The following is a 68,743-nucleotide window of genomic DNA, read 5'->3' on the forward strand; positions in this document are numbered from 1 at the left end:
AAATAATATACTTACTATAAATTATTCATAATTATTATTATAAAATAAAATTTATCATTATTATAAAATATAAATAACATATTTAATAATTAAATTGTGTGTTTTTATTAATTACACTTAAATATAAATATTAAATTAGTTTATCTAAAATTTAAATGTTTAGATTAAAATTAAAATATTTTTTATTTATTTCACTTTTTAATTTTAAATTAATAAAAATATTAAAATTGAAGTAATCAGGTATCTTAACGATTAATTTGATAAAATTAAAAATATATTATTATTAATTTAATTAATTAAAAATTTTATTACTCCATTCCTCTCATAATTTTTATCATTTTTTCTTTTATTATCTTAAAATTATTATTCACTTTACTCTTTTACATTAAAATTAATATATAAATATTTAAATTATTTTTTATTTTATTTTTTAAAATAATTTCTCATTATAAATTTTTAAATAAATATTTAAATTATTTTTTAGTATTTAATAAATTTTAATATCTTTAAAATACTATATATTAAAAAATTAATTAAAAAGTTATGAAACAGATTGATTAATTATTATATAAATAATTTAAAAATATATAAAAGGGAATGAAAGGATTAATTATTATTCTTAAAATAGAAATGTCCCTTATCATTTTAAAATCTCCACCAATCTATCAAAAAAGTTAAAAAATAATTACAAATTTCATGAATATTTCATATCACTAAAAATATAAATAAATTATTGATAATTTATTTTATCAATTATTTTTTAATAATTTAATTAATAAAATTTAATATTATTATATATATATTTATTTATTTGTTAATGAAAAACATTAAGATAAAATAATTAATCAGTTGAAGAAACTTCAAATTGGATTTATTCTTTACAGTGATGTTGGATGACACACTTCAAGGGAACAGACAATTACGTTGAATATATCACTTCCTATCCCTATCCCTATCCCTATCCCTTGTTTCACTCAAGTGAAAGCATTTTGGAAAACCATGGCGATTTTTCGTTCATTGTCGCTCAATTTTGAAAATATTTTTAATTAAATCGTTCGATGTCTTTTTTTGAAAAAAAAAATCCTGATGCAGAGCTAAGTAATTTGTTCATTACTAGTTTGGGTTTTTTTTTGATTTATTATTTACAGTGATTTTTTTCTTTCTTTTTTTTCTTCTTTTCCAAAGATTTACAGCGATGTTTGATGACATATTCCAAGAAACAGACAATTACGTTGAGCTTATCACTTCTGGTCTGTTCTTTTGTCTCATTCTTCTTTGAATAATATACGGCATAATCCCCGTAATCTGACGCATATAATTTAATCAAGTAATTTGATCTTTGAATTTTCATTTGTGAATAAATTAGTTTTTTTTTGTTAAATTTACAGTTAATCAGGACAACTTAACTCATATTGAAGAAAGTATATGTTATAACTATTAAAGCAATAGAAATTAAATTATTATAAAAAATAAATTTAAATAATTAAATTATGATAGTTTAATTAATGACTATTTTATTAATAAAATAATATTTAAATAATAAATAGATTTTTTTTAAAAAGTAAAACTACATATTGTATTAATAAAATTCTATCAAACAAAAGAAATATCATTCCAAATAGAGAGACGAGTATATCTACTAAATTCTCTAGTTAAAATATAAGCAGTTAGAATAGTATTACGACGAATCCATTTAACAGAAATATTTATTCTAAAATCTAACAAAAATTTACAAATCATTCAAAATCAAACCCCTGCATATGCGCTGACATTTTATTTGAATTTCAAATGTAATCTGACATGTGCGCTGACATGTCTTATTATAATTTCACTAAGTGCGTTGACAAGTCTTATTAGATATATTTCTTAGCCATCAAGCAGAGGTGCTCCCTCTTGTGCACAGCAATTCCTGGCAGGACATTATCGGTGTCTATGTCCTCCCTTTTCATCCCATCAGGCATTTCCCAATCAAATTTGTAAAGAAGATTAGCGAGTGAAAGCTCCACATTGGCAATTCCCATAAATATTCCAGGACAAATTCTCCTGCCAGCTCCAAATGGTATTAACTCATAATCCTGTCCTTTCATGTCAATACAAGTATCCAAAAATCTCTCTGGACGGAACTCCAATGGCTTCTCCCAAGCTTCAGGATCCCTCCCAATTGCCCATGCATTCACGTAAACTAGTGTCTTTTCAGCTATTTCATACTCACCTAAAGTGCACTTGTGAACTGTTTCTCTTGGGACTAGCAATGGAACTGTTGGTTGCAGTCTCATCATCTCTTTCACCACAGCTTTAAGATAAGGCAATTGTTGAATATCGTCTTCATCTACAAAACCCCTTTTCCCAATTAAGCTTCTTATTTCATCTTGAACTTTTTTCATTGTTTTAGGATTTTTCATTAGAAAACTCATAGCCCATATCACAGCAGCAGCACTTGTGTCTGTTCCTGCAACAAATACGTTCTACGTAGACATGAAAATGAAAATATAAGTTTTGGAACGAAGCTCAAAACTTAGAGAAATACAATTTGTGCCGATGCTAATTAATAAAAAATAATAATAAACTATTATCCTGCAATTGTATTATTGCATATCTGAAAGGGTGAGGTCAGCAATAATAAAAATAATAACAAATAAAATATTGAGATAAGATAACAAATAAAAATAATAATAAAATAATAACAAATAAGGGTGAGGTCAGCATATCTGTAAGGGTGAGGTCAGCAATTTAATTTTAATTGTTTAATTTTACTTTTAAAAAATATATTAACAAATTTATATTTAAAAAATCTAATAAAAATTTTAAAATATAAAAAATTAATTAATTTTTATTATCAGAAAATTCTTTCTATTTGCTTATTTTCTAAGTATCCTAAATATTATAAATTGTGAATTTAAATTTACATATAAATACGTACACTGTGCGATGAATTTATATGATTTCCATGACGTGGAATTATGGAATGCCATATAATTTTTCCAACTAATTTATATATGAGATTTAACTTTAATTTTCCATATAATTATTGATGATGATTCGGTCATTTTTTCAGATAATAGATATGTAAAATAATAAAAATAATAAATGGTTTGAATTACAAAATTTTCAATACTTATATTAATAAGGGGTTTAAAACGATTTTAAAGAAAATATCAAAATATGAAGATTGTTTCTTTAATAATTTGTTGTATTCTTATTTTAATAGAATTTTAATTATGTGATTGAATTCTAATATAACAAAAAATTTTATTGTTTAAAATTTTAGTTTGGAATGAATTTTAAGAATCTATTTAATTTGAAATGAATGGTAAAGAGATGCATTTAAAATTTTAAATCTTTCAAAATTCATGTGTTAGTATCAATTATAATGTATAGAAAAAATTTTAAAATTTATATAATTCAACGGTATATTTATATGAATGAGTATATTAAAAATACAAATTTTTTGTTATAATAAATAATAAACTAATTATTTTTTTCAGACATATCATGCGTCATAAAGTAGAAGTTTAAATTTTATATATTAAATTTCCTCTAATTTTGGCACGTTTTTCATACCAATTGAAAATATAAGTATATTAAATACGTTTCCCTCTATGGTTCTGTGTGACTCGATATTCTCATATTTTTCTCTTTCTTAAACCTAACTTCTTCTTTCTCCTTTTCCATGAAAGACGATATGCGTTAATTGACTATCGATAAAAAAGAAAGTGTTATTATCCCTATTAAGAGCTCTAAAGATATTTCAATCGTCACTTATGATTTCTGTATGGTGAGAATATGTCTCACATACAATCCAATCAATTTTCAAAATATGCAGATTTTTTAGACAAACTTATGGCATCTTTTAGAGGGGTATTTAATGAAATTAGAGGCAAAAAGATATCTGTTTCGGTTTTTTAATAATGTTAATTTTGAAAATATAGGGAATGGAACCCTTGGTTGCACAATCGATTCGTGCTTGTTTGGAAGGAGATACAAGGTAATGAAAATCCTCTCAATATCCCTCTAACTCATTCTGATTTTTGGGTTTTGATTAAAGATCTCCCTTCTGGTTATTATAACGAGACGTTGGTTAAATTGGTTGGGAATTTTATTGGCCACTATAAAGAGTATGATATGAAAAATGCTTCAACTATGTCGCCGGTCCCTATGAGAGTTAAAATTTATTTGGACATCCGGCAACCTTTGAAACGGCGGAAGAAGTTTGTTGGAAATGATAATACTGTGTTTACTATAAAGTTTCGATGTGAAAAACTGACTATTTTTTGTTATCTATGTGAGAAACTGGGTCATGTGGAGACTTTCTGTGACTTGTAGCTGAGGTTGAAAAAAGAATACATCAAGTTTGGTTGGGGTGATTTCCTCGTAGCACCTGTTCGTCGAAACCAAAGACTGATAAGCCTGTGACTGCGTAATTTCGACAATTCTGCTCCGTCGAGATTTATAGCAAGATTAACATCAACTAGCAATTTTAAAAATACTAATTTGATAGCACATAATAAGCAATTTTTTTTATTTGGCAAAAATCATAATACTACTCTAACTGCTCATATTTTGATTAGAAAATTTATTAGGTATAATTATCTCTCTAATTTGGATGATATTTATTTTTATTTGATAAAATTTTATTAATGCAATAAAAAGTTTTACTTAAAAACAATGTATATTAAATTTTAATAAAAATAATGCATAATCTATATAAATCATATGAAACTAATTAATACTTTGTTTATTGGAGGATATAAATTTAATGAAATGTTAAAATTCTAAAATGACAGTCATTTATTTTTAAAACTCTTAAAATGATAGATAATAAAAAATTAAAGCGAGTAATTTTTATTTTATTTTTTTTATAAAATATTTAATTCAAAATTTTATTATATTATAATTTAAATACGTAAAAAAACATATCCAAACGCAAAAGTCACGCGATTAAACAATTTCATCGTTTTTTGGAAAAATCATTGCATACAAATCTCAACCCAACCCCATGAGAGTGGAGATTGAACTTTTTCGCCAATCAATAAAGATTAAGTTCGATCCGAGTTCTTGGACAGATATGTGATGCTGCTGTTGAATCTCACCCCAACTATAAATTAATTTAAGAATTATAATTAAAATTTGTATTTAAACTTAAATATTTATTACATACATTTACATTAGTTTTACATAAATTTCAATAAAAAATAATTAATTTAAACTTTATTTTATAAAATATAAATTTTATCAAATTCTAAAAATCATTCAATATATTCAACATGTATATAGTTTATTTCACTGCATGAAAATTAAAAAATTAGGGGTGTGCATTTAAAAAAATTGATCAAATTAAATTAATTTAAAATTTTAATTTAATTTTTTATTTATTATGATTTGATTTGATTTTTAATTTTAAAAATTTTAATTATTTTAATTCAATTCGATTTAATTAGAAAAAATAAAAAAAAATATCAAATCAGTTAGTGATAATAGTTTATTATTTTCAATAATATAGAGATTAAATCATATTAAAATTAAAATATTTTAATTAAATTTTAAAATATTAAAAATAAAGTGTAAAAAATAAAAATTTTATTAAAAAGTTTAAATTGATCAAATCGAACAGAATCAAATCGAATCATATTGATTCGATTAGGTTCAGTTTCTGTTCGGTTCAATTTTTTCGATTTTTTTCTGATTGAAATCAAATCGAATTGAAATAACTGAAATTTTTTGAAATTAAAAACCGAATCGAAATGAATAAAAAATTGAACTAAATTTTTAAATCAATTTAATTCGGTCGATTTTTTCAATTTGAACTGAATATCATCCCCTCTAATAAAAGATACTGACAAAATAAATTAATAAAATAAGTTATTATTATTATTTAAAATATTAATTATTAAATTATCTATTGTTTATTAATATATATTTGAAGCTTTTTTTTTTTTATTTTATTTGTGTTGATAAATAAAAGAAATCATAAATTTAATATAAAGAAAATTATTATTCAATATTCTAGTATTATATGAAAAATTATTAATTAATTTTTTAATTTTAAAAAATATATTAAAATATATATAAAATATATTAAAAATTTATTAATTAATTTTTCTATTAATTTTAATTATTAAATATTATAAAAAATTTAAAATACCCTCCTTTCTTAATTAGTGGACTAATTTTTACAAAATGGTTTCAAAAATAGCACACGCCATTTCTTTTTGCCAATATTAATTTGTGCAATATTTGTCTCCCAAAATTTGGAATTCATTAATATTATTTATTTTCCTAATTGAAATCTAAATTTAAAATTAATCTATAAAAATTTAATTTTAGAATCTCAATTTCATAAATTATCCTAATTAATGTCTATAAATATCCAGATTTATTGTTTAATCAATTATATATGCAAATATAATATTATGTACGCCTCTATATTCGAAAACATATTTATTTTTTAAATTTATAATATATGGAAATTAACAAATTAGACGCAAGTTTTCCTCTGTGGTCTCTTTGTGATTCGATACTCTCGCATTTTCCTCTTCCTTAAACCTAACTTCTTCTTTCTCCTTTCCCATGGAAGACGATTTGCATCAATTGACTATCGATGAAGAATAAAATATTGTTGTCCCTATTAAGAGCTCCAGAGAAATTCCGATCGTCACTTATGATTTCTGTATGGTGGGGATGTTTCTCACATACAAGCCAATCAATTTTCAGAATATGCAAACCTCAGTCAATAGACAAGGATTGGGAGGAGACCTTTCATTAATGTGGAAGAGTTATGACTCTGTTTCTGTGGTTGGCTTTTTTTCAAATTTTATTGATTCGGTTGTCTCGGAAGGTAATGTTCAATGGAGGTTTACTAGTTATTATGGGTTTCCGGAATCGCAATAATGACGTCAGTCTTGAAATCTTATTCGAGATTTATCTCGTAGAAACTCTCTTCCGTGGCTTTATTCGAGAGCTTTTAATGATTTATGCTCGAGAGATGAGAAAAAAGGATGAGTATATTTGCTAAATTATTTTATGCAAGGGTTTAAACAGGCACTTGAGGAGCATTTTTACCAAATTATCTTATGTAGGGATTTGATTTTGAATGATTGTAAATCTTTGTTAGACTCTAGATCTTTGTGCTCCCTTTTTGAATGAGGAATTTAGAGCTGCTCTTTTTCAAATGCATCCAGACAAGACACCTGGACCGGATGGGTTAAATCCTACATTTTACCAGAGATTTTGGCACTTGATTGGTAATGATGTTTCTGATCCTTCTTCTCTTACTGAAACATTGATTGTTTTATCCCTAAAGTGGATAGCCCTGAAATAGTTAAAGACTTACGTCCAATTGCATTATGTAATGTGTTATATAAGATTGTGGCTAAAGCTTTGGCGAACAGATTTAAAAGGGTCCTTCCTATGATTATCTCTGAGAATCAGTTTGCCTTTATCCCTCATCGGTTGATTACCGATAATGTTATGGTTGCGTTTGAAATGATTCACAATATGAAAATTAATAAGGGCAGAAATGATTGTAATTGTACACTTAAAATTGATATTTCTAAGGCTTATGATATGATAGAGTGGGAGTTTCTAAAAGACATGCCGGAACGATTTGGTTTTTCTACACAATGGATTAGGTTGATTATGTGCTTTTCGGAACTTTCTTACAATATCAATTTTAATGGTGATTGGATTGGTCCTATTGTGCCTGGTAGAGGTCTTCGACAGGGGATCCTATTTCTCTGTATCTCTATTTGGTGTGTGCGGAAGGCTTATAGTTACTACTTAAAGATGCTGAATCTAGAGGCTGGTTGCAAAGCTGTAGGGTAGGTGCTAGATGTCCAAAGATCTCACATTTATTTTTTACAGATGATTTTCTGCTATTTTTTAATGCTAGACTGGAGGAAGCAGATAGTATTAAATCTATTCTCAATACCTATGCGGCTGCTTCTGGACAAGTGGTGAACTTCAACAAACCTACCATTTTCTTCAGTCCTAATGTGATCTCCTCTATAAGGTCTAATATCAGTAATATCCTGGATGTTCATTAACCATTGAGTCATAATGCCTATCTGGGGTTACCTTCTCTTATTGGGAGGAACAAAAAAGCAATTTTTGGTTTTCTGAAAGAAAGAATGTGGAAGAGGATTAAGTCATGGAGCAGCAGATTCCTATCTAGGGCAGGCAGGGAGGTTCTCATAAAATCTATACTGCAGGCTATACCTGCATATTGTATGAATATTTTTTTGATTCCCATTACTATTTTGAATGAATTGCATAGAATGGTCAATGGCTTTTGGTGAGGGGGTAAAAGAGAAGGGCGGAGGGGTATTAATTGGCTAGCATGGGAGAAGATGCGTAGTAGAAAGAAGGAGGGGGGTATGGGGTTTCGAGACTTTAGGAGTTTTAATTTGTCTTTACTTGGCAAACAACTGTGAAGGTTCTTAACAAATCCTAATACTCTTTGTTATAGAGTGTTTAAAACAAAGTACTTCCCAAATGGCGATTTATTTTCCTCCAATGTAAGTAATGGTGCTAGTTTTGTTTGGAAAAGTGTGATGGCATCAAGGGAGTTGATTCAAAGGAGTTTATTCGAAGGAGTTTATTCGAAGGAGTACAAGGTGGAGAATGGGTAATGGAGAGAAGATTTTAGTGGCTTCAGCTCCTTGGATTCCTAAGGAGGATACTTTTTTTGCAGATGATGGCCCCGATTTTATTGAACTACATTTGCGTGTTTGTAATCTTTTTGAAGGTAATGGGAGGATTTGGAACATTGCTCTTTTAATGTAACTTTTTTTTTTCAAGAGATATCAGGGCTATTATTAGTATTCATATTAATATTACCAATAAGGAAGATTCCCTCTTGTGGCACTTTGATAAAAGAGATGTGTATACGGTGAAGTCTGCATACTTTGTGTGTATGGATTTTGTAACGACCCGGAAACCGAACCGCTACCCGCGCTAGGATCCAGATCGGCTTAAGGCCGACGGGACCCGTAGCAAGCCTAGCATACATCCTATCACCTGGTCAAATCCCATACATGATTAAAACATTAACATAAAAACTTAAACATCTGATGTATATACCGAGCTTGACCTGTATGCTACATAACTGAAAACATAAAGAACCCCCTACTAGAGCCCTCAAAACTCTAGCTGGGTCAACATAACATACATCAAGCTGGGATCACATCCAAATAACTAGAACCTAACCTGCACATGCATCAAACCACGAACATAAAACCTCCACTAGAGTCCTCATCAAACTCTAGCATGGTAAACAACACATGCCACAAGTTTAGTTCCAACACAACTCAACATCAAACTAATACATACATCATGTACTAAAAGGGGACTAACCAAGTCTTAGGGCCAAGCACAGTACTAATACATAACATAACTCTACTTTACTTTACATTACATTTCATTATCTTACAATCCATTATATCAATTTATAAATACATGTCCACTCTAACACTAATCTATTACATAAACATAACCTTAACTCTTGAGACTTCCCGATCGACCTCATACCTGCAACACTAGGGTTAGGGGAGAGGGGTGAGCTAAAAAGCCCAGTCAGTAGAAACAGGGAAAACAGTTCATTAATTACATGCTCTTATGAAATGCATCACAGCACAAACAATTCACATAACGGATGGACATGACCACCAAAACTCCCTCTGACTGTAACATAACATGGTGCCCGGCCCTTCGGGCTCCTCAGGACTTCATTAACATAACATACCTAGGGCTATTGGGGTCGCCTTGGTCCATCCACATCAACAGTAAATAATGCAATGCGTCATATTCGTGTAACTAGTGCAATCAACCTATTACATATAAACATGATGCATGAACATGCTTTAGGCATTTGCTTTCTTAAAGTAAAAGATTAAGTTTAGTTCTACTCACCTCTGGCAGACGCTGGACTGAGTCTGCAACTGCTAACACTGATGGCCTTCTCGGTCCCTCGGGTCCGATCTTACACAGGTGGACTCGAATGAGGTGCCAAACACACTCTAAACAACTCATAAACAACTACCCAAAACCCCCCTCAAACATCCTCAAAACATGCATAGAAAACAACCATGAAAAGGCTGGACAGGGCACTTTCGGCGGCACCTTCGGCGGCCGAACCCTCTCTCCAGAGACGAAACTCGGGCACTTTCGGCGGCACCTTCGACGGCCGAAAGTCCCTCTCCAGAGACGAAAGTCAAGCACTTTCGGCAGCCGAACCTTCCTTCGGTGGCTGAAAGTCTGCTTTCAAGCCAAAACTCAACTTTCGGGGGCAAGGTTAGGCGGCCAAACCATGCATCCACAGGCAGGTTCGGCGGTCGAAACTTCCTTCGGAGGCCGAACCTGAGTTCGTCCAGAACTCAGCCTCTTATGCATACAAGCCTCCCAAACCTTCCAAACACCCCAAAACAAGCACCCAACCTCTAAAAACATGCATAAACCCTAATCATGCACAAAGGAGCTTAAACAAGCTTAAACTCTAACAAAGAACATCATAGAGCATACATAAGGAGCTTATGACCCACATAAGCCAAAACCATCAAAACCACTCAAAACTTCACTTGCTCTTTCCCAATCATGCATACACTCTCCCACATGCATAAACTAGCTTAAACCTTCAACATAACATCACATAAACAGACATCAACAGGCATAAGCATACATTGGGCATAAAACCCACATAAACCTAAACATGCATATCTACCCATACTCAACCATCAAAACATCATAAAACTTACTTAAAACTTCATTAAAACACAAGGAAAGCAAGGATCTACACTTACCTCTTGAAGATCGAGGGGTGGTGCGATCCCTAACTCGGAGGTGTGGAGGATCCAAGCTCTAACAGTCTCCAAGCTCCCAAAACTTCTACTTAAACTTCAAATCTACAAACACAAGGGTAGAAATCATGAAAAACTTGAGGGATGGGTAGAGAAAGCATGAAAACGACCAAAGGAGAGCATAAACTCACCTGAGCTCGAGAATGGGGAGAAAACACGCCCATTTCAGATCTGAGGGCTCTTTATAGGTGGCCTGGTCAAAGACCTTCGGCAGCCTAACGTGCCCCCTAAACTCATGCATGTTCGGCGGCCGAACTTTAGATTCGGCGGTCGAACCTTGGTTCGTTCAAACAAAGCTTTCGGAGGCTAAAAGCGCTCCCAAAACCTTCCCATGTTCGGCGGCCGAACTTAACTTTCGGCGGCCGAACCTGGCAAACGCCTCCTTGGTCTTTTCTTTTAAAAACTCAATTCTTTTCCCTTTAAAACCATGAAATCAGTAAAAACATTTTAGAAAACACATTTTACCCCTCTAGAAGCCTCTGGCATCTTCAGAAATTCCAGATTCCAACGGAGATTCCGCCGGAAGGTAGGGATTCTGATGCCGGAATCTAGCCGGGTATTACAGATTTGCTAGGAAGATCATATTTTAATGTGAGAGGTGAGTTGTGGACTAGCTTGTGGAATGTTTCGGTCCCTCCAAAAGTGAAGGATTTTTATTGGAGAGCTTGTAGGAATATATTGCCTACAAATGATAACTTAAGGCAAAAGGGTGTGGATGTGGATACTAGATGTTTTTTGTGCCATAAAGATGAAAGTGTTAATCATATTTTGTTGTATTGTCCTGTGTCCAAGGAAGTTTTAAGGTTAGGGGGAGTGGGAGATTTGCAGCCTAATGATAATTTTTTTAATTTTTTACTACAGATTTTGAATTCCAAGGACAAGGTTCAAAAGACTTTTGTAATGGTTTGTTCATAGAGATTATGGTCAGTAAGAAACTCATTATTATGGAATCAGGTGCAAAATTCAGCAGCTCACCTTGTGGAAGACGTCATGCATTATATCTTGGATTAAGAAGCTGCTCAACGTGCTGGTGCTTTGCATGGAAATACCACTGCTACTTTATATCAGGGCAGAAACTTGTTTTATTTCTCCAATGCTGCTCGTGATCCTGAAGCCATTCCTCTCCAAATTCGTGCGTCATCTTCAAACTTGGACAATTTTAGTTGGATTTGTCAAGTTGATGAGGTTCTATTTCAAGTTGAAGATTTTATTGGCTACGATTTTGTTGTGGAAAACTCTGAGAGTATATTTCAACGTGGTGTTTCTAGTTTCTCGAAAGTAATGATACGCTGGTAATTGTTGAAACTTTAGCTCTCCGTCACTATTTACTCTTTGCGATGGAATTTTTGCCTTTTAATGGCTGCATTCTTATAGACTATTTGCAGGTAGTTCAAGCTCTTCAGACTACATATTTAGACATTTCTTAATTGGATTTGATTTTGAATTATTGTAAATATTTGTTAGATTCTAGAACTGATATTTCTATAGATGGGTTCGTCGTCATGTCACTTTAGCTGCTCATATTTTGGCTAGAGAATCTATTAGGTATAATCATTTTTCTTTTTGAAATGATATTAGGGGTGAGCAGTATTCGGTTCAAATAAAAAAACCGACCGAACCGAACTGATTTGAAAATTTGGTTTGGTTTTTTATACATTTCGGTTCGGTTCGATTTTTAATTTCAGTAATTTTAGTTATTTCGGTTTGGGATCAGAAAAAAATCGAAAAAACCGAACCGAACCGATGAGTGATAATAATATGTTTTTTTAATAATATAAAGAAATTAAATTATATTAAGATTAAAATATTTTAATTAAATTTTAAAATACTAAAAATAAAGTGTAAAAAATAAAAAAAATTATTAAAAAGCGAAACCGATCAAATCGAACTGAATCAGACCGGTTCGATTCGATTCAGTTTCTAACCAAATTCGGTTCGATTCGATTTTCATAAATACTAAAATTTTAATTTTCGGTTTATTCGGTTCGGTTCGGTTTTGAACCGAACTGACCGAATGCTCACCCCTAAATGATATCATTTTTTTTATGAAATTTTATTAATATAATCACTAGTTTTACTTTAAAAAAAAATCATAATGATATGAATTATAAATCACAAATTATTATTTAAAATTTACGATTAGTCATTAATAATAATAATAATAATAATAATAATAATAATAATAATAATCAATATTATTGTTAAAGTATAAATTTTAAAATGAAAACTTCTCATATTTCTCACATCTAAGCAAATTTGCTCTTCAAATTTAAAATCATTAAACACTGTAATAAATATTAAAATAAACAATAAAATATTTTACAGTGCCATTAATGTTGCTATATATATATATATATATAATATTAATATCAATAATTATGACTAATGATATATGAAATTTCATAATTATTTTTTAATTTTTTTATAATGTTTTTAGTTTTTTGTAATTTTTTAATTACTAAAATAAAAAAGAAAACAATTATTTTAGTCTATTTTTCTCTTACAATTGTCTCCCTTTCTTATCATTCATGGTCAAATTAATTATGATTATTCACTAATACAATTATTTTATTTTAAATAATTTTTTTATTTCGTAAATTTGTAATAAGTTATTTATAAATTTTATGATTATTCACTAGCATTATCTATACATTTCAATTTATTACTTTCATTTTTTTTCAACAAATAGTTATTTTTAAAATTAATTATAATTAAAATATCATTTACAATTTTAAAAATAATTTATTATTGAAGCTAATTATGTTTTATATACCAATAATATAGTTTTCGAAAATCCTAAAATGCATGTTAAAAATCCTCAATTTCAACAAATTAGAAATTTTTTGTTTTTATTTTATAATGAAGGGAATTGAGTATTCTAATAAATTATTAAAGTAAAATAAATTTTATTAATGAACAATCATCAATTAGTTTCAATGTACAGAGAAGAGAATGAGAAAGAGGAGAAAAATATTAGTGACTTAAAAATTCGCTATAAAATTAAAATTGGATTCAATGAACCAAATTTGGCCAATAATGCAATGGACATGACGTGGACATAATTCCACGTGAACTCTCGCTTTCAGACCTTATTTATTTAAGAAAATAATTTATATTTTTTATTAAAAAGAAAAATTATTTTTAAAATTAAATTAATTTTATTAATTAAAAAATATTTTCTATTAATTAAATTTTTAAATACTTTAAATATTAAAAATAATAAAAAATACTTTCTTGTAAAAAAACAGAGGCTACGGCCTTTCGCTTTCCCTCAACATTGATAAATGAGAGTGACCATCACTTGCTTCCATAAAAGCTCTGTTCTCCTCGACATTCAAAATTATTAATTTGGCAGTCTCCTCGCAGTTCCGCTGGCTAAACCATCACCATTTATCACTTTCTTGAAAAAAAAAAAGACACCATGCATCACTTTCCTTTTTTTCTTAGACAATGGCATTCATAGCACATGTAAAGCCTACGTCATATTGAAGAGGCTCGAATTTCAATTATCAAAATTAAATATGATGTACTCACTAAACTACGAAGTTGTTGACAACTTGACATCTCTAATACTTAGATAAATGGAGTAGTTTAATAATTTTTGAGATATTAATGTCAATTTTATCTTTATAAAAATTTAATATTTAAATTTTAATCTCTTTCTATTCTACCCATCCAAGCAAATATCCTCAATAATTTAATTATTTTTTATCACATATTTAACCAATCAGAATTAAATCCTTCAACTTATCATTAATCGCTTAAATTTTAATTGATTAAAGACCGTTTTTATCCATTTATGGAATGAATCCACACTTCAAAAAAAATTATATATATAAAAGTGATTTTTTTTTCTTTGCCAAATCATAGTATAAAATATAAGAGAAAAAAAATTAAATTTACCAATAAATTATATAATAAGAGTTAAAAATATTTTTTTAAAAAATACTTTTTATCGTTAAAAGATTAAAATAACTAAATAAAATAAATTGAATAAAACATAATCCAAACTTTCAGATTTTAATAAGTAATTATTATTTAGAAAATTAGAATAAAAAACTGAAATTTCTTTTGGCATTTTCCCAGACGAAACTACCAGGATTGGTAACAAACCTAGCCGCAAGGACATTAAAGGTGTACATTTTTCAGAAAGCTGCCTACTAAATTTTAGATTGAAAAGAAAATCAAATGATCAAGCAGTAGTGCGTACTATAAATTAGTTTAACTCCAGAGGAAAACTAAAACTCAGATCTTATTTGATTAGAATAATTCACATAAAAAAGCTTAAGTTTTCAATAGATCTGAAAATTATTTCTACTTGATTGATATTTTTTTATTTTTTCAAAAATCAATAGTTATTCTTGTTTTAATAGAGGGAAAGTATTCTGAGAAATGATTTTTTATAAAGTAATATATTTGAATTAAACAATACCTTAATAAAATATATAAATATTTTTTACAGTTTAATAATTAATATAAATCATAAAATAAATATAAAAAAATACTATATATATAATATTAGAATTATAGATCTTTATATTCAAACGTTAAGAATATGATTTGATAATTTAAAATTTTTTATAATTTTTTCTATATTTGCTTAAAATAAAATATACCATCAGTAAATGGAGAAAAAAAATATTAATATGAAGTATAAATATTTCATACTACTACAATTTTGCACAACAAGTTTTTATGCAAATAATTTATAGCTTTTTCATAATTTTTAGATTCTCTTAATAGTAAACTAAAGAAACATTATCAGAAAATCTCTTTATATATATATATATATACCATTATGATTTATTATTTTCGCAATAATGGAGAAAAATGCTTCATCATATATATGATTTATTATTTTGGTATCAATCAGTAAATCAATCATTTATGTTTTTTTTTTTAAATACTCACGCTATATAATTTATTTATTTGATTTAGAATGATTTTAATGTCAATTGTAAAGATCCGATTTATACTAATTTAAATAATTTTTAAATTTATTTTTCATTTAATTTAAAATAATTAATTTAAGTTATTTAATAATTTTTATTAGTTGTTTATATAATTTTTTAAATTTTTTTTAATTCAGACTATGACTCTTATTATGTATCCGAAAATTTTTAAATTTTGCCATTTAATATAACAATATTCAGACTTAATTTTTTCTGGTGTACAAGGTAATTTCTTTGTCATACTAATTTTTTTTATAAATTAAATATTAATAATATTTGCTTTATCTAAAAATACTAATTTATGTAATATTTGCTTTATTTAAAAATACTAATTTATGAACTCAGCTTTTGACGAAAATAATAATAATAACAAAAGCTCATCTTTTACTAAAATCAAGCACAAACATAATAAACATACATTATTTAAAAGAAGATAACTACAACTTCTTCTTATATAGTGGTTGCATACCAAGGAAATTATTGCTCAAATATACATGGAACTAATATATAAATACACGAGTTTTTTTTTTTTTTTTCTTATTTTTATATTCCTCAAGAATCCTATCGAGGTAAGTTTTTCCTTCATATGCATGTGTCCAAAGGTCAGGCATACTTCCTGGCCATAAGGCAAAGAGCATTTTTCTTGTGCATGGCAATGCCTGGTTGCACATCCATGTCCAAGTCTTCCTTCTTCATTCCAACAGGCATCTCCCAATGAAATTTGTAAAGCAAATTAGCCAGAGATACCTCCACATTTGCGAGACCCATAAACATCCCGGGGCAAATTCTTCTACCAGCTCCAAATGGTGTCAGCTCAAAATCTTGCCCTTTCAAGTCAATAGAGCTATTGATGAATCTCTCAGGATTAAACTCTTCTGGATTCTCCCAGATTTCAGGGTCTCTTCCGATTGCCCATGTATTCACATAAACTATAGTTTTAGCTGGTATGTCATATCCATCTAAAACGCAGTTTTCCATTGATTCCCTTGGCAATAATAAGGGAGCTGTGGGTTGTAGTCTCATTGTTTCTTTGATCACAGCTTGGAGATAAGGCAGTTGTTGACAATCAGCTTCTTCTACAAAGCCTTTCTTCCCCACAAGTTTTCTTACTTCTTCTTGAGCTTTCTTCATTGCCATGGGATTCTTCATAAGTAAGGTCATGGCCCAAACTACAGTAGCTGCGCTGGTGTCTGTTCCTGCCACAAACACGTTCTGTATAGAGCAAAAGAACAAAAAAAAAAGCATTATTATTGCATGGCTTCATATAAAGAAACTAAAGAAAGAATCTGTCTTTGCATATAATACAGTGTTTGCTTGGTTGAAAAAAAAAATATAAACGAATTAGAAAAGAAATTTTAAGTATATAAATTATCAGGAAGTTACCATAAGCACAGCTTTGATGTGATCAAAGGTGAGATCAACTTTAAAAGAACGGCTCTTCCATAATTGAAGTAAGATATCGAGAAAATCCTCCTCTGCAGGCTTTGACCTACTTGGGTCAAGGTGCTCTTTGATTATCTGTTCATAGAAGATATCAAATTCCTTGAAGTTTTTCTCTAGGCGATGGAAGAATCCAGTGAACTTATCAATAAAACCCAAGAAAGGAAAGTAATCTGAAACAAAAAAACATGTAAACAAGGCCTGAAGTTCTTTCAGCAACTCTTGAAATCTACTACTTTCAACCCCATCTTCCTCGTACCTCTTCCCAAAAGCTGTCCTACAAATTATAGTACTTGTCACTGACATCATGGCTTCAGACAAGTTTACAGGTTTCAAGGCAACGGCTGATTTGGAGATCTTTTCAAGCATGTGGGAAATTTCAAATTCTCTAATGGGACGGAAACTTTGCACTCTATTAGAGTTGAAGAGATAAACCACACAAATTTTTCTTATCTCTCTCCAATAAGCATTGTAAGATGAAAAAGCCACGTCTAAACCATTATACGAAAACTTTTGATTGCCAACTAAAGCAGGCCTGCTACAGAATTTAAGATCATGGGTTTTCATGACTTCTTTAGCCATTTTGGCTGAGGAAACTACGAGGATTGGTACAAAACCTAGACGCAACGACATTAAAGGACCATGCTTTTGAGAAAGCTGCCATAAGTAGGAGTGAGGGTTTAAGCTATCAAATTGATGCAAGTTGCCTATGAATGGAAGACCCTTTGGACCAGGTGGCAAATGAAGATTTCTTTTGGTTTTGAGTTTTCGGAGAAGAAATGAAAGAAGGAATGGAAGAGCTAACAGGAGAAGTACAAGCAAAACCATTTTGTGTGTTTCAACTCTGAATATGAGATATTATAAAAAGGAGACCACTGGTTACATATATATACAGATCCTTTCCTTTGTTGGAACAGCTCACGAAACTCCTTTAATGCAAAGATAAATGATTTCTTAGTTATTTTTACTTACACGGAGCATAAACAGATTAAAACACGACAATGTGTATGAAAATTTCAACAATTTGACGACTATGACCATTACAGTCCAGCTAAAACTAGTTGCCAACTGATAATTGTTTAGGAGGGAAGGAGAACAAGAGATTTGATCGAAGACTATAATTGGTCTATTGATTTTATTAATGTGAGGCTGAAAAAAGATATCATAAATAATTTAAAACTAACTTATTAAATTTAGCCTAACAATCATAATCTTAGAGTTAGCTTTCATCAACTTTTCAATGTGATTGTGAACTTGGATATAATTATGAACATGATTGTGAATAGAAAAATCTTTCTCTTGGCATTGAATGTGAATAGAGAGACTCCTTAATTTTCTAGCATTGCTCGTGAATAGAGAATTATCTTTTTTTGGCATTACTTATAAATGAAAAATTCTCTTATCCTAACATTGCTTGTGAATAGAGAATTCTTACCTTTTTTGATAGCAACTATTAAGTTTTTGGGAGGAGAGGAGGAAAGAGATTGATTGAGACTCCAATTTGTCTACTACTTTTATTGAAACATTCCGAGACTCCAATTTGTCTACTACTTTTATTGAAACATCCTGAAAATTTGAACCGTGAATAGTGTAATTCCCGAAAAGTGAATAAACCATTTAAAAATGCCTGATATTTTTACTACCCGTAAATAGTACTATTCAACTAACAATCAAATAATAAATTTGGAATTAGCTGATGAGCTAGGGGCAAGTGACAGCAGGGCCATTCAGATGGCGGGGTTCACCTTAAAGTGCAAGAAGGCACGGGAATGGTTCAAGTGTTATGTGGACCCGAGACTAGACGGTATGACATGGGAGGAATTTGCGAATGAGTTCGCTGGATGGGCTTTTCCAGACAGTTCCAGAGAACTGAAGATGATTGAGTTTGAGCAACTGAGGCAGTCAGAGCACATGGGTGTAGAGGAGTTCACGGATAAATTCTTGGAGTTATTGCCTTTTTCAGGGCAAGCTCTAGATACAGATACGAAGAAAGCCAAGAGGTATGTTATGAAGCTGCATTCCAGGTACTCCTCGTTGATTCAGTCAGCTGAGAGAGAAAGTTTCCACACTGTGGTGGATATGGCTCGAAGAATGGAAGCAAGTGCTATAGTTGAGGGGTCAGTGAAGCAGTCAGTGACCCAGTCTTCAGGGGTTAAGACCCCAGGCAGAGGAGGACCAGGTTTCTCTTCTCAGAGCTCAGGTAAGAAGAGGTGGGATAACACCACCAGGAAGCCGAAGAAGAATAAGTTTTGGAACAAGTTGAAATCCGGTCTGGAATTTGGCGGTGGCTCGAGCTCAGGCTCAGATGGTACAGAATGCCAGAGATGTGGAAGACCGCACAGGGGAGTGTGTCGAGCTGGGACTAATACATGTTTCAGATGTGGACAGGAGGGACACATAGCTCGGGAGTGTCCTAGAGCGCCTTTTATGGGCCAGCCCTAGCAGACAGCTTCTGGTACTGTGGCACAGCCAGCAGTTCCAGCCACAACTCAGGGCAGTGGCAGAGGTAGAGGGAGAGGAGCAGCCTCTTCTTCTGGTTCCCGAGGTGAAGGTCCATCAGCTCCAGCCAGGATCTTCACCATGACTCAGCAGGAGGCTAACACATCCAACACCGTGGTGTCAGGTAATCTCGTTATTGGGTGTTCTGATGTGTATGCATTAATGGACCCGGGTGCATCTCATTCATTTATTGCTCCGAGAGCCGTTGAGAGGTTGGGTCTGATAGTCTCTGGGTTAGAGTGTCCCCTATGGGTCAGTGGACCCAAGTGTGACCCGTCAGTGGCAGTGTCAGTCTGCCAGTACAGTCCAGTTTTTGTTGAGGGAAGATGCCTCTCCGCCGACCTTGTGGTTCTAGATTTGACAGACTTTGACGTCATTCTAGGGATGGATTGGCTATCTACCCATGGTGCTACCTTGGACTGCAGAGACAAGGTAGTCAAGTTCAGAGATCAGGACGGGTCAGAGGTCGTCTTCAGAGGAGACAAGAGGGGCACACCTAGAGGTCTGATATCAGCTCTTCAGGCTCGTAGGTTGCTTAGGAAGGGATGTCAGGGGTACTTAGCTCATGTGAGAGAGCTAGACAGTCAGGTCAGGGAGCCGGCCTCGGTGCCAGTTGTCAGAGAGTTTCAGGATGTCTTTCCAGATGAGCTTCCAGGTTTACCACCTGCTAGGGAGATAGAGTTCGAGATAGAGTTGGTGCCTGGAACTAGACCGATCTCTATCCCTCCCTACAGGATGGCCCCAGCCGAGTTGAAGGAGTTGAAAGAGCAGTTGCAAGAGCTGGTAGAGAAGGGCTTCATCCGACAGAGTACCTCACCTTGGGGTGCTCCGGTCTTGTTTGTGAGAAAGAAGGATGGGTCCTTCAGACTTTGTATCGACTACAGGCAGTTGAACAAAGTCACTACCAAAAATAGGTACCCTCTGCCAAGGATCGATGATCTATTCGACTAGCTAGCAGGAGCGGGTTGTTTCTCCAAAATAGATCTGAGATCGGGGTACCATCAGCTAAGGATAAGGGATGAAGATGTGCCGAAGACAACTTTCAGGACCAGATATGGGCATTTTGAGTTCCTTGTAATGCCGTTCGGGTTAACCAACGCCCCTGCAGCATTCATGGATCTCATGAACATAGTGTTTAGTCAATACCTGGATCACTTTGTTATTGTCTTCATAAATGATATCTTAGTGTATTCCAGGAATGCAGAGGAGCATGCCCATCATCTGAGGTTGGTTCTGCAGACTTTGAGGGAACATGGCTTGTATGCCAAGTTCTCTAAATGTGAGTTCTGGCTGAGGAGCATTTCGTTCTTGGGGCATGTAGTGTCAGAGAATGGGATTGAGGTGGACCCCAAGAAGACAGAAACTGTGGCTAACTGGCCTAGACCCACTTCAGTGACGGAGATCAGAAGTTTCTTGGGTTTGGCAGGTTACTACAGGAGGTTCGTTCAGGACTTCTCAAAGATAGCAGCTCCTCTGACCAGGTTAACCAGGAAGAATCAGAAGTTTCTGTGGACCGACCAGTGCGAGGAGTGTTTTGAAGAGCTTAAGAAGAGGTTGACTTCAGCACCAGTGTTAGCTCTGCCATCCAGTGATGAAGACTTTACAGTCTTTTGTGATGCGTCCCGTGTGGGACTGGGTTGTGTGCTAATGCAGAATGAGAGGGTGATCGCTTATGCTTCTAGGCAGCTGAAGAAGCATGAGTTGAATTACCCCACACATGACCTGGAGATGGCAGCAGTAATCTTTGCACTCAAGATGTGGAGGCACTACCTCTATGGGGTTAAATGTGAGATCTTTACAGATCATAAAAGCCTGCAGTACATCCTGAGTCAAAGAGATTTGAACTTGAGACAGAGAAGATGGGTGGAGCTGCTGAGTGACTATGATTGCAGGATTCAGTATCATCCGGATAAGGCGAATGTCGTGGCAGACGCCCTAAGCCGTAAGTCACTAGGCAGTTTATCCCACATATCGGCAGAGAGGAGGCCAGTGGTGAAGGAGTTTTACAAGCTCATTGAGGAAGGTCTACAGATGGAGTTATCTGGTACGGGTGCCTTGGTGGCCCAGATGAGAGTAGCACCCGTGTTTCTGGAGCAGGTGGCTCAGAAACAGCATGAGGACCCGGAGTTAGTGAAGATTGCCAGGACTGTTCAGTCAGGCAATGATAGTGAGTTCAGATTTGACAGCAAAGGGATCCTCCGCTATGGGAGCAGACTATGTGTGCCAGATGACATAGGGCTAAAAGGAGACATTATGAGAGAGGCTCATAATGCAAGATACAGCGTTCACCCCGGAGCCACCAAGATGTATCAAGATCTGAAGAAGGTTTATTGGTGGCCAGCGATGAAGAAAGAAGTGGCACAGTTTGTGTCCGCCTGCGAAGTATGTCAGAGGGTGAAGCTGGAACATCAGAAGCCGGCTGGAATGCTTAACCCGCTACCTATTCCAGAGTGGAAATGAGAAAATATAGCTATGGACTTCGTAGTGGGGTTACCGGCGGCGTCCAACAGAGTGGACTCCATATGGGTGATTGTGGACAGACTCACAAAATCTGCTCACTTCATTCCTGTCAGGAGTGGCTACTCTGTGGACAAGTTGGCGCAGGTATATGTGGATGAGATCGTCAGGCTGCATGGGGTTCCTGTTTCGATAGTGTCAGATAGAGGGCCCCAGTTCACCTCCAGATTTTGGCGGAGTCTGCAGAATGCCATGGGTACTAGGTTGGATTTTAGTACTGCCTTCCACCCCCAGACGGACGGACAGTCCGAAAGGACCATCCAGACTATCGAGGATATGCTTAGAATGTGTGTGCTGGATTTTGGCGGTTCTTGGAGGCAGCATCTACCTTTAGTGGAGTTTGCCTACAATAACAGCCATCATGCTAGCATCGGGATGGCTCCATATGAAGCTTTGTACGGAAGGAAGTGCAGATCACCTGTTTGCTGGGAAAAAGTTGGAGAAAAGGCCTTGGCAGGGCCTGAGCTAGTAGAGATCACCAGCAGGATGGTACCCATAATCAGAGAGAGAATCAAGACTGCTGCCAGCAGACAGAAGAGCTATGCAGACGTCCGCAGAAGACAGTTAGAGTTTCAGGAGGGGGATCTGGTATTGCTCAAGGTGTCTCCTATGAAGGGAGTGGTTCGCTTCGGGAAGAAAGGTAAACTAGCCCCACGATACATCGGACCCTTTGAAATCTTGCAAAAGATTGGGAATGTATCGTACAAGCTGGACTTACCTGCTTCTATGGCAAGAATCCATCCGGTTTTCCATGTTTCAATGTTGAGGAAGTTTGTGTCAGATCCGAGCAAGGTTCTTAGTGAGCCTGATGTGGAGGTCCAAGAGGATCTCACCTATGTTGAACAGCCAGTGCGGATCATAGACACCCAGATCAGAAAGTTAAGAAACAAGGAAATTCCGATGGTGAAAGTCCTGTGGAACCACCACAATTTGGAGGAATGCACTTGGGAGACACGGGAGTCTATGCTCTAGCAGTACCCTCATCTCTTTTAAGGTTAGATATCTATGTGTTTATGTGCTATGTATGTATGTTATGTTTTATGCCATGCTATGTGTGCTAGTTGAGGTACATTCAGGGACGAATGTTCATAAGGGGGGGAGAATGTAATACCCGGCTAGACTCCGGTATCGGAATTCCTACCGTCCGGTGGAATCTCGAATGTCGAAAGCCTCTAGTAGGGTAGAAACATGTTTTCATAAAATGTTTTAAGGTATTTCATGGTTTTAAGTATGAAAATTAAATGAGTTTTTGCATGAAAAGTCTTTGGAGGAAAACCCAGGTTCGGCCGCCGAAAGTCAAGTTCGGCCGCCGAACATGCATGCGTTTTGGAGGCACGTTAGGCCCCCGAAAGCATGAGGGAGGGAAGTCCAGGTTCGGCCGCCGAAACCCAAGTTCGGCCGCCGAACATGGCATGCATGCGGAGGCACTTTCGGCCCCCGAACGTGGCCTGGCTAGCCACCTATAAAAGGGTCACTTAGCCGAAATGGGCGAGCTTTCTCCCATTTTCGGCCATAGCTAGCTTCCGACCTCCCTCTCCCCAGATCTTGTGTTCTTTCTCCAAATCTCCTCCATTTTTCTTGAGTTTTCACCTCTCATTGCAAGTTTTGAGCATTTAAGACAGGTTTTGGAGCTTTGGGAACTCAGGAGCTCATTTGCTTGGATCTCCGAGTTTAGGTCGTCTCTCTCTCTATCATCAAGAGGTAAGAGCCGGTCTTAAGCTCATTGTATGTTTTAAGTAAGTTTTAAGTTGTTTTATGGGGTAGAATGCATGTTTAGCTCATAGTTAGGTTTATGGGTTTTATATGTGTTTTTGAGCAATGTGAGTTGCTTGTGTGTTGTAGTTGGGGTTTTTGTTGGTTTGATGCCCCTAGGAGCTTGTATGTTTGCTTGTGAATGCTTGGGAATGTTGTAGAATAGGTTTATGCATGATTGGTGAGTTTGGAGGCAAAAATGCATAAGGGAGCCAAGTTTCTGCCCTTTGGCAGAAACCAGGTTCGGCAGCCGAAGGAACTTTCGGCCGCCGAACATGGCTGAGGAGGCAGGCCTTTCGGCTGCCGAAGTTGCCCCCGAAAAGAGACTTTCGTCTCTGTCTGGGACTTTCGGCCGCCGAAGGTGCCGCCGAACCTGCCTGACTTTCGGCTCTGGAGGGACTTTCGGCCGCCGAACCTGCCGCCGAAAGTGCCCTGTCCAGCCATTTCTTGCATGTTTTTATGTAGTTGTTTTATGATGTTTTAGGGGGTTTTTGGGGAGTATATTAGAGTTATGTTTATGTATGTTTGGTCCCTCATTGGAGTCCACCTGTGTAGGTTCGGACCCGAGGAACCGAGGACCCCAGCAGTGAGCCAGCTGCTACAGAGTTTATCAGAGCTAGCCAGAGGTGAGTGGAATAAACCTTAAGTTTTAAAATAAATGAAATATGAATTTTGAGCATGATCCATGCATCATGAATGCCATGAGATATAGTAGGTTGTTTGCATTAGTATTCACGAATATGTTGCATTGCATTATGATGTTGATGTGGATTGGTTATTGGATGATCCTTTAGTCCTCATATGGTATGATGATGTTACGGCATGATATGGTATGGAAGTCCAGGTTGTACCCATTCTACGTCCCTGGCACGATGTAAGAGAAAGTCCAGGTTGTACCCATTCTACGTCCCTGGCACATTGGTATGTATGATATGTTATGTTAAGAGAAAGACCGGTTGTACCCATTCTACGTCCCGGCACTTTGGAATGGAGAGGACTATAGGTGACAATACCATCCGAGATGTGATTTGTTGTGATGTGTTGCATTTCATGAAAGCATGAAATTTTAATATATGATTTCACTATTCTGCTCACTGGGCTTTGTAGCTCACCCCTCTCCCCTAACCCCAGATATGCAGGTACAGGGTAGACCAGAAGGTTAGCCAGAGTTTTGAAGTATGTCTATGTAATAGTTAGAGTGTGGACATGACAATTGTACTATGATGTAATGTAAGAGATTGCAGTATGTTATGTAATAAGGTATATTGAGGTTATAGATGTGCTTGACCCTATGAGTATTGTAATCCCTTGTTGATGCATGATCTTAGATATTTGTTGATACAGATGTTAGCCAACTCAACACATGTTTATCGCCCATTGGGGCATTGATGAGATCCCACAGAGGGGTCAAGTTTATGATTATGTTTTAGTGCATGCACAGGTTGAGCTTGGTGTATGAGAAATGAATGAAAGAAAAGTTTAAATTTTTATGCATGTTGTTGATCATGTATGGGATTAAACAGGTTTACAGGTTACATGTCAGGCTTGCTACGGGTCCCGGCGGCCTTAAGCCGATCTGGATCCTAGCGCCGGTAGCGGTCCAATTTTCGGGTCGTTACAATGTTGAGGGAGGATTAGATGAAAATTTTAAATAAGTTTATAAAAACTGAATTTGAATTTGAAAGTAAAATAAAATTTAAATAGTTGTATTAAATGTTGTATGAGAATTTAATAAATTTATATAGTGAAAAATGATGTTAAATGTAAATATTAAGAATTAAAGATAAATTGGTTAAAATTATAAAAGTATAATAATAAATTTGTAAAATTAAAATAATTTATAAATTTAAATGTAAAATATTTTATTTTATTATTACTCGGTGTAAAAGTAATAATAATAGTTTAAGGGTGAAAAAAAAATAATAATAAATAATAAAAATTTTAAAGGAATGAACAGTAAATATCTGAATTTAAAATATATCAATAGATTTTCATATTAAATAAATTATTTATTAAAAAATTTAATATGATTAAAGTAAATAACATGTAAATAATTATATTTATAAAATTATAGTAAAGTTAAGGATATTAAAAAATTATATAAAAATTGTATAAAATATATATTAATGTATATCTTATATTTTTAATAAAATTAAAGAAAGAAAAATTGAATTTGTATATGCTGAAAGAAATGTATATAGCTGAAATATTTAAGGGTAATCATATTTAAATAATTTAGGAATTTTAAAAAATATGTGCAAATGCAAATGATGAATACGATAAAATTTTATATATGTATAAAATAATATGATTTATATAAGATTACGTAATATGTATTATTGAATAAATCATCGTATTGAAAAGTATATGAGTTACAATATTTTATTTAGTTGAATTTTAAATTTATGTTATTGATAAATATAAGCATGTTAGTAAGAAAATAACAGTTAATGATAATAATTAACTCTAATAAATTTAATGAGAGTAGTAGTTAATATAAGAATATGAACATATCCAAATTTAGCGGTACTATACTACAAACTACATATATTTCAATACTCGATGTAGGGTATCCTACAATATAAGTTCTCGAACCCTACCGATTTAGCTTTCGAGCTCTATAGTTTCGGTACTTAATACTCTACGATTATAGTTTTTCTTATCTAATTTTATGGTCCTTTAGAGCTTATAAGGATAAGAGCTAAAAGATTTATAATAAATGAAAAATAATAAAATTATTATAAAAAAAATTATTAAAAAGACATGTATCTAAAGAAATGGATACATTATGCAAGAAATTTCTCAATAATATATAGAATAAAATTTATTTATTAAATTAATAATAATATTTTTTATATTATTAATTTTTCAATTAAACCGTTAGAGAACTCATATTTATAAATTTAAAGTAAATATTTTATATAGTTTAATATTTTAAAACAACATGAGAAATGTTTAAAATTTAAAGAATTAAAAAAAATAAAGAGAGAAAGGGAATATTGTTTGATTATTAATTTATTTATATAATAAAAAATAATTATTTTATAAAATAGAAATTATAACAAAGTATAAAATAAATAATATTTCTCTTAAATATATGAAATAGATTGATATGTAAAGCACAATATGGAATCAAATATAAATTTACTTGTACGATTAAAAATTTTGTTATAGACAAATGATTTGAAAAAAGATATTTGAAATTTCCTTAAAATATTGTAGTATGCTATATGCTATAGTTTTAATGTTATATTTTTTTATTATTAATTAAACTACCAATATAAAGAATATGGTAATGTATTTAAATTTAATTATATATAAAAAGTTCTATGTTATATAATGCTAATTGATTAAGATAATTTACCCATTGCTCTAAATAATTTACTCCGTTGAATGCTAAAAAAGAATTATATATATTTTATTTAAGTTTTTTTTAATGGATTAATAATGCTCTATTTCTTTTTTACATTGTAATTTAAAGATAATCTAGCAACTTTTTAAATTTGCTTTGTAAAGTATTTTATAAGAAAAATTGAGCACCACTAAGCAAATTGTTTAACGTGTAAGTAAATTAAGATATGTATCAATCGAATCAGAATTATATTAAGTATGTTTTATAAATTTTATATAAAGTTGATTTTAAAAAACATGGTATACATAAAGTTTTAGATATGAAAGTTGTATAAAATTATGAATGATATATTTTTAGAGATTTTTATTTTAGTGTAAGTATATAGTTATTAGTATAAGATTTTGTATTGAGATGAGATTAATGAGAGCATGTGAAATATATGATTTGAGTTGAAATTATGTTGGTTATTGAAAGAAGTTGGGGGTTAGGATTGATTTTTATAGGAAAGCAATTTTACTATTTCTATGTGTAATTAGATCCATATTATAGAGGAAACCGACGAATTTTCAGTAAAATAAAATAGCTATAAATTATATGATATTAATTAAAAGAAAAATAAAAAAAACTATCAAACATTTCTGATTCTTCTAATTAAATATCCAGTAGAGGTGTTATATTTATTAATATAATAGTATTTATACATTAAAATATAATTGAAAGCTGAAAGGAGATTATAAATAATTTTAAATTTTAAATAAATTTAAAATCTTAATAAAATAATTTTAAAAATTAATTTATTGAATTTAGCCCAACAATTATAATTTTAGATTTGTTCAATTTTTTTAATAATAACACAATATTCGATTTTAGAGTATTACTATTCACTATTATTTCAGACGGTTCACTTAATTGTACTGGTAAACTTTTTTTATAAATTTACTAATAAAATATAATTTTTTGAGTCAGTATGGCTCTAATATTAATTGTATTCGTATAATTAAAATTATAATAAATAAATTGAGAATCATTTTTATATTTAGTTCAAAATAGTTGATTCAAATGTATTTTCATATACTGTGCTAAATTCCCCATGTAGAAACTAATCCCACCGCCAGTAGGTGTTAACGATGACTAAGACCTTGCCATTGTTTTTTTTTTTTTTTTGGATTCATGTCATATATGGACTTTTATATACGTATACTCGTTGATGACTACAAAGACCAAGCCCTCGCCACCGTTTCGTCTCTGCTTTGAATTCGTGTCATATATGAGCTCTTATACATATAATGTTGATGACTATTGATGACCGTTGGGCTTCATCATCCTAGTATGGGGCGAGGCCTGCGAGGACAGTATTGATCCAAGGCCTATGAAGCCTCTCTAATGGGCCGGTCTTACTTCTCCAGCCCTGATTTAGTCTCGCCAAGTGGGCCGAGTCACTCACAAGCCTCAGCCTACCCATCACGAGCTCGACCTTGAAACGTGACAGGAGAAAGGATAGTAGACCCGATCATCTCACAGCCCTGTCTACACGCGCGCTGGGGGAAATTAAATGGCCGCCTGGCGTGGAGAGGGCCTCTGACGCTTTCGTACGTATGGACCTGTATGACAGAGACAGGTGGTACTGTAGCTGAGAGGCCGTTAGGCATCACTAACAGACAAAAGGAAAGGAATAAAAGGGAAATAGCACCTTCACCCCAGACAAGCTTACACAACCATTGTAAACCCTATTCTCTGGATCTCAGAACATCAATTGGCACCGTCTATAGGAACGAAGGAGACCTTTTTGTCACTAGAGTTCCTTTTTAGCAAAACCCACTAAGATCCATAATGGCAAACCATAATGAAAATCACGCTGTTAACACCCCAAATGACCTAAGCTCTGCCCAGGAGGGGCAGCAGTTATCTTTTTCCAGTCCCACAACCCCGGCAAGCCAACCACCAATGCTACCTGTTCCCTTACCAAGTTCAACAGGAAACACGTCCCAAAACACCCTCTCCAACCAAGAGCTCTAAACCATAGCCCTTCAACTACAAAACACCGCCCACTGGCTGGGACAAATGATGCAACAGAGGGGTCTCAATACCCCGTTAAATGTGTCTCACATAGTGGAAGCAACCCCTGTTGTAGAGCCTCAACCTACCTTTGACCACCCAGCCCCTCAACAAAGCAGCCACAGTGCTGGAGTGGGAAGCAGAGGAGTTGGTAGAAAGGAGGAGCCAATAGCTAGAGTTCATGGAAGGAGGGTAAGGGAGCTTATCGACAACGATGAAGCAGAAAGCTATTCTGCAGAAACGGCCAGGAGGACAAGGAGTGAGGAATGGAGAGAAGGATATCGCTTGGAAAAAAGGCCGAGACAAGAGGAGGAAGACGTGGATCAGAAGTTGCAGAAGATGAGACAGCAGCTTTTGGCCGAGCTGGGGGCAAAAGAGAACAGCCAGACTTTCTTACCCACCTCCTCACCCTTCTCGGGATGGATCCAACAGGAGACCATCCCTAAGAAATTCATGATGCCACCTATGGCAACGTACGACGGAGTAGGGAACCCAAGGGAGCACATCCTCAACTATAAAACCTTTATGGAGCTGCAGACCCTGTCGAATGCCTTAATGTGCAAGGTATTCCCTACAATGCTCATAGGACCGACAAGGGCTTGGATCAATAGTTTGGAGATAGGGAGTATTAGGAGTTTTAGCGACCTCGCCAACATCTTCGTCAGCCGGCTCATAGTAGGAGTACTAGTTGACAGGAAAACCAGTTATCTAAAGACAGTCAGACAGAAGAAGAGTGAATCCCTGAGGGAGTACGTAGCCTGTTTCAACACAGAGGTCCTACAGATCCCCGAGTTGGATGAAGGCCGGGCTATGGAAGCCATGCAGAAGGGGACCACCTCCCCTGAGTTCTTTGTCTCACTATGCCGAAAACCACCCACCTCCTTAGCAAAGTTGATGAAAAGACTAGAGAAGTATATAAGGCAAGATGACGCCTTAACAACCAGCAGGTTTGCTAAAGAGGCTGCAGATAAAGGAAAAGCCCCGGAAGAAAGGAGGTCGGACAGGCATGAAGGATGGCATAACAAAAGACCCGAGGTATACAAACAGTCCTGAGACAGAAGAGAGCAAAGACCACTCCCGCCTCGGGTCCCAGAAGCGATAACACCCCTCAATGCCTCCAAAGCTAAAGTGCTCATGGCCGTTCAAGATAAGGAGTTCCTTCAGTGGCCCAAGCCCATGAGGGCAGAAGCAAACCGGAGAGATCCTGATAAATACTGTCAGTATCACTGCACTCATGGTCACGACACTAACAACTGCTGTCAGCTGATCAGTAAGATCGAGAGGCTGATAAAAAGAGGACATCTCCGAAACTTTGTGAAAAAACCCGAAGGGGAGAGACCTTAGCAGAATCCCGTAGCAGAAAGACCTATGAGATTGGGAGCAAGACCAGTGACTGATGGTTCCAGCGGAACCATTAATATGATTGTCGGTGGGACTGGAGGTTGGATGAGCAGGAGAGGAAAGAAGAGAGAACGAGAGGAGGAAAGAGGCAGTAGCGAAATCATACAGGTAGTGGAACATTCCCCGACAATCATCTCTTTCTCCCCCGAAGACGCCCATGGCATCCAAATGCCTCATGATGATGCCCTTTTCATCGAGGCAGTAATCCATAACTACCGAGTCCAGAAGATCCCGATTGATGATGGAAGCAAAGTAAATTTATTACCATACAGGGTCTTCCAGCAGATGGGAATACCAGAAGAGCAGTTGGTAAGGGACCAAGCTCCAGTGAAGGGGATCGGAGGAACTCCAATAACCATGGAACGAAAAGTGAAGGTGGCTTTGACTCTGGGAGAACTACTGTAACGACCCGAAAATCGGACCGCTACCGGCGCTAGGATCCAGATCGGCTTAAGGCCGCCGGGACCCGTAGCAAGCCTGACATAAAACCTGTAAACCTGTAAAATCCCATACATGATCCACAACATACAAAAAAATTAAAACTTTTCTTTTCATGAACATCAACCAAACTCAACCTGTGCATAAACATAAACATAACTTTGATCCCTCTGTGGGATCTCATCAGTGCCCCCAATGGGTGATATAACATCTGTTGAGTTGGTCTACATAAACATCATCAAAATCTCTAAGATCATGTATTAAAGGGATAGCACAATCTATGGTCAAGCACACTTCTAATATCCATATACATCATCTCATTACATGACTACACTGATTAAGACTTTACATTACAATTTGATCATGTCCATTGCTAACTATTACATAAACAAAACTTCATTACTCTATCTGGACTCCTGCTCTAGCCTGTACCTGCAAGCCTGGGGGTAAAGGGAGAGGGGTGAGCTAAAAGCCCAGTGAGCGGAGCTATTAAAACACATTAACACTATGCTCTATGAAATGCATCATAACACAGACAATTCACATAAGGGTTGGGTGAACTTGTCACCAATTAGTCCAAGCTAACATGGTGCCAGGCCGTAGCATGGGGTCCTGGTCTTCCTGTCATACATACATTACTTACCATTATTCCAGGGCCTCCTCTGGGCTCCTGGTCTTCGAGTCCACAATCGTGCCAGGCCGTAGAATGGGGTCCTGGTCTTTCATTTCCGTGCCAGGCCGTAGAATGGGGTCCTGGTCTTCCTGTCATGGACTAATTGGGTCATCCAACATTCACCCACATCAACAACAATCGATGCAATGCAGCATATTCGTGAATACTAATGCAATCATCCTATTGCATAATCATGATGCATGAAATATGATAAAACATTTAATTTAAAAGATTAAGATTAGTTCCACTCACCTCTGGTAGACTCTGACAACACCGAAGCAGCTGGACTCACTGCTGGGGTCCTCGGTTCCTCGGGTCCGAACCTACACAGGTAGACTCAATGAGGGACCAAACATGCTAGAACATAACTCTAAACTACTCCCCAAAAACCCCCTAGAACATCATGAAATAATCACATAAAAACATGCAAGAAATGGCTGAACAGGGCACCTTCGGCGGCAGGTTCGGCGGCCGAAAGTCCCTCCAGAGCCGAAAGTTAGGCAGGTTCGGTGGCACCTTCGGCGGCCGAATCTCCCAGACAGATCCGAAAGTCTTCTTTCGGGGGCAAGCTTCGGCAGCCGAATGCTGCCTCCACAAGGGGGTTCGGCGGCCGAAAGTCCCTTCGGCTGCCGAACCTGGTTTCTCCCAAATGGGCAGAAACTTGGTTCAAATGAACCTCTTGCCTCCCAAAACCTCAAATCATGCATATAGCTCAACTAGGACATGCATACAAGTTCCTAGGGGTCTCAAACAATCATATGCCCCAACTACAACACTTCAAACACACACAATCAACACACATTGTTCAAAACATCAATATTAACCCATAACTCAACATATATCCTAACATGCATTTCTACCCAAAGAACTCATAAAATCTTACTTAAAACACATAAGGAGCTTAAGATCGGCTCTTACCTCTTGAAGATCGAGAGGGAAATGACCTAAACTTGGAGATCCACGAAAATGAGCTCTTGAGTTCCCAAAGCTCCAAAACTTGTTTCAAAAGTTCAAAACCTTCAATGCAAGCTTAAAACTCAAGAAAAATGGTGGGGATTTGAAGGAAAAACACTAGATTTGGAAGAGGGAGGTCGGAAGCTAGCTGTGGCCGAAAATGGGAGAAAGCTCGCCCATTTCAGTCAAGTGACCCTTTTATAGGTGGCTGGCCAGGCCACGTTCGGGGGCCGAAAGTGCTTCCGCATGCATGCCATGTTCGGCGGCCGAACTTGACTTTCGGCGGCCGAACCTGGGTTTTCCTCCAAGGACTTTTCATGCAAAAACTCATTTAATTTCATACTTAAAACATTAAAATTCATGAAAACATTTTATAAAACATGCTTTTACCCTTCTAGAGGTTCCCGACATCCGAAATTCCACCGGACGGTAGGAATTCCGATGCCGGAGTCTAGCCGGGTATTACATTCTCCCCCCCTTAAGAACATTCGTCCCCGAATGTTCCTCAACTAGCACATGCATAGCAAACAACATAACATACTTACAAAAACACATAAACTCACAAAAAACTAACCTTAGAAAAGATAAGGGTACTGCTGGAGCATGGACTCCCGTGTCTCCCAGGTGCATTCTTCCATATTGTGGTGGTTCCACAGGACTTTCACCATCGGGATTCCCTTGTTTCTCAACTTCCTAATCTGGGTGTCTAGGATCCGTACTGGCTGCTCAACATAGGTGAGATCCTCTTGGATCTCTATATCAGGCTCACTAAGAACCTTGCCCGGATCTGACACGAATTTTCTCAACATAGAAACATGGAAAACCGGATGGATTCGCTCCATTGAAGCAGGTAAATCCAGCTTGTACGATACATTCCCAATCTTTTGCAAGACTTCAAAGGGTCCGATGTACCGCGAAGCCAGCTTACCTTTCTTCCCGAACCGAACCACTCCTTTCATTGGAGACACCTTAAGCAATACTAGATCCCCCTCCTAAAACTCTACTTGCCTTCTGCGGATGTCTGCATAACTCTTCTGTCTGCTTGCAGCTGTCTTGATTCTTTCTCTGATTAAGGGTACCACCCTGCTGGTGATCTCTACAAGCTCAGGCCCTGCCAAGGCCTTTTCTCCAACTTCCTCCCAGCAAACGGGTGACCTGCACTTCCTCCCATATAAAGCTTCATATGGAGCCATCCCGATGCTAGCATGATGGCTGTTATTGTAGGCAAACTCTACCAAAGGTAGATGCTGCCTCCAAGAACCGCCAAAGTCCAGCACACACATCCTTAGCATATCTTCTATGGTCTGGATGGTCCTCTCTGACTGTCTGTCTGTCTGTGGGTGGAAGGCAGTGCTGAAATCCAATCTAGTACCCATAGCATTTTGCAGACTCCGCCAAAACCTGGAGGTGAACTGGGGCCCTCTATCTGACACTATAAAAACAGGAACCCCATGCAGTCTGACTATCTCATCAACGTACACCTGCGCCAATTTGTCCACAGAATAGCCACTCCTGACAGGGATGAAGTGAGCAGATTTGGTGAGTCTGTCCACAATCACCCATATGGAGTCCAATCTGTTGGACGTCGCCGGTAACCCCACTACGAAGTCCATAGCTATATTCTCCCATTTCCACTCTGGAATAGGTAGCGGGTTAAGCATTCCAGCCGGCTTCTGATGTTCCAGCTTCACCCTCTGACACACTTCACAGGCTTACACAAACTGTGCCACTTCTTTCTTCATGGCTAGCCACCAATAAACCTTTTTCAGATCTTGATATATCTTGGTGGCCCCGGGGTAAATGTTGTATCTTGCATTATGAGCCTCTCTCATAATGTCTCCCTTTAGCCCTATGTCATCTGGTACACATAAACGACTCCCATAGCGGAGGATCCCCTTATTGTCGAATCTGAACTCACTGTCCTTGCCCGACTGAACAGTCCTGGCAATCTTCACTAACCCTGGGTCCTCATGCTGTTTCTGAGCCACCTGCTCCAGAAACACGGGTGTCACTTTCATCTGAGCGACCAAGGCACCTGTACCAGACAACTCCAACTGTAGACCTTCATCAATGAGCTTGTAAAACTCCTTCACTACTGGTCTCCTCTCTGCCGTGATGTGGGATAGACTGCCCAGTGACTTCCGGCTTAGAGCGTCTGCCACAACATTCGCCTTACCCGGATGATACTGAATCTTGCAATCATAGTCACTCAGCAGCTCTACCCATCTCCTCTGTCTCAAATTCAAGTCTCTTTGACTCAGGATGTACTGTAGGCTTTTATGATCTGTGAAGATCTCACATTTTACCCCATAGAGGTAATGCCTCCACATCTTGAGTGCAAAGATTACTGCTGCCATCTCAAGGTCATGTGTGGGGTAATTTAACTCATGCTTCTTTAGCTGCCTAGAAGCATAAGCAATCACCCTCTCATTCTGCATAAGCACACAACCCAGTCCCACACGGGACGCATCACAAAAGACTGTAAAGTCCTCATCACTAGATGGCAGAGCTAAAACTGGTGCTGACGTCAACCTCTTCTTAAGCTCTTCAAAACCCTCCTCGCACTGGTCGGTCCACAGAAACTTCTGATTCTTCTTAGTTAGTCTGGTCAGAGGAGCTGCAATTTTTGAGAAGTCCGGAACGAACCTCCTGTAGTAACCTGCCAAACCCAAGAAACTCCTGATCTCTGTTACTGAAGTGGGTCTAGGCCAGTTAGCCACAGCTTCTACCTTCTTGGGGTCTACCTCTATCCCATTCTCTGACACTACATGCCCCAAGAATGAAATGCTCCTCAGCCAAAACTCGCACTTGGAGAACTTGGCATACAAGCCATGTTCCCTCAAGGTCTGTAGAACCAACCTCAGATGATGGGCATGCTCCTCTGCATTCCTGGAATACACCAAGATATCATCTATGAAGACAATAACGAAGTGATCCAGGTACTGGCTAAACACTCTGTTCATGAGGTCCATGAATGCTGCAGGGGCGTTGGTTAACCCGAACGGCATTACAAGGAACTCGAAATGCCCATATCTGGTCCTGAAAGCTGTCTTTGGTACGTCCTCTTCCCTGATCCTCAACTGATGATACCCGGACCTCAGATCTATTTTGGAGAAACAACCTGCTCCTGCTAGCTGGTCGAATAGATCGTCGATCCTTGGCAATGGGTACTTGTTCTTAGTAGTGACTTTGTTCAACTGCCTGTAGTCGATACAAAGTCTAAGGGATCCATCCTTCTTTCTCACAAACAAAACTGGAGCACCTCAGGGCGAGGTACTCGGTCGGATGAAGCCCTTGTCTACCAGCTCCTGCAACTGCTCCTTCAACTCTTTCAATTCTGCTGGCGCCATCCTGTAGGGAGGGATAGAGATCGGTCGGGTTCCAGGCATCAGTTCTATCTCGAACTCTATCTCCCTAGCAGGTGGTAAACCTGGCAGCTCGTCTGGGAACACATCTAAGAACTCTCTAACCACTGGCACCGAGGCGGGCTCTCTGACCTGACTGCTAAGCTCTCTCACATGAGCCAAATACCCGTGACATCCCCTCCTGAGCAACCTACGAGCCTGAAGAGCTGATATCAGACCTCTAGGTGTACCCCTCCTGTCTCCTCTGAAGACAACCTCAGACCCATCCTGACCTCTGAACCTGACTACCTTGTCCCTGCAGTCCAAGGTAGCACCATGGGTAGATAACCAGTCCATCCCTAGAATGACGTCAAAATCTGTCAAATCTAGAACCACAAGGTCGGCGGAAAGGCATCTTCCCTCAACAAAGACTGGACTGCACTGGCAGACTGACTCTGCCACTGATGGGTCACATTTGGGTCCACTGACCCAGAGAGGACACTCTAACTCAGAGATCATCAACCCCAACCTCTGTACGGCTCTCGGAGCAATAAAAGAATGAGATGCACCAGGGTCCATCAAGGCATAAACATCTGAACAACCAATGACTAAGTTACCTGCCACCACGGTGTTAGATGCATCTGCCTCCTGCTGTGTCATTGTGAAGATCCGTGCTGGAGCTGATGGACCTTCACCTCTGAAACCCGCTGAAGAAGAGGCTGCCCCTCTCCCTCTGCCTCTGCCACTGGCCTGAGTCATGGCTGGAGCTGCTGGCTGCGCTACACTGCCTGAAGCTGTCTGCTGGGACTGAGCCATCGGGACTGCTCTTGGACAATCTCGAGCCATATGCCCCTCCTGACCACATCTGAAACAGGCGTTCGTCCCAAACCGACATACTCCCTTGTGTGGCTTACCACACCTCGCACAAACTGCATTATCCGCACCAGAGCTTGAGCCACTTCCAAATCCCAGACTAGACTTAACTTTATTCCAGAACTTGTTCTTCTCACCCTTGGACTTACCCCATCTCTTACTGCCTGAAGCTGCTGCACTCAGGGTAGAGGGATCTAATCTTCCCCCACCCGGAGTTTTAGAATCGGAAGACTGTGCCACTGACTGCTTAACTGTCCCTTGAACGATGGCACTGGCCTCCATTTTCCTGGCCATATCTACTATGGCATGGAAGCTCTCCCTGTCCACTGACTGAATCAAGGAGGAATACCTGGAATGGAGTTTCATGACATACCTCCTTGACCTCTTCGAATCTGTATCCAGACTCTGCCCAGCAAAAGGCAACAGCTCCAAAAATCTGTCGGTGTACTCCTCTACACTCATTTCGTCCGTCTGCCTCAACTGTTCAAACTCTATCATCTTCAGCTCCCTTGAACTATCGGGAAAAGCCCATCCTGCAAACTCGTTTGCAAACTCTTCCCAAGTCATGCTGTCCACTCTCGGGTTCACATAATTTTTGAACCACTCCCGTGCCTTCTTGCACTTAAGCGTGAACCCGGCCATCTGAATGGCTCTACTGTCATCAGCCCCAATCTCATTTGTGATTACTTTAACCCTTTCAAGATACACAAATGGGTCATCCCCTTTTTCATACTGAGGAGCACCCAATTTCATGTAGTCAGTCATCTTAACCTTGCTCCCACTGGCTGAGCTAGGTCTAGGTGGCTGAACAACTGGGGCTGCTGGTTCTGCAGGTGGTGGAGGTGGTGCAACATTTTCTGAGGTAGGGTTTGCTGGATTTGGATAGTAGGGTGGAGGTGGATACATTGGGTACTGAGAGTATGGTGGGTAGTATGGTGGGTATGGCATCTGTGTGGGATAAGGGGTGAAACTAGGGTAATCCGATGTACCTCCCATCGAATACCCGGGATGTTGTGAGAAATGTGGGTAGTGGGGTGGCTGAACAAATCTCGAGGCCTGAGTGCCTCCTTGGGACTCTCCCATACCTTCCTCTGACATGCTAACTCCCAGACTGCCATCCCTTCTCTGTTCTACATCCATATCATCCCCCATGCCCTCAGACATTCCTCCCTGAACTGTTCCTCTGACTGATCTGCTTCTACCCAGATCCAACGACCTTCTAGGGTCTCTTGCTGCTCTCTCTCGGTTAGACCTACTAGACATTGCCCTAGGCAATGCTGGAGGACGGGCGCTCATGCCCTCATCCTCGGGCGGTACTCCAGTCAATCTTGCTGATCGACGAGTTCCTCGCATCCTGTTTTCTGAAAAACAGTGCACAGCACAAGCAACATTAGCATCATATGGTTCATGTGGGCACACATGAACCCGCATCACATACATCACATATCATAGCATATCATTAATGCACATGCTTATTATCATGGCATTTCACATCATCATGCAAGACAGGACTCCACATCCTATCCTAGTGGACATGATCTTTCCTATTGTGCTTGACCTTCTCTAACATCTATGAGCCCGACACTCTAAGTCCGACCATATGAACCTAGGGCTCTGATACCATTCTGTAACGACCCGAAAATCGGACCGCTACCGGCGCTAGGATCCAGATCGGCTTAAGGCCGCCGGGACCCGTAGCAAGCCTGACATAAAACCTGTAAACCTGTAAAATCCCATACATGATCCACAACATACAAAAAAATTAAAACTTTTCTTTTCATGAACATCAACCAAACTCAACCTGTGCATAAACATAAACATAACTTTGATCCCTCTGTGGGATCTCATCAGTGCCCCCAATGGGTGACATAACATCTGTTGAGTTGGTCTACATAAACATCATCAAAATCTCTAAGATCATGTATTAAAGGGATAGCACAATCTATGGTCAAGCACACTTCTAATATCCATATACATCATCTCATTACATGACTACACTGATTAAGACTTTACATTACAATTTGATCATGTCCATTGCTAACTATTACATAAACAAAACTTCATTACTCTATCTGGACTCCTGCTCTAGCCTGTACCTGCAAGCCTGGGGGTAAAGGGAGAGGGGTGAGCTAAAAGCCCAGTGAGCGGAGCTATTAAAACACATTAACACTATGCTCTATGAAATGCATCATAACACAGACAATTCACATAAGGGTTGGGTGAACTTGTCACCAATTAGTCCAAGCTAACATGGTGCCAGGCCGTAGCATGGGGTCCTGGTCTTCCTGTCATACATACATTACTTACCATTATTCCAGGGCCTCCTCTGGGCTCCTGGTCTTCGAGTCCACAATCGTGCCAGGCCGTAGAATGGGGTCCTGGTCTTTCATTTCCGTGCCAGGCCGTAGAATGGGGTCCTGGTCTTCCTGTCATGGACTAATTGGGTCATCCAACATTCACCCACATCAACAACAATCGATGCAATGCGGCATATTCGTGAATACTAATGCAATCATCCTATTGCATAATCATGATGCATGAAACATGATAAAACATTTAATTTAAAAGATTAAGTTTAGTTCCACTCACCTCTGGTAGACTCTGACAACACCGAAGCAGCTGGACTCACTGCTGGGGTCCTCGGTTCCTCGGGTCCGAACCTACACAGGTGGACTCAATGAGGGACCAAACATGCTAGAACATAACTCTAAACTACTCCCCAAAAACCCCCTAGATCATCATGAAATAATCACATAAAAACATGCAAGAAATGGCTGAACAGGGCACCTTCGGCGGCAGGTTCGGCGGCCGAAAGTCCCTCCAGAGCCGAAAGTCAAGCAGGTTCGGCGGCCATTCTCACAATGGGGAATAGATATCCTGGGACCTTTTCCCAAGACCACGGGATAGAAAAAGTTTGTAGTAGTAGCGGTGGAATATTTTTTGAAATGGCCAGAAGCCGAAGCAATCCCCACTATCACAGCAAGGAAAATGATAGACTTCGTCTGGGGCAACATCATCTGCCGATTTGGGATACTGAAGGTGCTTATATCAGACAATGGCAAGCAGTTCGATTGCAGGATCTTTAAGGAGTTCATAAGAAACATGGGCATATGGCACAAATTCTCCTCGGTGGCCCATCCCCAAACTAACGGCCAGACGAAGGTTACAAATCGAGCTATCCTCTAGGGACTGAAGAAGTGACTAGATGGAGCAAAGAAAAATTGGGCAGAAGAGCTCAGCAGCATTCTATGGGCATTTCGAACCACCCCTCGAACTCCAACGAAAGAAACACCTTTTGCACTGGCATTTGGGACTGAAGCTGTGGTTCCCATTGAGTTGCAAGTCCCCACTCACCGGGTTCAGTTCAACAATGAAGACACTAACAGTGACAAGTTGAGAAGCAATCTGGACGCCCTGGAAGAGATTAGAGATGAAGCGCAAATAAGAACCGCGGCATACCAACAGAAAGCAGTTCGTTACTATAATCAAAAGGTCAGGGAAAGGAGCCTGAAGGTAGGAGATCTGGCACTGAGAAAGCTGAAGGCCACAGGAAAGCGAGCTGTAGTAGGAAAGCTAGCACCGACCTGGGAAGGCCCTTTCAGAATAATCAAAGTGGTCAAGGCAGGCGTATATTGAATTGAAGATATGCAAAGAAATCTAGAGCCTCACGCCTGGAACATTCAACACCTGAAGAGGTATTTTTCCTAAAATATAGATAATGTAATATGAACACTTGTATTCTGAAACAATGCGAATAAAATAGACCATGCAATTCAAATCAAACAATGTCATTTTTGTCGTTACTTGCCTTATTTTTCCCTAAAGAGAACAGAACAAGCATTAAAAAGAGAAAAAGAAGACCTCAGTGAGCTAGGTGACCGGGCTCAGAAAATGATCCCGGCACCACAAAACTGGCTGAAATGATGAAGCGACAGTAAGGCCAAAGAGCCTGAATCTCACGCAAGACCTCAGTGAGGTGGATGATCGATCTCGAAAAATGACCTCTGGCACCACACAACCGGCTAAGATGACGAAGCGACAATAAGGCCAAAGAGCCTGAATCTCACGCAAGACCTCAATGAGGTGGGCCGGTCTCGAAAAATGACCTCCGGCATCACAAAACCAGCTAAGATGATGAAGCAACAGTGATAACGGTTGTTGAAGCCGTAAAAAATAAACCTATTATCAATCAACAAAATAATTTGTAGATAGTGGCAATAGGGTCGAACCACAGGGATTTGACACTAGAGATCTTCCTAATTATGACTTGGACAAGTAAATAAAAAAATAAATAAAAAGAGGGGGGGTTTGTTTTGATGATAATGAATTAAAACTAAATAGTAAGAGAAAGCAATAATTTAAAAGGATGAGTAAATCAATGGAAGAAAAGCTCTAGTTGAAGTATGGATCTATTTCAGTTGTTTAGAATTGATCATTGATTCTTTGATACTCCTACTTATTTCAATAAATTAGTTTAGGTTGTGGAAGACGCTCCTCAGAACCAAATTCCTCCTTAGTTTTAGTTTGATTAGAAAACGTTCGCTAATCAAACACTAGTTAACAAGTTGCCAGGGAACGTCCTTGGGGTTTTTTACTTTTCAACTGTTAATTGTATTAAGACTTAGAGAAACCCAATTCTAATCTCGCCAACTGCGTGGTCAAGTTTAGATTATGCAACCAAGTGTGCTTGTGTTCAAACAATCTAAGCAATTACGGACCTAAATTATTTAAACTAACAATTTATCACTTATGTAATTAAAAACAACAGGTCTTAATTGATTCTAATAACAAACCAATAATAGCATGAAGATCAAGTTGCATAAATATTGAAAAATAGGAGTTTAATAATGGAGTTTTAAATCTCCCAATTTATCACAAAACTGAAATTTCCCAACTTCAACTAGAAAAGAATATGTTTAGCCACTCATGGTGGACAAAAATACACAAAAAGAAAGAAGAAAAATAGAAGAAGGGAGCTGCTATATTTATGCCGAAATTCTGCAGGAAAATCGATGATGCCGACTGGTTTTGGTGCTGTTCCTTTTATAGGTGGAGAGTCCTAATTCATTTAGGACTTGGAATCCTTCTTTGAATTGGACTTCATGATGGTCTTTTAATTCCTCCTTGCTTTTGTATTTTATAATGAATAAAATTTTTTTGGTGAAGGATTTTCTTTGGTGTGGCTTTTGGAGTTGTCATAGGATTGATCTTGTAGTGTTTGAAGTAGGATAGGACTTCAATACTTTTGAAATTTGAAATTTTCCTTTTTTCTGCGCTGCTGTCCTCCTCTGCGTTAGTTTGATTTGGGTAGTGATTTGCCCAAATCGCTTGCCCAGATCATTTCTGTCAGTCAGTCCCAGTTTCCTGCTTTAGCTTCCTACGAGTGATTTGGCCAAATCACTTCGACCCAATCAATTTTCCAGCTTTTTCTGCATTTTTTCTCCAACTTTCCATTTTCTTCCTTTTCTACAAAAACATCACAAAAACATAAATTAAGCTGAAAAAATGTGTAATTAGACAGTAATAAAGATAATAAAAATGCGGCTAAATTATGTTTGATCAGACAATAAGGCCAAAGAGCCTGAATCTTGCACAAGACCTCAGTGAGATGGGTGATCAGTCTTGAAAAATGACCCCCGGCACCACAAAACCAGCTGAGATGATGAAGCGACAGTAAGGCCAAAGAGCTTGAATCTCGTGCAAGACCTCAATGAGGTGGGTGACCAGTCTGGAAAAATGACCCCGGTACCACAAAACCGGCTGAGATGATGAAGCAACAGTAAGGCCAAAGAGCCTGAATCTTGCACAAGACCTCAGTGAGGTAGGTGACCGGGCTTAGAAAATGACCCCGGCACCACAAAACTAGTTGAGATGATGAAGCGACAGTAAGGCCAAAAAGTCTGAATCTCGCGCAAGATCTTAGTGAGGTGGGTGACCGGTCTCGAAAAATGACTCTCGACATCACAAAACAGACAGCGAGGCCAAAAATGCCAATCAATAAAACAGAGGTCGACCAATAGAAACAACGAAGGCCAAACTGACCTCAATACGAAAGAGAACCAACCCAACCTCGCAGGGCAAGACATGTTAAGAAACAAAAATCACATACCCCTTGTCTCAACTAAATAAATGAGCTTGCCATCCAGCTCGGACCACCTATCAACAAGAAAAGTGCTCACACAGTGTGTAAAAGACAATAACTGAGTCTGTGATTCAGAACTGGATAATCGTTAGAAGGGGACGTAGGAAAGGGGCTTCGAGCCCGCAACAGAGGAAAAGACTGAAGCTGCCTAAGGTACTAAACTTGTCTTAACTAGCTTATCTTTCTAAAGGTTATATATAGCCGAGCTCAGCTTGAGAATAGGCCAACCCAATTAACAAAATTATAAAAGAAAAGGCTTAACCAGTTACTCAGAGTTAGGTAAGTAAAAATGTAGGGAGAGTACACATTGATTAAAGGCTTCCTTACTGTTAGAAATTAGGAGAACTTTATAAGCATAATAGAAGAAGAGGCATCGACCTCAAGGAGATACACGCAGATAAGCAAAGCTATTAAGGCAGTTTGAATAAAAAATAATCTAAGTACAACTAAAAGTACAAACCCTAGGTAAATCTCATCCATCGCGGGGACACATGTTTTCAGATCATTATAAAAATTCAAGCAGTAGAAAGAAAAAGACAACACAAGCATGAAAAGGAAAACATAGTCTTTATTTATTTATCACCTATTACATCTGGCAAAATAATGCTAAGAGGCTCAACCTCAGTAATTACATTGTCCCCTACGCTAACTACACTGTCACCCTCGAGAAGTCCAGTACCCTCTATAAGCAGCGCGGCATCATTGCCCTCATTTGAGGAGCTTGGAGACCCATCACCCTCATCTCGGGGTCTAGTTGGCAAGGTTGGAGCATCCTTGGGCAGAAGATTATCATCCTCCCCAAGAGCACCTCCCCTCTATAACCTTAACCACCTGACAGAGCTGCTGGTTCTGAAGCTTTAACACCTCTGCAGCCAAAGTCAGGCTCTTCAGATCCTCAGTACGTTTGTTCAGCTCCTGCTCGAGAACAACAACCCGGGCTAAGGCCTCCTCCTTCTGGGATTTCACTATCTCGAAATGGGCCTAGACATAGTCACGATCTGTCCTGGCTATCTCACATTCGCGCTAGGCCTCAACCCTCTGAGCCACAGCTTCATCCCTCTCTCGCCGAGCTTCCTCCAGAGAGGACAACTGAGCTGAAACTTCCTAGCAACGAGCCTCCGCTGCAGCCGCCCTCTCATCAGCTCTCCTAATGGCATCCTGTGTCCAAGTCAGCTCCTCTCTAAGGGTCTTCAGATGGCCATGAGCTGCGGTGAGCTAACCCTTGGCATTGCTGGTGGTAGCAAGGTTTTTCTCGTGGCGGGCCTCCTCGATCTGGCGATCCACCAAGCTCCGGAGAGACTGGTCACAGGCATCGATCTCCATAAAGAGACCCGTCACCTAACAGGAAGAGAAGAACTTTTAAAATAGAAAACAATGGGAGCAAAATACAACTCAAAACTAAGAGAACAGCTCACCATAAGGAGCATCTCCCTGACTGTGTCCCCTAACTCTCTTCAAGTCCGAGAACGGAACGCTGCTTGCTCCCGGGTAGAGTTGGCTAGGAGGTCGGTAAGGGCAAGCAAGCGCGGGTCTGAAGCCTCAGTGATCCCACCAAACATTCTCTCTCATAGTAGCTCTACGACAATGCTCGCCGAAGACTGATAAATGATGTCTTTTGCGTTCAGAACCTCATTATCGGGGGTAGAAAATGACGGCTCCACAAAAGTCTTCTCTTTCTCGAGGGGAGGCAGAGTTGGAGCCGGCTGCTTGGAAGCACGAGCCTTCTTTGGAGCTGGAGCTGCAACAGGAGCTTCTGAGGGAGGAGCTCGCTTGCCAGCGGCCTCCTTGACAACAATACCACTGCCGGCCGAGGTCTTCTTCTGACGAGAAGTAGCAAGAGTGGTTTTGGCCTTCGCCTTGTCTTTAGAAACACCTCGGCCAGATGGGACGACCTCGATCCCACCTTCGTCAGTTGGGACAACCTCAACTCCGCCCTCGCTAGCTGGGACGACCTCGGCCACACCCTCGAAGGCACCCCCAACGGCTGAGGGGATCTCGGTGCTTTCTTGGAGTTGTTCCTCAGCAGATTCCTCGATCACAATGACCTCCTTAGATGTCGAAATTAAGGTTGATTTAGATTTTACGGCTGAGGGAGACCGAGAAAAGGAGTGAGATCGGCTGCGACTGGAGGCTCGGGGAGCTCTTGAACGATGACCTTTGGAGCTCGGCGCAGGGGGATGGCTCGACCAGTGGATCGATGAGAGATGAGCTCGACGACCTTTTGAGTCGTATCATCCACGGACATTCCAGCACGAAAAGCGTCCAGAGCAGCCCTCATGCTCTCCCCAGACAAGACAAAATTCCTGGGTGGCTTGATCTTCTCCATGGGGAGTTTGGAAGCTACAAAGAAACAAAAATCAAACATATCAAGGACATATCAAACAAAAGATAGAAGTAAAGAGCAAACAGCACATCAACTGGGCAAATACTGGCTTCTTTGCAGTCTTGAAGACTAGACACAAACATGCACTTCTCGACATCATACTTCTTTTCAATAGAAGTCAGTCTGAGAAGGCCGATCTGCTCAGAAAGGGTCAGCTGAGGGAGGTCATTGCGGCCCGAAGGTACATGCCTCCAAGGGAGATCCACCTGCTAAGACAGCCTTGGGCCTCCCTTCAGCTCTACCACAGCGAACCCCTCTACCCAGGCCTTGATGGAGTCCTTATGACCCGAAAAGATAGACAACCCTCCGCGGGGAGCAAAATAATAAAAACACTGGCTTGCACGAACCAAATGAAAAAAGGTGAAAAACAGACGACCTGTAGGGGTAAATCCCCAGCTCAAACAGACAGACTCAAAAGAACACATGAAAAGAATTGAGTTAGGGGCAAGCATACGAGGAGTTATTTCGAAATACCGAAAAACCTCGACAAAGAATGGAGAGAAAGGAAAGGTTAGGCTGAACTCATGTTGTTTAACAAAGAAAACTAGACTGCGATTCCTCTGGGGATCAATGAGACCGAAAGGTGGAGGATCGGGAAGAACGATCCTCTCGTTATAATGAGGAGCCCTAATCCGAAATAAAGGGGTATCTAGATATTCTCGAGAAAAGAGAGACACGAGAGAGGAAGGAGTGACATTAGACTTCAGGTTCATAACATCCGGAAGTTTTGGATCTTCCATGGCAGAACAGATTACGTACCTTGAAGATGATTTCGCAGGAAAAATGTGGAGAAAGGAGGTGCGTAGAGAGCGACTGGAGAAGGAGAGTTCTACAGAAATTTGGGATTTTTTGAATTTTGAAAACAGGAAAGCAAAGAAGGGACGTTTTGATGGGAACCGTCCTAGAGCCACGCGGTCATAATAAGTCATAGGGATTTACCCCTATCACTCATGCAATAACTGATGAGGAGGTAAAGGGGCAATTGATGATCGCTGGGCTTCGTCACCCCAGTATAGGGCAAGGCCCGCGAGGATAGTATTGGTTTAAGGCCCATGAAGCGTCTCTGATGGGCTGGTCTAGCTTCTTCAGCCCTGATTCAGTCTTGCCATGTGGGTCGGGTCACTCACAAGCTCCAGCCTACCCACCACGAGCTCAGCCCTGAAACGTGACAGGAGAAAGGACAGCAGGTCCGGTCATCTCATAACCCTGTCTACACGCGCGCCAAGGGGAATTAAATGGCCGCCTGGCATGGAGAGGGTCTCTGACGCTTTCGTACGTACGGACCTGTATGACAGAGACAGGTGGCACTGTAGCTGAGAGGCCGTTAGACATCGCTAATAGATAAAAGGAAAGAAATAAAGGGGGAAAAGCACCTTCACCCCATACAAGCTTACACAACCATTGTAAACTCTATTTTCTAGATTTCAAAACATCAATTATGTAAACCGAGCCCTTACCACAATTTCGTTTTTATTTTAGACTCATGTCATACATGAGCTTTTACACATGTCATAAAAAAAATAAAACAAGAAAATTGAGGTATGAAAGTGAACCATTTGATGACTAGGAAGATAAATCGCCACCCCATTTAAAAAGAAAATTGACACTGGATATATGTGGCACTATAATGCATGTAGTGAACTTCAGATGCCTACATCGTATACAAGAGAAAGAACTCCGCACATGAGACATTCTATCATGTAAAATGGAAAATTTTCCTTCTCCTGAACAAGTTAATATCCTGTTAAAAGTATTATACCATTTTAATATAAATTAAACCATAAATTTTACTATCAATGTGATATTTTTTATAATTTTTAATTAATAATTATAGTTTATTTATTACATTAATTTTTTAATGATATTTAGAAATTATTAGGGGTGTAAATAAATTAAATTATTCGTGAGTTATTCGATATTTGATTCGATAAAAACTCAACCGAGTTCGACTCGATTTCTAAACGAATTAAATTTGAGCATAATTTTTAGATTCGAGTCAAATTTGAATTTCGTAGTATTCGGCTTATTATGACTTGTGAGCTCTGACTCGTTTTCGAATTCATGAGCAGACTCGCAAATAGAATCGTAAATCGTCTTGTTAAGTAAACTGAAATTAATATTATAAGAGAAATAAATTCAAAAACTCTACATATACTTTTATAAGCCACATTTAAGTTTTTTAAAATTCAGCTCTATATTGTTAGTTATATTTTTAAAACTTATAAATATTCGAATCGTTAAGATTTAAAAGGTCATTCTTTACAAGTTTGCAAGTTAATTTGTATATTCTTTACAAGTTTGCTAATTAATTTGTACATATACTTATTTAAGTAAAATTATTTAATTTTAAATTAAAACTCATTATATGTAAATAAATTGAATTATTTATGAATTATTCGATATTAAACTTGATAAAAACTCGACTCCTCTAAACTCGTTTATTTAACGAGTCAAACTTGAATTTATTAATATCCGGTTCAAATTTGAAATGAGTAAAATTTGAATTCGGTTCGAATTTAAAAAAATTTTAATAAACTAAATTTAAATTCTTCAAAATTTGATTCGGTTCAGCTCTTTTATACCTTAAAAATTATCGCATTACGAACACTATTTTGATGCAAATCAAATCACATATAAGTGAAAAAAAAAATTATAAAGTATTTTTTATATTTTCTCCTGAAAATTAAATGAGACTGAAATATTTTGTATTTTAAATTTATGGTAAACTAAATTTAAGTCAAAATTGTCCATTTGTGAACAGTGATGATATATTTTTACATAGTAACGAATCTTTGAGGATAGTGTTGATTTTCTTTTTAGGAAAAAAGACAAAGTCAGCATCATGCATGGAGATCTCAATGAATTTTTTAAATATGAATATTTAATTAAACAAAGTTATACATATTGCTTGAAATTGTATAAAAATGATTTTTTTTTTTTAATATGAGAATTGAAAATTAGAGAAGTAGAATCTGAAATCTCTCAGATTTACTTAAATGTACTTATTATTATCATGTTAAATTTATGAGTGCATATAAAAATGAATTTAAAATTATTATATTAAAAATTATATTTTATATTTTAGTAACAAAAAATTTTTACTACTAATTCTATTATTTTTATTATACAACTATTATTTCCCCAATAATGGAGAAACAAGCTCCATGATAGTTACACCCATGACCTACCACATATCAAACATGTCACTTGCTATTTCTAGCTTAAATCATAAGCTTAAGGATTCTTTTGGATACTTAATTAAATGATTTTTTTTTAATCGAGAAACAGAAGTAAAATGAGAAAAAAGAAAAAAGTCAGCATGTTCTAATTTTTTTTTATTTGTTAATCTTAAATAAAGCTTATTAAATTAGTTATATAATTTAATTATTTTAAAATTTAATAATTTTCTAAACATTTGTATTAAAAATTTATATAATATATTTATAAATATATAAATTATGCATATAAATATTAGTTTACTCATTGTAGCATCTCGAATTAGGGACGGAATTTAGGGGCGTAAATAAATCGAGTCAGAGTCAAGAGGTTTGAGGAGTTCAAGTTTGGCTTATTAAAATTTTTCGAGATCAAACTCAATTTGAATTTTATTCATTTTAAATTTGAGTGAATATTAATTAATAAGCTTAAACTTGATTCGTTTAGCGAATGAATTTAGACAAATCAAACTTTTATCGAGTTTAATCTTGAATAGTTTATGAATAATTTAATTTATTTATAGATATAGTAAGTATTAATTTAAAATTAATAAGTATAAAACTAAATAATTTTTTTTAATTCGTAAATCTATAAATAAAATAAGTTATTAAATTTTAATAATTTGAATATCTATAAATTCTAAAAACGTAATCGAATTATATAAAGCTAAATTTTAAAAAACTCAAATTCAGCTCATAAAAATTTATGTAGGCTTTGAACTCAATTCTCTTATGACATTAAATTCATTATGCTTAATAAGTCATGATAATTTGTAAAACTCACCATTTTTTCATATCAAATTCTATTATTCTGATATAAACAATTACTTTTTTTACTTGGATTTTAATTTTGGATAGATTTTGAGCCGAAAATGAGAAAATGAATTAAAAGAGACTTATTTTAGAGCTTTTTCAGATGGGAAGGTACAATCTTGTCCAAGACTATGACCCAAGCTCGATGGACAGATTGCAAGTTTTCCATTTTACTAGCAGAGTTCAAAACTGTTTCATATAACTGCAAACACAATCAGATCAGGATTAAAATGAGTCATCATAGGAAAAGTAAATTTATTTTATTTTTTTTAATTGTGAATAATTATCTTTTTACTTGGAAAAGAAGTAAGAAATGCATCTCTCATCTTTTCTCATCACATCTGCACTCTCCTTTCACTTCCTCTTTGGCTGAAGTCCCCTTCTTCTTCTTCTTTTATTTTTTTATAATTTTGTTACGGCTCCTAGAGGCTAAAAATATTTTTTTTTTAGTTAAAAATTAATCAAATTGAAATTTATTTAAAGTTGTGAAATTTATTCTTAATTTTTATTTATTTTATTTTTAATTTTTAATTTTTTTTTCAAAAAATACTACCTCCATTGTTGTCCTTTTAGGAATTTAAGGATTATTGAATTTCCTAGATAGATAACAATTTGTTAATTAAACCAAATAAATACATAATTATTTAATTAAATTAATACAAATAGCAATTAGTATAATTATTTATATTAAAAAATGAATTGATTTGATTTAAATAATTGGCTTATTGATTAAGTTTCGATTTTTTTCTTTTTAAAACAGTTAATTAATTAATATACAAGTTTGATAGGATTATTAATTAATTAAAAATTAATTTAAATATTACGCAGATTAATTAATATACAAGTTTGATATTATTTCTATCCCATAATTTTTATCTATTTTACTTTTTTATACACATATTAAGAAAGATAAATTTATTTTATTAACTTTTTAATTATACTGCTCTTAAAAGTATTAAATTTTATTAAATATTAAAAAATATTTTAAAAAATTTTTTAAAAATAAAATACAATTAGATAGAGTTATAATAATTAATTTATATATCATTATAATATAAAAAAATAAATAATAATTTTAAAATAATATAAATAAATTAATAAAAGTTATAAAACGGAAAAGGTATAAAATTTGATTGCTCAAACTTAGTCACGTAAATTAGAGCATTCAAAGTTCAATAAATCAAATAATTTGTAATCAATAATTAAAAATAAGATAAATTTAATTTATTTATATATTAAAATATTAATAAAACTTAATAAATGAATAAAACTATAAATTATTGAAATATTTACTGTAGATCCATTTATAAATAATTTTCGTGGTTAAAAAAAGTGATATGTTTTATTTGATATTTTATATATAGGAGAAATAATATATTTTAAAATTATTTTATAAAAAGTATTAATTATATTTTAAATAAATAATTTTTTATATTTATAAATTTAATGTCTCGAAATCTCTGTAAAAAGTCTTAAGACCTAATTAAAGACAAAATACGCCTAAATGGGGAGACAAACTTTTGGAAAATGGGAATTGCTAACAAAAGGTTGAAGTGAAATGGTCGTGCTTCGAGCCAATCCACAATCTTTTTCCGAAAAAATTATTGGATTAACTCTGTGACGTATTATTTCACCGTCAAAGAAATAAATAAATTTTCTACGTGATTAGATTGAGTGATATCAATTAGAAAGTAATTATTCCCGATATTAATATATTCATATGTGCCTATACATTGAATTAATATATTCACACGTGCAGATAATAAAAAATCTTCATATTGCTAAATATATAAGACAAATAAAACTTTCTCAGTCACTCCAAGACTTAGTCTGGTGGAAAGTATATCCTGTAACTTTGAAAAGTCTAAGTTTCGACTCCCCCAACTCCCTATTTCAAAAAAAAAAAAAATAAAATTTTCTCATAGCAGGGAAAAAGAAATATTATAATACGGTGAGAAATGAAAAGGAAAAAACTTAGATCAAATCTTGGAAAAATTTCAATTGAGAATCTTTTTTATGATAAGGACGACTCCACTGATTTTTGTATATATGCTCCTTAATCCTACTTTAGGTAGCAGTCTAGTTGAAATTGTGCAAAATTGTAGTAGTATGAAATATTTATACTTCATATTAATATTTTTATTTTATTTTAAACAATATAAAAAAAATAAAAAATTTAAATTATCAAATCATATTAAAATCTTAATGTTTGATTATAAAGATCTATAATTCTAATATATAATATATAGTATTTTTTATGTTCATCTTATGGTTTATATTACTTACCAAACCATATGAGAATATTAATATTTAAATAAAATTTTAAAATTTAAATATTAATTTTCATAAAGAATAAAATTGATATTAATATCTCAAAAATTATTAAACTACTCCATTTATGTAAGTATTACAGATGTCAACAATTTCGTAGTTTAGTGAGTACATCATATTTAATTTTGATAATTCAAATTCGAGCCTCTTCAATGACGTAGGCTTTACAGCATTTAAATGCTATGAATTGCATTGCCAAAGGTAAAAAAGGAAAGTGATGCATGGCGTCTTATTTCTTTTTTTCTTTTTTAAGAAAGTGATAAATGGTCATGGTTTAGCCAGCGAGGAGACCAGAACTTTCTGGAGGCAAGTGATGTCACTCTCATTTATCAAAGTTGAGGGAAAGCTACAGGCTGTAGCCTCTGTTTTTTTACAAGAATTTTTTTTAAAAAAAAATATTTTATATATTTTTAATATTTAAAGTATTTGAAAATTTTAATTAATAGAAAATATTTTTTAATTAATAAAATTAATTTAATTTAAAAAAATATAAATTATTTTCGTAAATAAATAAGGTTTGAAAGTGAGAATTCATGTCGAGTTATGTCCACGTCATGTCCATTGCATTATTGGTTCCTTTCCTATTTTAATTATCGGCCAAATTTGGTCCATTGAATCCAATTTAAATTTTATAGCGAATTTTTAAGTCACTAACATTTCGCTCCTCTTTCTCATTCTCCCTTTAACATTGTGTACATTGAAATTAATTGATAATTATATTAATAAAATAAATAAATTTCAAAATTGAGCAATTATTGATGGAAAATTATTTAAATTACTATTATACTATTATCTTCTTTGCTAGGATTAATTATTATTTTTATGTATTTAAAATTCCTTGATCAAATTATTGTAATATATGACAAATTTTGTAAATGAAATAAAGAATTGCATTGCATATGGACTAATTTGTTTTTCTTTTTAATTATCATAAGAATTAAATAATTGTATTTCAAAAATATAAAGATTAATGCTTATATTATATTAATTTATAGGACTAAATCATAATATATTTAAAAATATTTTTAACATTTTAAAATTGAAAGAAGAGTTAAAATGATCTTGTTAATTAAGTTAATAGATAGTTTAAAGTTTTTAAAATATTATTTCATTATAATAAATAATAAAATTTATTATTATATTAATTAATATATAACATCAACAAAATAATTATTGTTAATGATAAATAAAAGTAATTTCTGTCTTCATAGAATAAAGGCAACGTCACAAGACTTTAATAAATTATTACATATGATCGTTGAAATCTCATTCATTAAAAAAAAAGTTAAATATTATAATAGTTGATATTTAGAATAATATGATCAAATTTTTTATAAGTATAAAATTACTGTTAGAAAATATATTACAGTAGATTTTTATTATTTAAATACAAATCTCTTATTTAATATCCAATATCAATTAAATTTATAAAAGATTTATTAATTAATTTCATTTTTTTATAATATAAAAGTAAAATATACACAGAATTCAAGATATTTTTATATGTTCATTCTAAATTTAAATTTCTTTTTATATTCAGCCCTTGTGATAAATTAACTTGAACTAGAATGGACACCAACCACCTCACTCTCTTTCTTATATATTTGACCGGTCATATTTCAGCTCACCTTTTACTACATCAATGCTGCTTAATACTAGGAATATGTTTCTATAATTTTTTTTTAATTTTACTTTTAAATAATTCAAATAAATCATATAATATTTTTAAAATTTAGAATATCATGATTTTTTTAAAAAATATTAAGAGTTTGAAAATATAGTTTACCTTAATTATCTACTAACCAGTCGATAATAATAATAATTATTGATATATTTTTTTATATTTTTTATTGAGTTTTCATCCATTATGAATTTTAAAAAATAAATATCTTTAACTCACAGCGAGTCGAGTCTAAAAGAAAAGTTTTTTTTTCTTTCTATATTTTTATATTTATTTTTATTCAAATACAGAACCATATATAATATTATATTTACATATATCAAATTATATAATAATTAATAAAAATTATTAAATAATTTCAATTAATTATTTTAAATTAAATAAAAAATAAATTTAAAAATTATTTAAACCAATTTAAATTAAATTATTACAGTTTTTATTACAATTATCACTTATCAAAAAGAGTCTAGACGTTGCAATTTAATTTGAAGGGTTTATATGATAGCTAGCAAAACAACAATCCCTCCTTAAAACTTCATATCTTTGTCTTAGGAGCAAAAAAGTTTAAAACCTTTTTAATAAGTTTTAGCAAGATTAGAATCTTCCAACAGTTAGTCCTGGCTTACCTTTAGAAGAACCATCTATATTTTTATGCAAATAATTTATCTTTTTTTCATAATTTTTAGATTTTCTTAATAGTAAATTAAAGATATATCATCAGAGAATCTCTTTATATATATATATATATGGAAATCTCCTAATATCGACCATTATGATTTATTATTTTCGCAATAATGGAGGAAAATTCTTCATAATAATTACATCCATGACCCACCTTGCTATTTCTAGCTTAAATCATAAGCTTAAGGACTCTCGTGATGGTCCTTGAATAAGATTGTTTTTGTTTTTTTGAAAAATTTGACAAATTGAAGTAAAATTAGAAAAGGAAAAAAAGAATAAACAAAGTGAGCATGTAATTTTTTAATTATTTATATATTTTTTATTTATTAATATTGAATAAATTGTTTGTATAATTTATTAATCTAAAATTAATATATTTAATAATATTATATATTGCATTATATATAAAAAAAATTAACAGAAATTATATATAAAATTAAATTAAAATATTATAATGAGTATGGAAATGAAAAAAAAATAAAAGCTAATTGGTAGAGGGTTTTACTCACAAATTGAGCGAGTAGGTAATTGTATTATAATCGATATTCAAAAGGTGACTTTAATATAGCTTTATCGTCAAAAAAATTATAAAAATAAAATGAAAATTATTAAATATTTTATTTAAATTTATATATAATTAATTTATAATTATATAAAAAAATTCATGAAATTCATCCATCAATATTTATCACCTCTAATTTCATATAATTTTATTTTTAAATTAAAAAAATCGAATTGAATTAATATAAAATTTTAATTTAATTTAATTTTTTACCCTTTTCAATTTAATTTAATATTTATTTTTAAAATTTTAATTATTTCAATTTAATTTTAATTAAAAAAATTAATAAAATCGAATGAATTAATAATATATTATTTTAAATTTAAAGATATTTTAATTAAATTTTAAAATATTAAAAATAAAATATAAAAATAAAAAATTCATTAATAAATCTAAATTAATTAAATTAAATCATAATAGAATACGTCGATTCAAATTAATTTTTATTTAAAATTAATTTAATTAAATATTTATAAATATTAAAATTTTAACTATTAATTTATCAGATTAAGTCAAATTAAACCGATTAAATTATCACATGCCCACCAAAAGTTGAATTGAAATGATTTGTGCTTCTAGTCAATCCACACCAAAAGTTGAATTAAAATTATTTGTGCTTCTAGTCAATCCACAATCTTTGCACGAAGAATTGTCGGATGATTCTGTAACATCATCTCAGCATGAAAGAAATAAATTATTAAAAATTTTTACGTGATTAGATTGAGTGATATTAATTAGAAAGTGATTATTGTCAATATTAAATATTAATATATTCACATACATATAATGAATTAATAATTAATATATAATCAAGATAATATTAGTTCTCATTTCAAAATGGATAGAAAACATATTATAAAATGTAATTATTATTTTAATTAATTGAATATATAAATTAATTTATATATAAATACATTTTCCTTGATAATAATTTTTTTAATTAATATTTTTAAGACAAATAAAAAATAAAATATTATTGTGAGGAACATGATTAATATTGAGAAAATTCAATGGATGACCATATGGATGCATGGCACAAAAGAAAAAATCTTGTGATTATATTTGTTTGCGTATAGTTTTTCTCTAAATTAATTTTATTACCTAGAAAAATAAAATTTTAATGTGGTAAGGAAATGAGTAGATAAAAACTTAGATCGCTAGAATCTTTAAAAAAGCAAAAAAAAAAAAAAAAAAACTGATCACTTAAGCCCAAAATTGAGAAAATCAAGAAATTAAACATATTATTTTTACAAAATCAAGGAAAAAAAATAATTAACTTAAAATCGTGATATTGAACTTTTTATCCAACAAAAATGATTTTAATATTAATTATAAGAGTTAAATTTAAAATGATTTAAATAATTTTTAAATTTATTTTTTATTTAGTTTAAAATAATAAATTTAAATTATTTAATAATTTTTATTAATTATTTATATGTCGCAATTGAAATTAGATATCACAATTATTCTATAATTTTTTTTTTAAGTTTTTCACTTAATATAACAATATTTAAACTTAATTTTCTCTTAATTTCTTTTCTATCGTGCAAGGTAATTTCTTTGTCATACTAAATTTTTTTATAAATTAAATATTAATAAAATTTTCTTTATTTAAAAATACTAATTTATGAACTCAGACGAAAATAATAATAATAACAAAAGCTCATCTTTTACTAAAATCAAGCACAAACATAATAAACATACATTATTTAAAAGAAGATAACTACAACTTCTTCTTATATAGTGGTTGCATACCAAGGAAATTATTGCTTAAGTCAAATATATATGGAACTAATATATAAATACACGAGTTTTTTTTTTCTTATTTTTATATACCTCAAGAATCCTATCGAGATAAGTTTTTCCTTCATATGCATGTGTCCAAAGATCAGGCATACTTCCTGGCCATAAGGCAAAGAGCATTTTTCTTGTGCATAGTAATACCAGGTTGCACATCCATGTCCAAGTCTTCCTTCTTCATTCCAACAGGCATCTCCCAGTCAAATTTGTGAAGTAGATTAGCTAGAGACACCTCTATAGTTGCAAGACCCATAAAAATCCCAGGACAAATTCTTCTACCAGCTCCAAATGGTGTCAGCTCAAAATCTTGGCCTTTCAAGTCAATAGAGCTATTGATGAATCTCTCAGGATTAAACTCTTCTGGGTTTTCCCAGATTTCAGGATCTCTTCCAATTGCCCATGTATTCACATAAACTACAGTTTTTGCTGGTATATCATATCCATCTAACACACAGTCTTCAGTTGATTCCCTTGGGACTAATAAGGGAACTGTGGGTTGCAATCTCATTGTTTCTTTGATCACAGCTTTGAGATAAGGTAGTTGTTGAACATCATCTTCTTCTACAAAACCTTTCTTCCCAACAAGTTTTCTAATTTCTTCTTGAGCTTTCTTCATTGCTATGGGATTCTTCATCAGTAAGGTCATGGCCCAAACCACAGTTGCTGCACTGGTGTCTGTTCCACCCACAAATACGTTCTGTATAGAGGAAAGGACCAAAAAAAAAAAAAAATCACTATTAATGCATGACATCATATAAAGAAACCAAAGCAATAATTTCTCCTTTGGTCCTTATGAATTGAGCAAATCTCTTAGAAGCACTTTTGATGCGAACAAAAATAAAATAATATGTGTAATTATAAAAAAAAATAAAGAAATTTTGATATATAAATTTGGAAATCACCATAAGCACAGCTTTGATGTGATCAAAGGTGAGATCAACTTTAAAAGAACGATCCTTCCACAGTTGAAGTAAGATATCAAGAATATCTTCTTCTGCAGGCTTTGACCTACTTGGGTCAAGGTGTTCTTGGATGATCTGTTCATAGAAAACATCAAATTCCCTGAAGTTTTTCTCTAGGCGATGTAATAATCCTGTGAACTTATCAATAAAATCCAAGAAAGGAAAGTAATCTGCAACAAAAAAACACGTAAACAAGGCCTGAACTTCTTTCATCAACTCTTGAAATCTACTCCTTCCAACCCCATCTTCCTCGTACCTCTTCCCGAAAGCAATCCTACAAATTATAGTACTTGTAAGCGACATCATGGCTTCAGACAAGTTTACAGGTTTCGAGGCAACGGCTGATTTGGAGATCTTTTCAAGCATATGGGAAAGTTCAAATTCTCTAATGGGACGGAAACTTTGCACTCTATTAGAGTTGAAGAGATAAACCATACAAATTTTTCTTATCTCTCTCCAATAAGCATTATAAGGTGAAAAAGCCAAGTCTAGACCATTATACGACAACCTTTGCTGGCCAACTAAAGCAGGCCTGCTACAGAATATAAGATCATGGGTTTTCATGACTGCTTCAGCCATTTTGGCAGAGGAAACTACGAGGATTGGGACAAAACCTAGACGCAACGACATTACAGGACCATGTTTTTGTGAAAGCTGCCATAAGTAGGAATGAGGGTTTAAGCTATCAAATTGATGCAAGTTGCCTATGAATGGAAGACCCTTTGGACCAGGTGGCAAATGAAGATTTCTTTTGGTTTTGATTTTTCGGAGAAGAAATGAAAGAAGGAATGGAAGAGCTAACAGGAGAAGTACAAGCAAAACCATTTTGTGTGTTTCAACTCTGAATATGAGATATTATAAAAAGGAGACCACTGGTTACATATATATAAATACAGATCTTTTCCTTTGTTGGAGCAGCTGACGAAACTCCTTTAATCCAAAGATAAATGATTTCTTAGTTATTTTTACTTACACAGAGCATAAACAGATTAAAAAACGAAAATGCGTAAGTTTCAACAATTTGACGACTATGACCATTACAGCCCAGCTACAACTAGTTGCCAATTGATAGTTCTTTTGGAGGAGAGAAGAATAAGAGATTGATTGAGACTCCAATACATTGTACTGATTTTATTAATATGCTGGTATTTGTACATTAAAATATAATTGAAAAATGATATTATAAATAATTTTAAATTTTAAACTTAGAATCTTAATAAAATGATTTAAAATTAATTTATTGAATTTAGCCTAATAGTTATAATTTTAAATTTACAGACTAAATACATTCTTCTAACACTCCACTTTAATTTAGAAAATGCAGTTTGAATATTGTGAACCGTTGCATTTTAGAATTGGCCTTCACCAACCCTTCAATGTGATTGTGAATTTAAATATAATTGTGAACATGATTGTGAATAGAGAAATATTTTTTCTGAGGTTCATTACTTTCCTTCTAGGCTACTTTTAAAATCTTTCATCGTGTACGTTGTGATTTTGGGTGAAGGTTGCCCACTGCTTTCTGCTGCTATACTTCGGAAATTGACGGTAGGCAAAACGTGAAAAAGAAGCTCTAAGTTTGAAAGAACCAATCGACAAGTTATTGGAAACATAATGAGGCTATCTACTTGGTCTCTAGAATAAATTTTGATGAACTCAAAACGTCGACCACTCCAATTTAGTTTATCTGGAATATAAATTTCATAAATGTTTGCAAACTTTGAAAAAATATCTCAAAAAGTTTTAGTATTCTAGTCCTGAGTGCGGGGAAATAGATAGAAGCTTGGGTCTGATTTTGAATAGTCTTAGAAGGATTGCTGGTGAAGTTGCTGATTTTGCATAGTCTTCGAACGATTGCTGGTGAAGTTGCTGGACTGCCTTCTAGCCAATGCTGCTAGAAAATGATATTGCTACAGGATCACGCCATATTTAAGCGTGACACTATAGCACAGCACCAAAATTCCATAGGATTTTGATGCTGCATTGGAGACCATCTCCAACGCCAAAGGCGTAGCGTTGGAGATGACCTTATTTGGGTTTGTTATGGCATGAGTTTATTGTATTTTTAGATATTAATCATTAATTTTTTGAGAAAGGAAAAAAGATATTGATTGAGATTTTAATTAGTCTATTGATTTTATTGATGTAATTGTATTTATTTGAAAGAAGTCAAAATTTTAATAGATAGGATCCCATAAAACTTCTTTCAAAAAATATGTCAAATTCGGTCATTTCTGAGAATAATAACTATTGAAAAGAGATTATAAATAATTTTAAATTTAAAATTTAAAATCTTAACAAAAATAATTTTAAAAATTAATTTATTGGATTTAGTCTAACAAGCATAATTTTAAATTTACTAACTAAGTAAATTCTTCTAATAATAATACAATATTTAATTTTAGAGTATTATCGTTTCTTATTATTTCAGATGGCTCATTTTATTTTATGGATAAACTTTTTTTTATAAATTTAAAAGTTAGATATAATTTTTTGAGTTAATTTATCTTTAATATCTGTATAACTAAGATTATAATAAATAAGTTTTCCTGATGTAGAAATTAGTCCCACTACCGGTAAGTGTGAACGACGATTAAGACATTGCCATTGTTCCTTTCTCTGTTTTGGATTCATGTCATATATAAACTTTTATACATGTATCGATGATGACTACGTAGACCAGCCCTTGCCATAGTTCCATTTCTGTTTTGGACTCATGTCATATGAGCTTTTATATACATCATAAAAAATAAAATAAGAAAATTTAAGTATGAAAAATAAACCATTTGACGACTACGAAGACAAATTACCACCCCATTTAAAAACAAGAAAATTGACACTGGATTTTTTTTTTTTCAAACTGAAGTTTAGGCTCTCCTGCTATTATTAGCATCATAGAAAACTTCATACAAAGGAGGGTATGCCCCGTTGGAAATCAGGTACAGAAATAGACATCCGTAAGTAATTTGATTCGCTGATTTTTTAAAAAAACAAATATAATGAGCAATCTGATTCACTGATCTCTTAACAAAAATAATATTAATGAATAAAAATTCAGCTATCATAATCTGATAATCATAAATAATAGACTCAAAAGTTTAAAAATATTGTTGTTTACTTTTAAAAGACTGAACTAGGAGCAAACAATCAATTTTCACTATGACCTATATATAATTTAATGATTTCAACCAGCTCTACTCCTCTCTAAAACACAAAGCTTCACCCAATTTCGGCTGGCGTAGAAGATGAGAAGCTTGGCATGCACAGGCCATTACTATCTCGCAAAATCCCACCAAAACCAAACTTCCCATTTTGCAAGGAAACATCAAAGTTGCATTTAACTTCAAACCTGTTTTATGGCTTCCATGAAATTATAGCAACTGAACCAGCTTTATCATTACCTTCCTGTACCTGCGTCGCCTTCCATTCTACCAGAATTTGCCGAGATAAATGCATAACTGGCCCTGCCGATTTTCTAATCTAGTTCCATACTATTTGATTCCTTGACTACCAAATTGCCCAAAAAACCAGGAAACCATGAACACAGTCCTTCTTCCCTTTCTGTTTCAACCAGCCAATACAATCAGCTACATCTCTCTAATTCTGCCAACCCACATATGACTGTAACCATATTTCCTTTGCTGCCAGACAATATAATAGTGCATGGGAAATTGTTTCTGCATTATATTCACAAATCAGGCATGCAATCATCACCTCAACATGCCTAGACCGCAGTATCTCATTACAAGGAAGAGTATTTATCAAAGCACGCCATAAGTGATGCTTTACTTTTAATGGCACATGTGCTTTCCATACAACTGACCAAAAATCAGATTAATTGTCTAACCTTGTTGTCTGAACTTGTTCCGTTACCACTCTACAACCACTTCTAACTATATATCTTCTATGTGTTTCGTGCACCCATCTCCATGTATCTCGATGAACACAATAAGACACTGGAATTCTTTTGGCAAGTTCAATATCTTGTGGTTGTAAAAATTCTTCTAACTTCTCTTCATCGCATCTTCTTCCTTCCCCATCCAATAATGTTGCCACCCTCAGTAATGTATTCCCCTCTGCTGGAATTGCTTGTATAAAAGGATTTTCTTCATCAGGCAGTCATGGATGATGATAAACAAAAGTCTCATCACCACTGCCAATACGTCGTCTACAACCCTTCTGTAACAATTCCTTGGCTGTCCAAATACTTTTCCATGTGAAAGAAGGATTATTACCTAATTCCGAATGAAAGAAATCAGAATTCGAAAAATATCGTTGTTTCAAAGTCTTTGCCGCCAAAGAATCTGGCTCTGAAATCAACCTCCATCCCTGCTTTGCCAAAAGAGCCAGATTAAATTCATGTAATCTTCGAAAATCTAAACCACCCTGGTCTTTTGGCATACATAATAATTCCCATCATTTCCTCCTTATACCCGAATTATTTTGACCCCTAGAAGCCCAATAGACGCATTAAACATCTTCTCTATTGTATCACATGTACCCATCAGCAACAAAAATAAAGTCATCAAATAATTCAAAACTCATGTTTGAGCTACAATTCGGATCAACACATCCTTCCCGCCTTTAGACAGCAATCTCGCCTTCCATCCCTGTATTCTCTTTGCAACTTTGTTTATCACATACTGAAAATTTTGTTTCTTCTTTTGTCCAACTACAGATGGCATTCCCAAATAACTGCCATGGGAGTCCACTTGCTTCACACCCAAAACATCCTGTCTCAACTCCTCTCTCACATTCGGACCAAAGACCGCTGCTGATTTATCGAAGTTAACAGTTTGACCGGAAGCTTTTTCATATAACAACAGTATCTCCTTTAATCTATTCGCTTCTATTACCTCTGCCTGTATAAAAAATAAACAGTCATCAGCAAAAAATAAATGTGGCACTGGTGATGCAGCCCGAGTAATCTTTGCCGCCTGAATCAATCCACTAGCTTGATACTTATGGAGAATTGCAGATAAATCCTAAGCACATAAGATGAATAAGTAAGGAGATAAAGGGTCTCTCTGCCTTAAACCTCTTGTTGGATTGATGGGAGCATAATCCTCACCTCCCCTAGCTATCATATAATTAACTGACATAACAATCTCCATAATTTTCACAACCCATGACTCCACAAAACCAAACTTCTTCAAGATTGATTCCAAAAAGAATCATTCTACCCTATCATTGGTTTTACTCATATCTGTTTTAACCGCCATAAAACCTTTCTTCCCCTGCATATGAAATAATTCAAAAGCAACAATAATGTTATCTGTTATTAATCTTCCTGGAATCAAAACACTTTGGGAATCATCAACAACAGATGACAAAACTGATTTTAGCCTATTTGCCACCATATTACACACTATACGATCAACTGCATTACATAAAGAGATAGGCCGCAAATCCGATGCAGACTCCGGATTTTGCTTTTTTGGAATCAAAATTATATTGGTTTTGTTCAATCCAGGCATCACACCATTTGAGTTTAGAAAATTTAAACAAGCAACACAAATATCTGAACTTACAATATTCCAACATCGTTAATAAAATCTCAGATTTAGCCCATCAGGTCCTAGCGACTTATCAGAATGCAATGAAAATAATGCTATTTTCACCTCTTCTGCTATATATAATTCAGTCAATTATTTATTGTGCTCTTCCGTCACTTTCGGTTGCACATGTTGAAGAATTGATGAAATAACTCCCTGAGCAGACGTGAACTAGTCTGTATAAAAACTAATCAATAAATCTGGCAACCCTGAGTTCCATTCCACCCAAATTCCATCTTTCTCAATTTTGAAATACTGTTCTTCTTCTTTCTACGAGAAGACATCAAATGAAAATATTTCGTATTTGTGTAAACCACCTGCCAACCATATCTTTTTTGAACGTTGAAGCCAATATAATTCCTGTTGAGCAAGTAACTGGCTAAAACGTTACTCTACCTGTCGCAATTGTTCATTTGTATGCCCTCTTGAGTTTCTCCTCAACCATGCAATTTCCTTCTTACAATCTGCCAATTGTAGTTTAAACTCTTTATGAAAGTTAGGTGACCAATCTTGCAAATGCTTTGCACATGAATACTGTTGTATCTCAAAACCCCCATCTCTTCCGATTAGCCACCCTTCCCTCACAATCTGGCTCCCTAGTCTAGACGTTTTCAAAACGAAAACGTCTAACCAAAAAACTGTCTCTTCCCAAGCATACATCAATCCATAGCGGTTGATATTCAGAACAAGTTGCTTGCAATACCGAAATACTTACGTTAGCAAAATGATTACGCCACTCCATATTAGCTAGAGCACGATCTAACCTTTCTTGAACAAAGTCATCTCCCTCTCTACCATTGTTCCAGGCAAACAAATCCCCACTATAACCCAAATCGTATAAGCCTGAATCCACCAAAGATGATCGAAAACCCTCCAATTGCCATTGCGGTTGTGACACTCTGCTTTCTTTTTCAGTTGCATAGAGAATATCATTAAAATTCCCTACAATCATCCATGGCAAAGATGATTTTGCTTTCAAAGATCTCAACAAACTCCAACTCTGTCTTCTTAGATTACCACCAGGATAACCATAAAAGTCGGTCAATCTCTATACCACAGCACCTACGCCACACATCTCGTCATTAATATGCCTTTTTGACCAACTAATCAAACGCACCGTATCTTCATTCTTCCAGAATAAAATGATGCTCCCACTATGTCCTACTGAATCTACCACAAAAGAACTATTAAAACCCAACTTCCTTTTTAACTGAAAGATCCATTTTTTGTAGACTGGTTTTGGCCGCTTCTCCTTGATTAAATCTACCAAGGCATTAATTGTAGACTGGTTTCCAAGCCTTCTACAATTCCAGCTTAGGATCGTCATATATCTAGGTGGGCCTAGCAACGGCAAATCATTTTTTGGAATATCTCCCAATGTATCCTCCACAAATTCATCATTCTCCATATCATCCTCTAAATTTTCAACCTGCCCCTCGATATGACTTGGGCCATCACCCTCCATACGGCGCCATTTATTCTCTAAAATTACAGGCCCACATTATTTTCTTTAATTATCTCATGTGGAACACTAGTGTTCTCTTCAGTAGTTTCCTTCCCATGCACGTTAACTAGCTTGGATTTGCCTCTCTTTTTAAAATTTGAATGTAGATCATCCTCTTGCGTTATCTTCTCATCCCGCCCAACCCTGTCCTTATCCTTACTCTCCCAACCCGCCAGGAAGTCCTCCGAACGCAATCACCTTTCACCGATCTGAGTAGGTCGACTGAGCTCTGCCCGTAGATGAGGACCATACGCAAACAACTGCCTTGGAATAGGTGGTAAATCAAACAACTTGCTATAGTAACAATCGGAGTGACCTATGATACCAAAGAAGAAGCAAAAAACAAGGATATTCTCATATTTAAAATCCACCTAATCCATTCACCTTTAGGCTTCTTGATCTGCATTCTCCTTTTAATTGGTTTACGAACATCCATACTGATTTAGATTCTCATAAACTCTTTCCATACAACAGGGTAGTTCTTTGGATCAGATTCAAGGTATTCACTAATATAATCACCAAAATCACGTCCAACTCTTTTGGAGAAAAAACCACTTGTCAGATTATGAAGCTGAACCCACATCTCCAATCTTGTCACCTCCACACTTCTAGGGTTTTCATTTGGTTGCAGCTCCCTTAACAGTATTGGATTGTTTGAGAACGTCCAAGGATCATGCTTCATTATTCGATCCAAATCCATTTGATGAAAGAATTGAATCAAACAACAATTATATCCTAGTTCTTTAGCAATCATCCTCTTCACTGGATGCCAAACACTCGCCATTGTCTGCTTGAAAGCCATGAAATTAATGTTATGATTTGTTAACAGTCGACAGACCACACAAAATTTCCACAGCTCTTCCTCCTTTTTCTCAGCCAGCACATCTTTCTCAACATACTCAATCTATCTATCCTCCTCCTCTAGATTCAACTGAGCATAAAACGTTTTCAACAACGTTGCTGCCTCACTATTCTCCGTCATATCAATTGTAAAAATGAACAAAAAGAAGTAAAAGAGAAAAAACTGGAAAAAACTTAAACTTGTTACCCAAACAAGAAGGCTAAAACTCTCGACATGGAGAGAATTTATTAATTCTAAATTGACATTGGATATATGTGGCACTATAATGCATGTAGTGAACTTCAGATGCCTACATCATATACAACAGAAACAGCTCGGCACATAAGACATTCTATCATGTAAAATGGAAAATTTTCCTTGTATGGAACAAGTTTATATGCCTTTATCATAAGATAATATTTTAACATAAATTAAATCACAAATTTTATAATCAACATGATATTTTTTTATAATTTTCTTTTTTAATTAATAATTATATTTCACTTGCCACCTTAATTTTTTCTAATGGTATCTGAAAATTGCTAAGGGTGTAAATAAATCAAACTGTTAGTGAGTTACTCGAGATTCACCTTGATAAAAGTTTGATCGAACTTGATTTGATTTCTAAATGAGTCAAGTTTGATCTTAATTTTTAGGCTTGTTTAATAAATAAGCCAAGTTTTGAGTTTCGTAATATTTGGCTCGTTAAGATTAGTGAGCTCCATTTATGAATATGCTCGTGAACAGTTTTATTAAGCAGGCCGAGATTAATATATATCATAAGAAAAATAAACTCAAATTTTGTATATACTTTCATGAGTCAAATCTAAATTTTTTAAAATTTAATTTTACATCGTTAGTTACATTCATAAAACTTATAGATATACTTATTTAATTAAAATTATTCATATAAGTATTAAATTAAAACTCATTATATATGTAAATAAATTGAAATGTTCCTAAACTATTCGAGACTAAACTCAATAAAAACTCAACTCGTCTGAACTCATTTGCTAAACGAGCCAATTTTGAACTTATTAATACTATGTTTGAATTTATTAATATTCGGTTTGAATTCAAAATGAATAAAATTCGAGTTTCACTCAAAAAATTTTAAACGAACTAAATTTAAAATTTTCAAAATTCAGCTAAGCTCAATTCATTTTCACCCTTAAAAATTATCGCTATTTATTAATAATTTCATGTTATAAGTAAATCACGTAAAAGAAATAATTTCATAAAGTAATTTTTATACTTTCTCCTAAAAACTATGGCAAACTAAATCTAAGTTAAAATTGTCCACTTGTGAATAGGGATGATATATTTTTACATAGTAACGAATCTTTGAGGATAGTGTTGATTTTCCTTTCAGGAAAAAAGACAAAGTCAGCATCATGCATGGAGATCTCAATGAATTATTTAGATATAAATATTTAATTAAACAAAGTTATACCTATTGCTTGAAATTGTATAAAAATGAACTTAAAACTATTATATTAAAAATTATATTTTATATTTTAGTAACAAAAAATTTTATTACTAATTCTATTGTTTTTATTATACTATTATTATTTCCCCAATGATAGAGAAACAAGCTCCAGATAACAAAGTGAAAAAGATGTAATTTTATTGAAGAGAAGCCTCTGCTGTGTGTTCTTTACAGTATACATTCGACTTTAAATAAGAGAATTAATAACAGAAGTTGCCGTAAATAACGCAAGACCTATCACTAGTTAGGGAACGAATCACCCTAAGAATCTCAACCACTAGACACATTCAAATAAAAATATTGACAGATTTCGCCTTATATCTCCTTTACTCAAGCCTAAAACACAGCATCCTTATCACTCCTGGGAGACTGAATCTTCCTTATGACTCCCTGATCTAATATCCCCCCTCAAACTATGGCCAGGGTGGAGACATAGTTTGCGTCGAAATTGTGCTAGGCGAGTTTTTGTCAAGGACTTTGTAAATATATCAGCGATTTGGTAGGCTGATGGAATGTATCTCGTGATCAAAACTCCTTGAGCAACGCGTTCACGAACATAGTGATAATCAAGAGCAACATGTTTACTTCGCGAATGCAACACTGGATTGATGGTTAAGTGCAATGCACTAAGGTTATCACCATATAAAATAGGCGGCTTTTCAGGAAACACTTACAAGTCCTTGAGAAGATACTCAAGCCAGGTGAGCTCCGCTGCAGTGTGAGCCATGGACCGATACTCTGCCTCAGTACTAGAGCGAGCAACGGTGTGTTGTTTCTTGGCACACCAGGAAATGATATTGGAACCAAGAAACGTACAGTAGCCGGTAGTGGATCGTCGTGTGGTCGGACAACCTGCCCAATCTGCATCTGAAAACGCACGAAGAACAAGCGAGGTATCTTTTTTAAAAGAAAGACCATAATGAATGGTTCCTTTAAGATACCGCAATATACGACGAACATATTTCATGTGAGAGATAGTTGGATTGTGCATGAATTGTGAAACAAAGTTTACACTATAAGACAAATCCGGTCGTGTAAGTGTCAAATACTGTAACGAGCCCACAAGACCACGATAGTATGTGGGATCATCCAGTGGTGTCGTCTCTGTAGTACTACCGGTACGTTGAACAAGTGGAGTGGGCATCGGCTGACATTCGACCATCTGAGCTTTCTCCAAAATGGAATAGGCATAGCGAGTTTGATTCAAATGTAACCCAGAATCCGTTGGCTGAATTTGTATTCCTAGAAAATGATGCAACGGTCCTAGGTCTTTCATAGAAAATTCCTTGCTTAAAACCTGCAAAAATGTTTGAACTAGAGCCATGGAAGACCCTGTTAACAACATATCATCCACATATATTAATAAAACCAATATACCAGCCGATGTATGCAGGACAAACAAAGATGGATTAGCTAAACTGCAAAAAAAATCATAATCAATTAAAAACATACTCAACCGATTGAACCAGGCTCGCGGAGCCTGTTTCAAGCCATACAAAGCTCGCTGGAGTTTACACACATGATTCGGGTAGGTAGAATCTCTCATACCAGGGGGCTGATCCATATAGATATCTTCAGTAAGAAACCCATGCAAGAACGCATTTTTAACGTCTAATTGACGAATCGGCCAATTTTTCACCAATGCAACAGATATAACTAACCGAATGATTCCCGGTTTTATAAC

At 35.0% G+C, this 68,743-nt stretch overlaps 4 protein-coding genes across 4 annotated transcripts; 1 reads left to right on the plus strand and 3 right to left on the minus strand.

Moving 5' to 3' along the window:
• Positions 1-1,853: 1,853 nt before the first annotated feature.
• LOC110615397 (cytochrome P450 83B1) lies at positions 1,854-2,557 on the minus strand. The gene has a single exon (XM_021757239.2). It carries the CDS (start codon positions 2,412-2,414, stop codon positions 1,854-1,856), a length of 561 nt encoding a protein of 186 aa, XP_021612931.2. The 5' UTR covers positions 2,415-2,557.
• A 13,779-nt stretch (positions 2,558-16,336) lies between these two features.
• Positions 16,337-18,107, minus strand: LOC122723739 (cytochrome P450 83B1-like). Its single transcript, XM_043957097.1, has 2 exons — positions 17,186-18,107; positions 16,337-17,014 (listed from the first exon to the last, which is right to left on the minus strand). Exons 1-2 carry the CDS (start codon positions 18,068-18,070, stop codon positions 16,406-16,408), a joined length of 1,494 nt encoding a protein of 497 aa, XP_043813032.1. The 5' UTR covers positions 18,071-18,107; the 3' UTR covers positions 16,337-16,405.
• A 21,854-nt stretch (positions 18,108-39,961) lies between these two features.
• LOC110615399 lies at positions 39,962-40,736 on the plus strand. Its single transcript, XM_021757240.1, has 2 exons — positions 39,962-40,139; positions 40,330-40,736. The coding sequence occupies exons 1-2, from the start codon at positions 39,962-39,964 to the stop codon at positions 40,734-40,736; spliced, it is 585 nt and encodes a 194-aa protein (XP_021612932.1).
• Positions 40,737-56,552: 15,816 nt separating this feature from the next.
• Positions 56,553-58,640, minus strand: LOC110615065 (cytochrome P450 83B1). The gene is made up of 2 exons (XM_021756772.2): positions 57,611-58,640; positions 56,553-57,405 (listed from the first exon to the last, which is right to left on the minus strand). The coding sequence occupies exons 1-2, from the start codon at positions 58,493-58,495 to the stop codon at positions 56,797-56,799; spliced, it is 1,494 nt and encodes a 497-aa protein (XP_021612464.2). The 5' UTR covers positions 58,496-58,640; the 3' UTR covers positions 56,553-56,796.
• Positions 58,641-68,743: the final 10,103 nt, after the last annotated feature.

This window comes from Manihot esculenta, chromosome 5, assembly GCF_001659605.2.
Source record: "Manihot esculenta cultivar AM560-2 chromosome 5, M.esculenta_v8, whole genome shotgun sequence".
NCBI lineage: Eukaryota > Viridiplantae > Streptophyta > Magnoliopsida > Malpighiales > Euphorbiaceae > Manihot > Manihot esculenta.

What these genes read in the sequence shown, in the direction of transcription:
- LOC110615065 (XM_021756772.2), bottom strand. Translation starts at nt 58,495, where the DNA reads ATGGTTTTGCTTGTACTTCTCCTGTTAGCTCTTCCATTCCTTCTTTCA. An exon ending in ACATCAAAGCTGTGCTTATG is followed by an intron (nt 57,406 to 57,610) that starts GTGATTTCCAAA and finishes TCCTCTATACAG; the next exon opens with AACGTATTTGTGGGTGGAAC.
- LOC110615397 (XM_021757239.2), bottom strand. Translation starts at nt 2,414, where the DNA reads ATGAGTTTTCTAATGAAAAATCCTAAAACAATGAAAAAAGTTCAAGAT.
- LOC110615399 (XM_021757240.1), top strand. Translation starts at nt 39,962, where the DNA reads ATGGGGAATAGATATCCTGGGACCTTTTCCCAAGACCACGGGATAGAA. An exon ending in GCCGATTTGGGATACTGAAG is followed by an intron (nt 40,140 to 40,329) that starts GTGCTTATATCA and finishes AAAATTGGGCAG; the next exon opens with AAGAGCTCAGCAGCATTCTA.
- LOC122723739 (XM_043957097.1), bottom strand. Translation starts at nt 18,070, where the DNA reads ATGGTTTTGCTTGTACTTCTCCTGTTAGCTCTTCCATTCCTTCTTTCA. An exon ending in ACATCAAAGCTGTGCTTATG is followed by an intron (nt 17,015 to 17,185) that starts GTAACTTCCTGA and finishes TGCTCTATACAG; the next exon opens with AACGTGTTTGTGGCAGGAAC.